This window comes from Pollicipes pollicipes, unplaced genomic scaffold, assembly GCF_011947565.3.
Source record: "Pollicipes pollicipes isolate AB1234 unplaced genomic scaffold, Ppol_2.1 Scaffold_2555;HRSCAF=2994_pilon_pilon_pilon, whole genome shotgun sequence".
Classification (NCBI taxonomy): Eukaryota; Metazoa; Arthropoda; class Thecostraca; order Pollicipedomorpha; family Pollicipedidae; genus Pollicipes; species Pollicipes pollicipes.
In genome coordinates this window covers 7039899-7111987 of record NW_023596136.1, presented here as the reverse complement: position 1 = coordinate 7111987, position 72089 = coordinate 7039899, and the positions used below count along the sequence as shown (strand labels likewise).

At 47.9% G+C, this 72089-nt stretch overlaps 1 protein-coding gene and 1 long non-coding RNA gene across 2 annotated transcripts; one reads left to right on the top strand and one right to left on the bottom strand.

Annotated features, from left to right (window-relative positions):
- The first annotated feature begins 15196 nt into the window (after window positions 1–15196).
- LOC119107949 (protein NipSnap homolog 3A) lies at window positions 15197–22976 on the top strand. The gene is made up of 6 exons (XM_037231543.1): window positions 15197–15329; window positions 20183–20369; window positions 21432–21593; window positions 22358–22394; window positions 22706–22767; window positions 22900–22976. The coding sequence occupies exons 1-6, from the start codon at window positions 15327–15329 to the stop codon at window positions 22974–22976; spliced, it is 528 nt and encodes a 175-aa protein (XP_037087438.1). The 5' UTR covers window positions 15197–15326.
- An 862-nt stretch (window positions 22977–23838) lies between these two features.
- LOC119112797 (uncharacterized) lies at window positions 23839–25288 on the bottom strand. Its single transcript, XR_005095784.1, has 3 exons — window positions 25162–25288; window positions 24394–24502; window positions 23839–24066 (listed from the first exon to the last, which is right to left on the bottom strand). It is a non-coding gene; the product is annotated as an uncharacterized LOC119112797 (long non-coding RNA).
- Window positions 25289–72089: the final 46801 nt, after the last annotated feature.

Here is a 72089-nt window from a genome sequence, read left to right as displayed (position 1 = left end):
ACATATCTCATCATTCTTCAAGTGTATAAACATCTGTAAATTGATTGCAATTTTGTCATGTAACTATCACTTAATTGCAGTTCGCCACCACCAATAACCATCTTCAAGGACACTGTTAAAGCCAGCTGGCTAGTGAATCCTGAATATTACATAACATACAGATTTGTTTCTGATAAAAACACATAACTTGATATTCATCCAACTATTGCTGCATGGGCAGTAAAACTAGATAACACAATTACAGACATCCACATTATCTGATTAGGCCATGCACTTTATAGAAAGACTTCCAACTGCCCTCCCCCTCTTCTACAAATAAATGATTATTAGTTCATGTATTCATGGGCAGTAAAATATATCCTTTCAAACAGAAACATGTAATAATGCTTTGTCCATGTGGTGCTGCCTTACAGAGGTCTGTAATAGCTATATCCTAAATTACCAGCCCCATCCACACCTCACAAAAACAACTCAACTGCTTGTGATAGCATGCAACAAATAATGGCATGCATGGTTAACCTGCATATTCTGTAATGCAGCTAAACCCATGAAAAATAAAGTTAACCAGGCAGCATCTCTTCCAACATGCAATATATGATCACAGAGGGTGGTTCAGGCACTGATATTACTTTGTCAAAACAGCAGGCAATGAAAAGAACCAACATTTCCATTGTCAGACATGCAGACAGATCAATCAGCTAAGTATGTTAAGAACCCACATATAGTACATGAAATAAATAAGTGCTTCCTTATTATTGCTCACTACATGAGGCATCTTTCCACATCTATATTAAGGGGCTTCCATGCATAATTGTCTAGACAAGCTACACACTTCCATGAATACAGCCTTAGTAGCTGATATAAACATCCCTACCACATATATTTTAACAAACAGACACACTTAGATTGTGGCAGCTGTGCATAGTCTCAGCATGCTTTTGTCATCATAATCAGAATCATGGTTTGGCAGCATATAATTTTCAGTGTCAATTATGGTCCTTCACTTGCAGCACATCATTTCAAGACTTTAACTGATTAAAAAAATTGGATGAAGTTTAAGTACAATGGTGGTACCCAAACACCTGCACTCTAATGCTGAAAGCAAGCCAAATAGGTGTACATCAGAATGACGCAGCTCCAACTGAACAGAGGAATACGAACCTGCATTCCAATACATCAGACCATGGTCATATGGCCTTAATTACATTGGCATCCAGAAACTCGTTCCTTTCTCAGGCTTTGAGCACGAACCACCTAACCAATCCCAAGACATGATGCCACACAACCCATTCCTACTTACCGCTTTAGGATCCAGCTTGGAGACAGTATCACTAGACTAGTGGGTACCAGACCTTCTTCACATAAAGAACTGATTACCTTTCCTCGGTCCAGAAACCAGTATTGTGTCCCCCATCCACGAACAATACCTCTTCGTCACGTAAGGGCGTGAACGCGGGCGTAGCTGTTCAGTACCGTTGCCAGGTGCGGGCAGAACCGGACAGAACGAAATCTCCGAAAATGACAGCAAAAGTCTCTAGAAATATCTGGCGTTTACCATTTCCCTCCAAGTCTCCAGCTTCAAGAATAGGACTCATGTAAATCGACTCACGAGTTCATCTACTCGGAACAGCTCCTCTGCTTAAATCCACTACGAAGTGGACGTACACAGAATGGCGCTCTTGTGTAATTCGACTCGGATCTGAGTTTACTTATGCGCTCAGCTCACTCATAGACGCTCTGTTGTGAAGTCCACTTCTGAAGTAGGTTTGCACAAACGTGGCTTCAGAAGTAAGTCGACTCAGATCTGAGTGGATTTTCACAGGAGCGCCATTTTGTGTATATACACTCCGATGTGGATTTAAACGGACAAGCTGTTCCTTGCAGACGCAGTCATAATGTGACATGCACAGAGCCGCCATTCTGTGCGATTTTACACGCGAGTGAATTTCAGCAGACGAGCTGTTCTGTGTAGATGCACTCATGACGTGACACACAAAGAAGCGCTTTTCGGTGTAATTCCGCTGGCGAGTGGATATAAGCAGAGAAGGTGTTGTACGAATGATGTACGAATGGTGCAACATACACATAAGCGTTATTCCGTGTCATTCCGCTCGCGCGTGGATTTAAGCAGATGAGATGTGCTCTGTAGATGCACTAATGGTGTCACACACACACACACACACACACACACACACACACACACACACACACACACACACACACACACACACACACACACACACACACACACACACACACACACACACACACACACACACACACACACACACACACACACACTCACACACACACACATGCGTGAATTGCATCGTGACGTGATCTGTACCGAAGACAGAGCGCATGCAACGGGACGAACTGGCGAACTAACCTGTGACTTATCGCAGTCTCAATAAAAATTTGATTCAAACCAACAAGTAGATGCGCAAAAAATTAGAAAATTTTCTTTTTGCCATTTTTGCTATTTGCCCATGTGTATGTATCGTTGCAACAGGATGCACGCGGTGTGCAACATGGTCTACAATTTTTGTGCATCGTTAAAACATTTCTTCATGGCTTTTTAAGTTACTCTCGGTCCTTGCGAGAGGAATGAAAATGACCCTGGAGCCCTATGACTCACCGTTTGGCCGTAAATCATTCTTCTGCGACTTTTTGCAACAATTTGGAAAGTTTGCCTTCGCGATCTTAAATGCCTAATGATAACACTGTAGGTAGGTTAGGAGCGCTGTCTGGATTTGCTAGGCAGTAAACTGTTCTTGCGACATTCTGCAACTTTTGCAACATTTTCAAAAATTATCTTGTAAGTGCTTTGGTGCCTTGCAAGACCATTGAAAGAAGTCTGAGGACACTTCCCTTTATTTGATGCTAGGAATATCCTCATATGCTCAGGTAATCTGGCCGTCTTGCAATGGAAACTGCGCTCGGTAATGTGTGACACACCGTGCTCCTTCAGACCATATACGTGTGAGGCTGGACAATTTCGTGTGAGACACGTAGGTACCTTACTGCTCGAGATGGAAGGAGAGGTTGAGGTAAGGGACATACTGATATCGCGAAGAGTCCGTGGAATGGTTCCTCCCCCACTACACCCGTTTGACACGACTTGGGTTCCGAACGCCCTGTCAGGCATCTCGTCTGCTCCCCCAGTCTGCCTTCGGTTTTAATATTAGCTGACCTTACCTGCAATTTTAATTTGTCTATCCCTACCATGTGCTGAGCTGAAGTTGTTTTCACTGGTCCTTATAACCTATTAACTTGCTTGCAATTTCATGAGTTCGCCCCCACTCCTTACCATCATGGACTGCATTCATTCGTCATATCACTAATCAACTTCGGCCCCACAACTTTGCCCACCCCCTCCGGTGGCACACAGAGTCGGGTGAAGTATTGTTGCCTAATACACTGCCAAATTTAGGGTTTCAGGAAGCTTGAAAATCACATTTGCAATGTTCAGCTCTCCTCATCTCGGCAAGTCTGGCTCTTTCACGCGTGGCGTTCAGCCTCATTCGAGTGAGGTGCAAAAGCATACAACTAAACGTCTCTTCTGCCAGTACAGGAAGCTCTGATCTGATAAGATCTTATCTCATTTGGATGTGAAAGCATATATATTGTAAGTACGTCACTGGCTGGGCGCGTCAGGCTTCGGGCGGGTCCGCGGACCTAGCCGAGTGGCTGTCCGATTGACAGCGAGCACCCCTTTGGAGGCCTTGGAGTCGTCAGGAGGTGACGTCATTTTGCGTTTGCGCTCGCCATAGTTGTGGCACTTAAGTGCCGTTAGATGTTTGCCGAAATTGTTTTCTTTCGATATCATACATTTTGCGTAGATTTGTGAACGCCAGGTTTGATGTCGATTTGTCGGAGTTTGTTGATCACATAGCCTCCAAAATGCTTCGTCTGATGTAAGCACTTGTTTCATTGCCGAGATTTTGGTACTCGTTTTCGAGCTGAAATTTCTTGGAACCAAGTCACCGCCTCTTGGTGGTGACTTGGTGGCAATGACGGTAGCTTCGAACACGTCTGTGGCCAGCCTGCACTAGGGCGATACCGTCGGAAGGCGTGAATGGAAGGAAGATAATGAAGACCCCGCGCACGCTGACTGTAGATTGAAATGGAGTCAGCAAGTTGCATGAGCTTGTCTAATCCATGTTCGCCTGGAGATGTTCAACGTTGCATTGGAACCGATTGGCGATAAAGCTTGCCTAGCAAAGTGTTGAACATGCGCACTGCAAGTCTGAGCAGCCTAATCCAATGCGGTGATTCTATCCCTCCACGCGGTTAATGTATCCTCGCCCGGAGTTCCCATGCGGCAAGCATATCCTTGATTCCCACAGTCGTTTTGGGTTAATTCCGGTAGATCTAGGGTCTTGAAATTGCCATGTGTAACAATTCCTGAACTCAAAACACGATGGTGCTAACCCTAATATTTTTGGGATGAGAACATTGAAAGTGATCTTTGGAAAAGCATACGTGATTCAAGAAATGCTCCTCTGGGCTGGGAAAACACGCTTTGGAATGTTGAATAGCTCTGTAGGTAAAATGCAGGAATGCCTGAAAAACCTTCATTATGTTTCCGCCCAAAAAATGTGGGGGGAGGGGAGAGGGGCGAAATCGACAAACAGATATGAAGTTGTGCCCACGTTCATGCCTGTGCATCCTACGTTTTGAAGGCAATTAGGTACATTGACTGAAGCTAGTACTGTGACAATACCACCCAGCTGGTTGACTTGCGGTACAAATGTGAGGTGTGGGACGTCCAGACGAGTATGTCTTTGTTAATAAATTTGAAATAGTTCATGTTGGGGCTAAATTATCACCAAAAACTTTGCTTTTCCGTAATATTTTGGGAAAACATTTTGACCAAGTGACAAATGGCCCACCACCCAAGTGACGGGCATTCATTTGGTCACCCGAGCTCATACTGAAAAACCTCCATTGCAGTGGCATGAACGCAGCAGCACTTCAGTTTCTTCCCGCAATACAGGTATTTCTGCGCCACAAACACTGCCTCATTAATGCCTTTGCCGTACTGGAGGAAACCATTTATTGCAGCCTCTGTTAACACAACAAATAAACGTTATGCCATCTGCAGCCAGTACAAGGTCACATCATTGACCTAATAGGTCAATGGGTCACATAATTTAAAGCAACTGTTTTCATATTTCCTTATAATTAATAGCATGACTAAAGCTCTTTGAAAAAAATTCCATGGCCTAACAAAGTGCACGATAATTGTCATTGGAATTCATTCAGTGAAACCAGAAAACCTGCACATGGCTGGCGTAGGTGGATGGAACAGGTAGTGACATTAGGCAGCATAATTGCGCAGAGTTCCAAGAAAAATAATAGTACAGCATGGTAAGCAGGTGGATGAAATATTATCAGCAAAATAACGATGAGCAATATTTGCTTTCAACATAGCTCGTATGAAAATGTCAAAGCCGTATTTTTGCGGGCATCCTTAGTTTTGCAGGTACACTTAACTTCGTAAGAAGCACGGACAGCACGTATTACAGTTACCATAATACACCTTAGTGAACAGAAGGTACAAAAGGGAAAACAGATACAAAACGAATTTGTCAAAGCTTTCTTCAGGAATACCAAAAATTGGTGAAGAGTCCATTAAAAAGACCACGAATCGAATATATGTGCCCCAGGAAAGGAAACATGTAAACCAAAATGAACTTCTTCCAAAAATTTTGAACAGCATGCGCTAGATTTATAACAAATTAACTGGGCGGCATTCGATCTGTCGTCATCACCTTTGTGAACACCAATCACGGCCCAGTATTAGCCCAAAGTCACTTCACGTGACAACTAAGTCACGTGGGCTGTGACATCACGCGCGGGCTGACGGTGGTGCCAGGATTCTTTTGTCATCCCGTCGGGATGGAGATAAGGCGCTATCAGATTGCAAAATCCCTCTGACTAAAGTGGGAGTTTGACTTGGTAGCTCTTTGGTTGACGAGTACGTTAGGTGGGGATGGGGCGGGATCACTTGTCCCTAATTTCGGGGGAAATGCGACGCAAGATACATAAGAAAGGAATTGAAGCGCCAAGAGTAGCCATGAGAAGGTGAGTGACAGCGATTGGTGTGGTGTGTGGTTGCGTTGCCAAGTAAATCAATAGCGTTATAAGAAAATATTGAAGATGAGAGAGACAAAATTGAACTAAATTGGAAATGAGAATAAGTTCTTAACGTACGGGTGGGATAGATGATGATAATACCGCAACAGAAGCCACACTTCCAAACACCACTTTGTACGTAGTGTGTCGTGGTCGGTGGTAAGCCAGACTTAGTGTATGGACTGAAGTAAAAGGTAACAGAAGAAGGTGAAGTAAGCTACGGGGCTGAGATGAGGCGGGAGTGCTCATTTTGGAGGAAATACGACGTGGTATAGACAAAGGGTGCATTCAACTGACAAGAAAAAACATGCAAAGGTGAGTGACGGTGATTGGTGTGGTTTGTGATTTTCTGGCTGCATTCTCCAGTAAATTAATAACATGTAAGTAAACACTTGAAATCAAAAGGAAAAAAACTGAAATGACTTGGAAATGGGAAGAAGCACTCAGGCCACGGATGGGATAGATGATGGTAACACCGGAGAAGAAGCCTTAAAGTTCCAAACACCCGCTTCTCGGCAGTACGTCACGGTCGGCGGTGAGCCAGAGTTAATGTGTGGTCTAAAGTAGTTAAAAGGTAAAATAAAAGGAAAAGCAAAGCTAACGGTTCGAAAGCAGATTCCACCTGAAAACGAGACAGAATGATATTACAAAATTGATTGCCGTTGTTGTAAACATGGAAAATAATAGAAAATCAACACGGCCAATTTGTTGCAGAAAAAGTCAAAACCTTTAAACGGATGTTTTTGGCGTGAAACAATAGCCAATAGGAACCTCAGTGTATGTACAAAGCGGAACGATTTCACTTCCAGGCTTGCACTTTTTGGACAGAAGGGCAATTTTTGGACATGCTTCCAGGTTTGTTGTATGTAACTCAAAGCCTTTCAGCATTAGAACGTATCGGTCACACCATCGCATGGGCCAGGCAATTCTGCTACTAAACATGTGTAATGCAACAACATTGGTATGATTTAAGAATGACGGATTTTTGGGACGTAGAATGGTCTAAGCTCATATCTCTAGAACCAATTAAAATACAACGCTGATTTTGCATGCAAACGATGTACAACGATTTTACAAATTGTTGACTACGTTCCTGTTTACCGGATAATGAGAAAAAAATTGGCCATGACAATTTTTGGAAAGTCAGACTTTTGAAACTGACAATATTTGGGATACGACAGTCATCGTTCATTTAGTGTGTGTATGAAGTGGTAAGTGTTTCTGTGCATGTAAGCAGTTTCTAGAGCAAATGCGAATTTTAGCACGGTTTCTGAAGGTGTTTTCAAATAGCTATAAAACTATGCAGGTGAGAAAATTAAGCTACACTATCGTATTGGCCGTCCAATTACTCGCACCATTACACCATAGCATTAGGCATACACCTTACAACTATGCGTCCAATGGCGCACAATACAACGAGATCCTACGAAGCTGAAAATGGACCATTTTCGGTCCGCGAAAACTTCAAGACTTATCTCCGAAACCCAGTACGCTCCATGACAGATTCCACTTGCAAACGATACACAATGATGTTAAAAGCATTAATTACCATTGTTGTAAAAAAAAAACAGGAATACAAATTTCACCACGGCCACTTTGTTGCGAAAAATGCCAAATCTTGAAGCGGATATTTTTGTATGAAATGAGAGCCCGTGAAAACTTCAGCGTGTGTACGAAGGGGGATTTTATGTCTAAGTTAGCGCTTTTTAGACGAAATGGCAATTTTTGGACGTGATTCCAGGTATTTTTGTATGAAATTCAAAACCTTTATGCATTATACAGATTCGGTCACACCATCGCATGGGCCAGGCAATTCTGCGTCTGAGTGCTTATATTGCAACGATATTGGCGTGATTTGAAAATGGCCTATTTTTGGGGAGTAAAATGATCCAAGCTCATGTCTTTCAAACCAATTTGAATAGAACGCTTAATCTACCTGAAAACGGTGTACAACGACGTTAAAAGTTGCTGATTGCATTCTTCTTCACCGTGTGATGAGAAACAAATTGCACATGTGGTTGTTTTCCAAAAAAGGGGAAATTTTGAAAATGATGTTTTTGTGTGTTTGTTATGAGAGGTCATGGTGCGTTCAGGGTGTGTATAAAGCGGTGACTGTTACTGTGAATGTTAAGAGTTTTTAGATGAAATTCAAATTTTAGCGTGTTATCTGAAATCTTTTTAGTAACTCCAAAACTATGCCAGTGCGAAAAATCCAAAATACACGATCGTATTGGCCGTGGAATCACGCGTTCAGTCACGTATAATATATTGAGATTCCACGATTTTTGGTACGCGCAAAGTCCAGTGTTTTGTCTTGGAACCCAACTAAATTCGAAAGCAGATTCCACTTGCGAACGATACACAATGATGTTAGAAACATTCATTGCCGTTGTAGTAAACATGGAAAAGAACACAAATTTCACGACCGCCACCTTGTTGCGGAAAAGGTAAAAATCTTGAAAGGGATGTTTTTTGGCTTGAAAGGACAGCTACTAATAACTTCAGCGTGCATACGAAGCTGGGGATTGTATGTCCAGGTTTACGCTTTGTAGAGAAAATGGCAAGTTTTGGACATGATTTTACGTCTGCTGCATGTAACTAAAAAACTTTCATCATTCCACAGTTTCGGTCACACCATTGCACGGGCGAGGCAATTCTGTGTCTGAACAGGTATGATGCAGGGACATTGGTATGATTTGAACATGGCCGACTTTTGGGACTTAAAAATGGTCTAAGCTCATATCTCTCGATCCAATTACAATAGAAAGCTGATTTTACTTCCAACCATTTACAGCGACCCCAAAAGTTGTTGACTACATTCTTGTTCATCGGGTGATAAACAAATTTGACGATAGCGATTTTGGGGGAAACAATGAATAGTTCAAAAGTAAAATTGTTTGGTCCAAAACGAACGTGGTCTATTTAGTGTGTGCATGGGGCGGCAAGTGTTCCTTAGCATGTGAACAGTTTTCGAGGACTTGCAAATTTTAGCGCGTCCTCTGAAGTTTTTTCAAAAAGCTCTAAAACTATTGAAGTGAGAAAATTTCCAATTACACCATCGTATTGAGCTTGAAATTACGTGTTAAACGACGTATAACGCAATAAGGTTCTACGAAGCTGAAAATGAGTCATTTTTGGTCCGCGCAAATGTCAAGGTTTTGTCTCCGAAACCACCTGCGTTCGAAAGCAGATTCCACTTAACGATAACGACAAACATTGATGTTAGAAACATTCATTGCCATTGTTGTAAGCATGGAAAATAACACAAATTTTACCACGGCCACCTTGTTGCGGAAAAAGTGATAATCTTGAAACGGAGGTTTGTTGGTGTACAATTAGAGCCAATAGTGGCTTCATGGTGTGTACGAATTGGGACGATTTTATATCCAGGTTTACGCTTTTTATACCAAAAAGGCAATTTTGGGACATGATCCCATGTCTGTTGTATGTCACTAAAAACCTTTCAGCATTAGACAGTTTCGGTCACACCATCGCATGGGCCTGGCAAAGTCTGCGTCTAAAAATGTATATTGCAATGTCATTGGTATGGTTTAGGAATGACCAATTTTTTGGACTTGAAATGGTCTAAGACCATGACCCTCGAACCAATTAAAATAAATCGCTGATTTTGCTTGCAAACGATGCATAACGTTGCTTCAAGGTGTTCGCTACATTCTTGTTCACCGGGTGATGAGAAAAAATTTGACCATAACGACGTTATTGAAAAGAGTCATAAGGCTGGAAATGATATATTTTTGGTAAAAAGTGAAAGGTCGTAATACATTCAGTGTGTATATGAAGCGGCAAGTGGTTCTATGCATGCAATCAGTTTTTAGATCAATTCCAACTTTTAGTGCGTCCTCTGAAAGCTTTTTTCAAATAGCTTCAAAACTATGGGAATGAGAAATTTTGAAGGCCAACCACCGCATTGGCCTTGCGTCCACGCGTCTATTGACTTATAATACAATGAGATTCCACGACTTTGAAAATGGACCATTTTGGATTCGCGCAAACTTCCAAGTTGGCCTGGCCCCCGGAAACCAAACGGAAACCTCGCAAACTGGCCTCGGAAACCAGGTAAGTTCGAAAACAGATTTCTTTGCGAACGGTACACAATGATGTTAGAAACAATTATTGTCATTATTATAAACATGGAAAACAATAGAAATTTCACCACGGGCAGTTTGTGGTGGAAAAAGTCAAAATCTTGGAACGGATGTTTTTTGGTGTGCTATGAGAGCCAATAATAACTTCAACGTGTGTACGAAGCGGAATGATTTTATGTCCAGGTTTACTCTTTTTAGACAAGATGGCAATTTTTGGACATGATTCCAGGTTTGTTGTATGCCACTCAAAACCTTTCAGCATTAAACAGTTCCGGTCACATCATCGCAGGGGCCAAGCATTTCTGCGTCTAAACGGTTGTTATGCAACGGCATTGACATGATTTGAAAATGGCCGCTTTTTAGGACGCAAAATGGTCTAAGTTAATATCTCTCGAACCACTTAAAACAGAAGGCTGATTTAACTTGCAAACGATGTACAACGATGTTACAAGTTGTTGACCACATTCTTGTTACCGGGTGATAGAAAAAAGTTTGACCACAACCATTTTTTTTCAAAAGAGGTGCAAATTTTGAAAATGAGAGCATTTTGTATAAAATGAAACACTGTTGCCCATTTAGTGTGTATACAAGCGCTTGCGCGCTTGCTTCGCAGCGCTGATGTAAAAGTTAAATATCTTCATTAGGTATCTTTTGCAGCTGGAGTCGGGGTTCTGCGTGTCCTGGTTGCCGAGTCAACGCGCAAAGTGTGAAAAAAAAAATTGGCCGCACGCCGCGCGCGGTGCTGGCGGTGTCTGGCGGCCGCCGGCGGGAGAGAGCGCATTTCGCCGGCGCCCCCTGCAGCACTGCCGAACCTATTCCATGGGATCGAGGATTGATCATGAGAGGTGGTGGGTGATTTCTGTACCTTCCATCAACTGTCAGCCTTTTGAATGATGGCAGCACGCACTGCCCTTGCATTAAACAGGCATTCTATTGTATCGAACAGATGGAAAAACAGTCGGTGGCGGCCAAATCAATTTTTCTGGCTCGCGCACACGTGACACTACAATCTATATCGCGTGCTTGTCCGGTCGATTCCCCATCAATGCATGCTACTCCCGAGTGTGCCCCGTGCCCCGGATGATGCGATGCGACACAAAACGTGTAGAACTGTGGAAAAGAGCAGAATCCAGCATTCTAAGTAAAAACCGTCCATCATCACATATCCTGGCATCATCGTCAGCCGGCACGTGACATAACAGACTACGTGACTTTATGGTCATGTCACGTGATGTAGGACGAATACTGGGCCATGATTGGTGCTGGCAAACGTGCTGACGACAGGTCGAACGCGGCCCAACACAGGAGCTATCAAATCAAACTCCCGCTTCAGTCGGAGGACTTTTTTAATCTGGTAGCGCCTTCTCTCCATGCTGACGGGCTCACAGGGTCTCCTGGCACCATCGTCAGCTGGCGCGTGACGTAACATGCCACGTGACTTTGTGGTCACGTGTCGTGACGTAGGTCGAATACCAGGCCGTGATTAGTGCTGATAAACGTGCTGACGACAAATCCAATGCGGCCCAGGCCGCACTGTTCGATCTGTCGTCAGCACGTTTTTGAGCTGAAATGCGTGACGCCATGCGTGCTGACGGCGCGTTCGATGTGTGGATTGAGGAGAAGGTTTTTAAACTTTACTTTCCCTTCTTTCTTTACCTTTTTACTTCAGACCACACCCTAACTCTGGCTTACCGCAGACATACTGCGTACGGAGTGGTGCTTGGAAGCGTGGCTTCTCCTCTGCTGTTACCATCATGTGTACCGTCCATACTGTTGAGTGCTTCTTTCCACTTCCAATTCATTTCAATTTAATCCCTCCCATTCAAGTGTTTACTTGTAACGCTGTTAATTTACTGGGCAACGTTGCCACACACTACACCAAGCATTGTCACTCACCTTTTCATGGATGCTCTTGGCATTTTAAGTCCCTCCTGATCTATCTCACATCGCATTTCTCCCAGAACCAAAGACAAGTAAGAGGCCCCACCCCACGTAAAGCACTCGCCAACGCAAGAGCTACCAAATCAAGCTCCCGCTTAACACGCGCGCGGGCGGCCGGCTAGATACCCTTTGCTCGGGTGTGGGGGCTCAGTTTGACCCCCCTGAGATCTCGGGACCTAAGAAAGCTAGAGACACCAAATTTACAGGGTGTCTTGACCTGTACGTGAACTCACTTAGGTCAAAATTTAAGCTTCCTAGGTTATGGTCTTCAGGTCAAAAAAGGTCAAACAATGTCAAATTCCAGGTTGGTCTCCGAAGTGCCCCCAGAACCTACGCAACTGTTTGTAAGCAAAAAGTCGCATTCTCATTCAAGATCAGTGGCGTTGTTTGACCTTCTGAAGGCCAAAGTTACCAAAATCGTGCAAGATTGCTTCGAGTTTTGCATTTGACTAAACGACAAAGATAACGCTAGGCAGTATGTTCCTAAAACAAAACGTTGACCTGGGTCATTTTAGGTCAGTGACCTATTCTAACCTCTAAGAAGTCCATGGAAGATGTATAATGGGTTCCCGCTATCAGCAAATTCGAAATGAGCGCCAGAAACTATACCATGCAGCAAGCCCTAGAGTAGCAAAGCAGGTTGGTTTGACCTTGGTATGACCTTATACCTGACCTTAGGTCGATATACTTTGCTCATTTAACTGCTGTGCTGCCTAAGAAAGCATCCCAAAGATGTATGGCTTGGTCTAACACTCCGTTGTTATATCAGATTGAAGGATTCCCTAGAAATTGCCTTCGCTGAAACCATGGCCCGATTTTGACCTGCCATAGGTCAGTGACCTTACAATGTACACCTATATTTGTAACGCCAAACGATCCGCTATTCAATTGTCTACGGCTATGCAAAATGTGGCGCGGCTACGCCGGGACGTCCGGAAACAATTCCGGAAAAACTTTCGCGGGTCAATTTAACACCCTACCCCACTCGAGCGCGTGCTACCGCTAACACTTGGGGCAAACACATTATTATTCTAGAATACCCTGGGAAATCCGGCAAATTAATTTCCTTGCATGCGTGGATATGCCCGGTGCACTTGTAACCCAGATGTAATATTCATTTTTGCCTGGTGTCAGTGGTCTTAGCTGTGGTATCCCAATGTCAACCTTATCTTCAGGTTCACCAGCGTCTGCAGCAGGTAGAGCGCCGGCTTACAGCCCTGCGCGGCGTACTGGCCCTCGAACGGCATGGCCGCCAGCACGGCGTCCACGGTCATAGGCACCACAGCGGCCGCAACCGCACGCGGTGCGCGTGTCGAAACGCCTGCCGCCATGGGTCATGTGGAAAGCGAGACCCTGGCAGTGCCAACACTGCAACGGCATCTAAGCGTCACTGTGCCGTGAACGGAAGCAAAAAGTGCTTACTTGTCAATGCTTTCGTTCTTTCATCACAAGTTCAGCGAGAGGCAAATCCACAACAAAACTGCACGCATGATCTTATGAACATGCCCCCACCCCAGAAAAAGAAAAGAATACTTGTGGCAAAACGAATTATGCATTCTACTGCAAAACATCAAGTGACTGCAAAAAGCACTCACTTGATTCTTTACGGCGCTCGCTGGTCTCCAATAATTCCAGGTAGGTACAGTGGCAGACAGGCCATCAACGCATCTACAAATGCCTTCATGATATGGCGTACAAAACACTTCATTACACAAACGCAGCAGCTCACACTGGCGCGCCCATCATCAGTGTGTACAACTAAAAACAAATCCAGTTCAGTAATCAAGCAACCATTTAGTCTTTTCTCATTCGCACCGGAGAGCCCAGTCGCATAAATTCAACAAACATCCAGAAAACACAGCACTGCTTTGTAAAGGAGACAACAAGTAACTGGTGTTCAGCTGCTCAGCACAAATAACGCAGACCTACGACAGCATGTCACGAGTACCTGCCTGTTCCGGCACTGCATGGTGACCTGACCGCGCCTCGCCGCCGACCTGTTCAGACGTCCTTCAGGTTCGCCAGCGTCCGTAGGTGGTAGAGCGCCAGCTTACAGCCCTGCGCGGCGTACTGAGCGACAAAGATTACGCTGAGCAGCACGCCCCTAAAACAAAATGTCGACCCGGGTCCTCTCAGGTTTTCTCTTAGGTCGATGACCTTTTCTGACCTCAAAGAAGTAAATGGAAAATGTATAATGTGGTTCGTTCTTTCAATAAATTCGAAATGAGCACCACAAGTTGTCCCATACATCAAGCCCTAGAGTAATAAATTGACAGGTTGGTAGTGACCTTGGTCTGAACTTCATACCTGACCTTGGGTCAACGTAATTTGCTCATTCAACATTTGTGGTGCGTAAGAAAGCACCTCAGAGATGTAGGGCTTCGTCAAACACTCCGTTATTGCATCAGATTGGACAATTCCCTAGAAACTGCTTTCGCCAAAACCATGGCCGGACTTTGACCTGCCATAGCCCAACGACCTTACAAGGAACATCTAAATTTTTGATGTCAAAAAATCCACTATTCAATTATCTACTGCTATGCAAAATTTGGCACGCCTACGCCGCGCCGTTCGGAAACCATTCTGGAAAAACCTTCCGGGGGATCAATTTAACCCCCACCCGAGCGCGTGTTAAGAGTGTTTTTTAAATCTGGTAGCGCTTTCTCCTCATGCTAACAGACTGGCAAAAAATCCTGGCATCGCAACGCCCTCGAGCCTTGTTAATACTGATCCTTACTAAGAGGGGAGCCATGTTTAGTACCGATTTGTGCTAAAACTGGCGGAATTTAGCACGCATAGATATTAAGGTATCGCAACCCGCGCGTGACGTCCAGCACAAGTGATCGCTTAGTTACTTGACTTGACGTAGGGCGAACGCCGGGCTGTGATTGGTGCTGACAAACGTGCCGACGATAGATCGAACGCGGCCCCAGTTAGTCTGTTACAAATCTAGCGCATGTGGCTCAAAACTCTTGACAGATCACATGTTTTCTTTGCTGAGGCGCTGACGTTCGATTCGTGCGCTGTGTCGTGGAGTCTCCACTAATTTTGTGTGTGCATTAAGAAAGCGCTGACAACGTTGTTTTGTAAATTACTTTTCTCTTTTCCTTTTGTGCCTTTGCTTCACTGAGGGGCATTATGGTAAGCCTAATGTGTGTTGTCCATGTTTCTCACGGAATTAAGTGTACTTGCAAAATTATAGGTACCCCAAAATATACATATGACATTTTCGTGCCAGCTATATAATAGCTATGCTTAGCACTTTGCACAGCTATGTGGCCCAATGTATCTACCTGCTCCAACCACCTGTGCTGGCCATGCAGACATTTACAGAGGGTTTCTGGTTGTACTGGATGAATTCCAATGAAAATTGTCATGCACTTTTGTAAGGCCCTGAAAATTAAAAAATTAGTCATGCAACAAATTGCGAGAAATAACAAAGCAGTTGCTTTGAAGCATGTGGCCTTGTATTGGCTGCAGGTGACATAACATATAGTTTTGGATTAAGAGAGGCTGGATCAAATAGTTCCCTCCAGTACAGCAAAGGCATTAATGAGGTGTGTTTGTGGGATAGAAATACCTGTCTTGCAGAAAGAAACCCAACACCTAATGACACAAAGCTATGTTAAGCTATTGCCCAGCATCATATAACATCCTCAGGCTATTAGATTTTGAGTACTCTTATTTGTTGCTTGTTTCATATTGATATGTGTGAGCAGATTGCCACAAATTAGTGTATCATTTGTAACAGCTATTGATGAGCAGCCAAGATTGCATTTTTAGATTGATTGTGGCCTATTGCACCATTTTTTAAAAAAAATCCTTGGAATGGCATTCATGCATGGGCATCAATTTATCCCTTGTTTATCTCAAATTTATGATCTGCATGCTGCCATCCCAGATCAGGATATAATGTTACCTCTATCTCTACCAGACAGCACGGCCTTGAGAATTAACTTGCCACATATTGCTACAGCACATCTGCTTCAGGTCTGGGGTTAACAACCAGTGGCCAGTCTCTGGCCAGCATGCTGGCCAAGAGCAGGTAGCCAATGCTAGGGAAACTACTTGGCTTGGCCATAAGGCCTAGATGGAGCAATGTCATGAGCAAACACCCAAGACAGGCAGGGTTGGTTCTTTGTAATTGGCCAGGCTTATAAATATTGACATGTTAGCATGTGTATGGGGTATTTGTTGAGCAGTAGGTCTTCTCAAGGTTTTTGTATTGTTTGCACAATTTTGTACTGCTCTCTTTTATAAGAATGAATCCTGTTTTCTATGTTTTTATCACTATTTGGCAAGCACCACAAAGTAAAGTTGTACATAATTGATAAATGGCAGTCTGAGACAAAAATGGCCAGTTAATAGATGGGCCATTTTGGACAGATTTTGGTGAATCAGTTAAATGAATGATTTAATTAAAACCAGGCTTTTTAAGCCAGGCAGACTAGGTATCTTCAAAACCACTGCAGATTCATCACTGCTCATGGTGGGGACAGGAAATTGCATGCTGGTTAGTGCTGCTACACTGGCTGCTACATTGAGCAGAGCTGCTGTATTCACCCTACTACAATGGGGGCTATTTAGTATGAGCCTAGATGGCCAGTTGAATACCCTTTACTTGGGTGGTGAGTAAATCTGATGCCCATGAGATCTCAAAAAGTACATGAGTTGGAGGCATATGATGTACAATTTTTGTTTGCATGCATTTGAACTTAGTAGTATGAAAACATGAGTTTTCTGGGACATAACATTTGGTTCAAGGAAGGTCAAACAAGGCCAAATTCAATATTCATACTCAGCTTGCCCCAGACCTCATGCAACCACCTTAAACCTAGATACCTGCTCTAAGCAAAAGGTCATTGGTGTTCATTTAAGTCAGTGACCCCCTAAGACCTTAAGAAGGTCAAAGATGCTGAAAGGTTTTGATTTTTTAGTCAACTAAGCATAACAAATTATGCTAGGCAGTAGCACCCTTAAAGCAAAATGTTTGTCTTGGTCATTCTGTGTCAGTGACCTACTCTGGTGTCCAAGAACTCCATGGGTGATTTTGAGGTCCTTGTGGTTGGTACTTTCAAAATGAGCATCAGAAACTAAGACATACAGGATAATCTGGAGTAAAGAAGCCACTTGGCTTTGACCTCTACCTGATCTTCAAACATGAACCTAGGTCAATAAAATTTGTTGTAATTCTGAATTTGGTTGTTTTATTGCCCAGGAAACTATCTCAGAAGTGTATTGTTTTATCTTACACCATGCTGTTGCATCAGATCAAACAGTTCCATAGAAGTTGCCTTCGCCGACACCCACAGCCAAATTTTGACATTCCATAGATCGGTAATCATACAAGATGCATCTATTTTTTATCTCAAAAGACCCGCTATTCAATTACCTACAGCTAAGCAAAGTTTGGCGCAGCTACGCCGTGCTGTTCGGAAATTGTTTGTTAAAAAGCGTCGAGTCAAATTTGCTCCCACCCGGGTGAGTGTTAGGGCAGTTAGGAAGGGTCTAATTGCATTTTGTTGAGTGCCAATTAAATGGTTTTTGATGCGATGAAGCTGATATTACAAAATGATGTGGTCACATTACGTTTTATGACTACACCTTACAAAATTCGAAATTAGATCCCATAAAGCTGAAACAAAATAGCCATGGCATTTGCAATACATTGTAATAGGATGGGGGACATAACTCGTTGTCTTGTTTAATGTATGATGACTTGTTCATTTTTTGATCGCACATGTGATTTGACACAAACTTGGTGCAACAGGTTCTTGAGAAGTTAATCAGGTAATAACTGTCCATAAGAGTACAGTTTTTTGATGACTTATTGGGTGCTGGGCAAGCCTTTGGTTGGCATGAATTGAAGTACAAAGAAAGTAGCAAAGGCCTAAAAGCCTACCAAAAACTCACTGACCTTTAACATTTCTGTTTTTTAATAATCCTGCATAAACCTGGCGCGGAACCTGTAACTAATCGTGCCAACAATGTGTCCGTAACGTCACACTTGCCAGCAGCGTCGACCAGCAGAAGCAGAAGTAAAAGGGATTTGGGCGCGGCCCACTGGGTGCTGGAGGTTTTGTGCTTGCAAAGATACGTGACGTACGTCGTCACGCCCCTTCTATGGAACACCAGCAGCTGCATGGGCCATAGTAGCCCTCAGGATTCCATTGCGTAACTGGGGTCCAGCCCGAGCCCCCACGGGAGAGTCCAAAGTGCTAACCCAGCCATTCACCCCTGACAGTGGGATAGCCCACTGGCAGGAATGGCTCAAAGGGTGCATTAGTTCATGCATGCCTGGGGCTGGGTAATGAATGTGGTGGTTGAATAGTCAAATATGCTGAAAAGTTTTCCTGTAACTCGAATGGATAAGATATTCCCATTTAGTGTAGTCATGTCATGTATGGTATGACTTGCATGCTACTGGTCTAAGCTGCTCATACCGATAAGTGCCTCTGGCTACCTGGTGCTTTTTACAGGTTGTGTTGAATACGACTGAAGCTCACATCAAAAGAGCCTATAACTGCTGCAGAAGCTGTCAGAAAGTGTGTACCAAGTGGCCTAAGTGGTTTGTGCTTGTCTTTGTCTGTGCACCCAGTTTCTGTAAAGACAACGTAACTGTGATCAAATGAAATACGCAGCTTCGACACCTCTGTGACGTTATCTTCGACACTGCTACGCTGCCGTGCATTTGACGCAGCACATCAACCTCCCTTTGTTGCTTCCGCAACGTCAACAGACGCCCCAGTCGGGAAGTGCCGGACAGCGGTCTTCCAAGCCAGCAGAAGCATTCCAGCCTGCTGGGTTTTCATCCCAGGCCCAACCCCAGGAAGGCTGTTGCGGGTAAATTAACCTCGTGCTGAGCCTGTTAGAATGCATGATATGTTTAACTGCATGGGTTTGCATGCTACTTTGCATAGTTTGGATGTGTGCCATTTACACCATTCAAGTGTGTAAATATTTCAGTGGAAGACCTGATCTTCATCAGGAGCTCACTGGTCTCACCAGTCTCATAGAACGTGACTTTTCCGGCCGCTTTAAGTTAGTTTTGGCTTTGCCGGTAGAAGTCTTCGCGATCCTTACGCGTGAACAATGGGTAAACGACATGGCTGTGGTGGGCCTCTGTGGCGGATGACAGGCGAGCTGTTTGTGTTAGTTGCCAACTGGCTTTCCTAGACCGATCGGTGTCAACGATGCATCCACTCGGGAAGTCGTGCCCAGTGGGTTAAACAGGTCTGGGGCCTTGCCTGCGGTGACGGCGGTGGCACTGCCAGTTGGACAAGAGCCCGTTGAACTGAGATTTGAGCCCTTCAAACTGATAAACATATAAAATATTGCAAGTTATGGTACCACATGTTACGTCGTTTTCTCTTGTCACAATAATTTAATTTTGTCTTGCTCCTGTTGAATAAACATCTCAGATACTTTATTATCCCATACCCTATGTGTATCTGAAGCCAGATTTGTATCTGTCTATCTGTTTGCATGCCCATTGCCCTGAGCGTTGTTTGCTTCATAGACTGGTGTACTATACTGTACTGCACTGTGTTTTCCTTTGGATTGGTTTGCGAAACTATGTTTTGAGTGCTTGCATCAATGAAGTGGGTCTGTTGAATGTGCACTTGCCCCTTGCTGAATTGTTGCATACTTATGCTATAATTGGAATGTCTGTTGTCCAAGGCTTGCAGTAGTAATTATAATTTTCCAAGACTCAGGTAGCATTTCACCCACCCCTGTTCTTTACATAACTGTCGAGGATGCATTTCTCAATAAAGGTTGGTACTGATGTTTGGATACCAAACGAATAGATGGCGCTCTGGTGAGCGATCCTGACCTGTGAATAGCGCGCGGGATGGCTGTATGTGCGGGATTCCCAGCGCTGACGTCGTGCCTTGCGCGCAGAGCGCTGGTCGGATCGCCTCTGACCTGTGAATAGCGCGCGGGGTGGCTGTGTGTACGGGGTGCCCAGCGCTGACGTCGTGCCGTGCGCGCAGAGCGCTGGTCGGATCGCCTCTCGCCTGTACGAGCTGCGGACCTACAGTCTGCGGATGGACCAGATGCGCCACTTTCTGGCCGGCACCGAGACGCTGTTCCACCTCCGCACCCAGCACTCGCCGCTGATCGGCTACTGGACCGCCGAGCTGGGCGGCCTCAACCAGGTGGTGCACGTCTGGGAATACGGTGAGGCACGGGACCCCGTCAGGAGGTCAGGGTGAGGCACGGCACCCCGCCGGGAGGTCGCCATTGAGGCACGGCACCCCGCCGGGAGGTCACCAGTGAGGCACGGCACCCCGCCGGGAGGTCACCAGTGAGGCACGGCACCCCGCCGGGAGGTCACCAGTGAGGCACGGCACCCCGTCAGGAGGTCAGGGTGAGGCACGGCACCCCGCCGGGAGGTCACCAGTGAGGCACGGCACCCCGCCGGGAGGTCAGGATGGGGCATGGCACCCCGCCGGGAGGTCAGGGTGAGGTACGGCATCCCGCCGGGAGGTCAGGATGGGGCACGGCACCCCGCCGGGAGGTCAGGATGGGGCATGGCACCCCGCCGGGAGGTCAGGATGGGGCACGGCGCTCCGCCGGGAGGTCATGATGGGGCACGGCACCCCGCCGGGAGGTCAGGATGAGGCATGCACCCCGCCGGGAGTCGGGGTGAGGCTCGGCACCCCGCCGGGAGGTCAGGGTGGGGCACGGCACCCCGCCGGGAGGTCAGGATGGGGCATGGCACCCCGCCGGGAGGTCAGGGTGAGGCACGGCACCCCGCCGGGAGGTCAGGATGGGGCACGGCACCCCGCCGGGAGGTCATGATGGGGCACGGCACCCCGCCGGGAGGTCAGGATGAGGCATGGCACCCCGCCGGGAGGTCAGGATGGGGCACGGCACCCCGCCGGGAGGTCAGGATGGGGCACGGCGCTCCGCCGGGAGGTCATGATGGGGCACGGCACCCCGCCGGGAGGTCAGGATGGGCACGGCACCCCGCCGGGAGGTCAGGATGGGGCACGGCGCTCCGCCGGGAGGTCATGATGGGGCACGGCACTCCGCCGGAAGGCCACCAGCGAGGCACGGTACAAGTGCATATTGTCGTCTTCTGCTGTGCACCGTTTGTCGTCCCCAGTGTCGTGCTTTGGCGCCGCCCCCAGTCGCTGGCCGGGCGCACCATCCACACGTCTCGCGCGACCGGCTCCCAGAGCTGAGACAGGACCCCGTCCCGCGTGGACGGTGACACGGCTCGCCCTCGCTGCCCAGATGACCTGTCCCACCGGGCGACGGTGCGTGGCAAGCTGGCCGCCGACGAGGAGTGGACACAAAAATACGTGACGCCTGTCCTGAGCCCGGCCCTCGTGGCGCAAGACAACTTCCTCATGCGTCCGCTGGATGGCACCACCGTCAGTATGCCGACTGATACTGGTGAGAAATCGCGCTATTGGCGCTGCTTGTGACAATGGGCCTGAACTTCAAGTTTGACGCACATCGGGCGAAGACGTGAGCCGCGAGTGGGGCCTCATGGTTTCCATACGGCTGGTATGCATTTTAGTGGTGCTTAGTATGCTCTGCTCTGACGAACAAGTTCACGTACTGAGTTACGAACCATTGTGTCGTCTCCATCTGAGTTGGGTATGCTGTACTGGTGTGGCGTATCTCACCACCCGCTGTGGTTCTCTATCTCTCGGAAGCTAACTTAAAATGGTACGCACAACTTGTTACCGACCTTTTGACGCCAACTTGACATGTCGATTGCTTCTCTTCGCCCACCGGCCTGGCTATCCTGGATTGTCCGGTATGTGCCTTAACTCAGAGACCGGCAATGCGGCAGAGTTGTGCCCTGTACACCACGGCCAGTATGCCAACTCTGGTGTGCGCGGCCCAGGTCTGCCGCCGCAACGTGCGCGCGGCGGGCTGTGCCCTCGCCGGCCCTGCCGCCCTGCGCAAGCGTTCAGTGACGGGCGGGCGGGTCTCGCCGTCGGTGCTCTCTGTAGCGCAGACCGGCCCTGCGCGAGCGTTCAGTGACGGGCGGGCGGGTCTCGCCGTCGGTGCTCTCCGTAGCGCAGACCGGCCCTGCGCGAGCGTCCAGTGACGGGCGGGCGGGTCTCGCCGTCGGCGCTTTCCGTGGCGCAGACCGGCCCTGCGCGCGCCGCCGACACTAACCGCCGCGCCGCCCGGTCCGCCCGCAGGCGTAACGGAGCTACAGCAGCTGGAGCTGCGCGGCCCGCCGGGGCGCTGGCAGCAGCTGCTGCGTGCCCTGGCGGAGGACGCCGGCTCGGCGGCGCCGCTGGTCGGCTGCTTCGTGTCGCTGGTGGGGCCGCTGCACGGAGCCGTGCTGCTGCGCCACCACCGGTCGCAGGACGCGCTGCTGCAGGCCGGGGAGGAGACGCGCGCCTCGACCGCCTGTGAGTCCGACTTCGACCACGGCTTTCCGCGAATACATGCCTGCATCGGCAAAGAGAGCGCGGTAGTAATGCTCGATTCCCTGCGCATGGTCAAGCCGATGCCGGAATTTGTGCACCTTGGTGCGGCCCAAGGACCACGTTTAGTGCCAGATCCCAGAGCATCATGCATGCCAGCCATCCTTCAGAGGACTTCGGTAAAGTTTCTGGGACGTGGTTCTGCGTCGCCGCTGTGGCGGCGGCTGGCGGGGCCGCCGTCGAGGGGACGCGGCAGCCGGCGGTCCTGTCACCGGCACCGCGATCGCTGATGGCGTCTTGTCATGTTTCAGACCAGCAGCTCATGGAGCACGTGCGAACGGGCCACAGCAAGCTGCTGCTGCCGCTCAAGGTGTCGCCGATCCAGTGAGGCGGCTCGCCGAACGGCGTCAGGACCTGAAGGCGCCCCCGCCGGGCTGCCTGCCGACACCACGGCAAGCGTACGGGTGTCAACCGTGTATACCTCCTGCGATTAAGATGCTTTTGCTAAGGTGCTATGAATCCTCACCAGCTGTGAGTTGTGTCACATATTCTGCTCATGAAAAACTCAGGCGTATGCAACGTAGCGTAATAGTGCGGGGCTGTGAGTTTTGCTATGTCGGCAGTGGCGCCAAGTAGGATCACGTGCGTGGGCATTATTTACCAGCCGGCTTCTTAGCTCGCCGGCTGTTTGTACTCAGGGTCGGTGCAATACGGTGTATCGCTTACATGCGCTGGCCGGCAGAGGGTGCATGTGCTGTGCGCGGAGCGCGCCGCGGCGGACGCGCGGACGCGCGTGTGATGGGATAACGGCGGTGTGAAGGGATCGACGTCTACAGAGGAACTATGGCTGAAATATACGACGGGGTACGGGACCGGTCGGGCATGCGTATACTGTATAGATGATGGCACACTGCTGGTGGTGACGTCCTCAGTTCGGGTGAGGCTTGTTTGCGGGCAGCAGCCGACCGCTCGCCTAGCCGGCTTTGGGGAACGACTAGAAGAACGGCATTCCTAAGTATTCGGACGTTGGATCGGTGAGCTGTGGACTAGGAACGCAAACATCCATTCCGTTCGCCATTTGAATATGATGTCAAGCCTACACGAGCTAAATTGCTTTCTTCCGTTTTTCTTCATTTGTGTTACCTGCGCGTTTGGACCTACGCTTCACGCCATTGTCTGGCACGTGGACATCAGTGGCTGAACTTCCTGCCGGTTTATTCCTGCATTGGTCCGCCGTACATTTATTAGGCTGGGTCGAGCGACTGTACAGGATACGTAACCGGCACGCTAACCTGCCTTGAAACTTTCAGTCATAACTAACGTCAGGTTCTGGGGGAGTTTCACGTTCACTTAATACACGAGCCTGTAGAATGCATAACATACCCATCGTCCTTTTTGACAATGCTGGGTTTCGCAGGTTTCACTGGCAGGTTTCACAAGGTCTTAAATATCTTGTAAGGTCGGTTGTTTCGAGAACCCTGCCATCAAATGAAATCGATTTTAATTAATGACAAGGGTATGCACGTTCGACACCACACCTAAAAGCGAAACTTGAGCTAAGGCTCGGTAGTTGTGAGGCATCATGGCGCGGTTTAATGCGAAGAAATGAAGCAACCATACGAGCTCGTGTGGAGGCCTGTCGGTCGGGGAACAGCGAACATTCTTCGAACTTTATATTCTTAGGGCAGTGATAAGTAGGGCGCATCGCCCAGACTAGTTTGTAATTTCAGGCTTGTCGTTTCTGGTCTACGAGTTCTCGCGGCGCGGATAAAAATGCATAGATTTATACCATTGGTGAAACAAACCAGGCGCTGGTGACAAAGCCGGCGAGGCAGCTGACCGCAGACACGAAAACCGGCCAGCTGCAGCCGACCTGGGTTCGGGGAAAGACCTGGGCGTGTTGCTCCGACGTGCCTGAAAGTGACACCGGCAGGTGCTGCTCAAATGAAGTCTGGGTGTCTCAGACGGTGGGTGCCGTCCAGAGCCCATCGCCTGTGTCGCCTGTGCGTGCCTCACCACGAGGCACCCGCTCAACAGCGGCCCAGACGTCGGGCCGACTGCGGCGGGCCTATCACGGTTACCGGGCCTAGATGCCTGGAGTTGGACGTGCCTGTTGCACGCCTCCCACATGGCCGGCGGTGGCAAGGGGTGCGCTATCACGCGACTGTCATCTAGCCGTTGACACCTCATTTTGCTTCTATCACGCCACTTCCGACTAGCCAGAAACCCTTTGGTTCCTGAGCTTAAACACCGCAAACATGTGTGTGTGGGGGTGGGGGTGGCGGGAATTGTGGGAGAGTTTGTCATATTCACATTGAAATGCATGACGTCATAACAACGACATTCAAATCCTGCCATTCCATAGGCCACGCGGGGGTCAAGGATAAGAAAATTATAATGGTCGAGTCGTTCATATCTGGCATTCGTGAGTCCAGTTTCCAGATATAAGGGTCTTCAGTTGGTGCTCAACGTTGTGCAAGGTACGACGCCGTAAACAATGACGTATCGAGGGGCATATTTACAAAACGAAGGACTTGTGTTGTCTAGAGCATTTCTTTCATTCAAAAACTCACCAATGAACGTAAGTGAACTTGCTTCTTCATATCTAATGCTTGCTTCAGTATCTTTAAATGCGAAACATTTCTTTCAAGGGCTCAACTGAACGATGGATGGGGAGGCAAACCCATCACAAGAGTACAAATCGACACTTCTGCCGCGTATTACATTAGAAACTTATATCAGGAGAGGAAGAAATTTCAGAGTGGTATTGTTTTTTTCGGAGTATTTTCTGGATACACGTGCCTTGTTTTTCAAGTGTTAGTTTTTTATTTACCCTGCTCAACTCTTTTCAATAGTAATCACAAGCCCTGCTTGCAATCTTGAGTACTGTCAACATAACCAATGTATGCGCTATCACGTTGCTTAGCCGGTATCTCTTGATATCTGGAAGGCCAATAACCCAGCGTAACAGCTCTGAGCTAATTACAATTTTTCAGGAAGTTGGAGCGGTTTTCAGCTGTGATGACATGCCTGGCCCAGCAGCATTGTCCAAATGCAGTTGACAATAACGACTGCTCGCCTCCTATCAGCATCAAGTCATCAAATGCGATGGGTGTTTGATGAAAGTGCACAGACTCAACATCGACATTTTTATGCTAGGACCGGCCTCCTGCAACAAGACTTCACCGCCCCCGGGATCACGTTCCCGAACAGCACGCGGAAATCGCAGTGGAAAGTGGATTACGCGGGCATTGTAACGCATTAGCAGCGCGCGTGCAGTGCAGTGAGGTGGACAAAGACTTGCCGGGCAGTGTCGACGAGATAGTCGGGAAACCAAGCGAAAACCCAGTCACCTTTCTTTACCGAGCACGAAGCGAGGTACTACACATGAAAGAGGATCCCGAAATGAAAAAAAAATGTTCGTTAAAATATGTGTCACCGTGGCTTCTCTAGCATAACGACGGAGAGACTGTGCGGACAAGCGGAAAATCTGCCCGGAGTACCGATCAAAACGGTCGGAAAACTTCTTCCAGTCATAACTTTAAGTTGAATGTATGCGCCAAGAAGTACATTCAGAAATGCTGTTTTGGAACAACCGTGTTAACCTTCTGCTTTCGTCCATGGCTATTGACACTTTTGGAAAATAATGATATGTTGTTTTGTCGTAACACTGAATGTGCGGAATTTCATTTTCGCAAAAGTGCTGAGCGCCCGTAGAGAAAGCGAACACGCCGTCCCAGTTCTGCCCAACGCTTCTAGTACTCCTTGCTTCAGCTTCCTTGCATGCCACCAACCTCATCAATTTTTGGTTATTGGATGCCATACAGAGTGGGGCAGAACAAGAAGTGGGTGGATCAGTGCAAGGCAAGGATATGTCAATGTATAGTGATGCTATCTAGGAGGTCCAAGATATAGATATTACTAAATTGAAAGCGTGCTACCACAATCTTAATTTAAGTTTTTTAGGTGAGACCTTTATGATATGACACCCAACCGAAAACACTTTCACTCGCTACCAGCATTATTGGCTGCGTTTTGTATTCTCATTAGTTCATGACGAGATAGGCATCCTGCACTCCAGCTGGAGTTGCTGGTGCATTTCATTGACCTTTTGCTATTTAATATTGTACTGTTAAGATATTTCCCGCACAAATGTTTCACTCCAATCCTTAGACATGGCCAACGCTGTGACACTGCCTCGTAGCCTATCATGAATACCTTAGCAGACACAATGCATGATACGGTACCCCTGGTAGTTTGAGAAAGGGGGGGGGGGAGCCGTGAGCTGCTGTCTTTTAGCTTCTCCCTGCCTTTGAGTTCAAGGATATGAATGCGTCATATCATCTGACTAAGCACACTCGCAACTACCTTTGATAAAAAGTTATCATTCTCGTATGCCAAGGCGCGGTGCAAGATATCGTGCGCATGAAGTCAGAATTCAGAAAGCAAGCATTCTGCAGTGAGGGCCCGATTTAATGTAACGCCCTTCCCGCAGTATTGAGGTCAGTGACCTAGTGGGCTTTATAAAGAGCAACATGCTAGTTAGTGCACAAAACCGCTAATTCGTGGTGCGTGGGGGCTACTGGGGACTTCGCACAGCTTAGAGCACAAATTCCGCAGCTTAAAGTACCTGAACGGGACATCACCATTGACAAAATATGACACGCTTGAACGAGCGAGGCTACATCCCTTCTGCGACGACGACCATGGCCGCCGAAGTGGTCGCACTGAAGGCCCCTGCTTCTGCTGGCTGTGATGAGGACGCTGTCGGGCGCACTGAAGGATGACACTGTCACGAAGTCGCCTGCGGCTTCCTACGGGGACGTCACCGGGGGGGGGGGGGGGGGCGCTACGATTGTGCAACGAACTCTCGTGTTCGTGGCTTGGCACAGACGAGAAGATTCGAAACGTCTCCAGAGCAGGAGGTCGGCTACTCAAGAGCTCACGAGGACACCGGAAGTAAGTGCGAGCAGACCGTCAGCGAAGCTCGCCATGTGAACACCACGCCGGAGATAGAGCTGAAGAAGAAGAGGAAGAAGGACGTGCACAGAATGGAGGCGGACAAAAAGGCAAAAAAGAAGAGGGAACAACAGGCCGCGACACTCCAAGAAGAGCACAAAACGAAGGCTTCGTCTGCTCCCAGTTTCAGGGTAACGAAATGTTATGTGTGACACATCCTAGCGGTCCGCTGAGCCGTGTGTGTAGTGTGACAGCTGAGCTGTGAATGCAGTGTGACAGCTGAGCTGCGGGTTCAATGTGACAGCTGAGTTAGGGATGCAGTGTGACAGCTGAACCGTAGGTGCACTGTGATAGTTGATATGTGGGTGCAGGGTGACGGCTGAGCTGTGGGTGCAGTGTGAAAGCTGAGCTGTGGGTTCGATGTGACAGCTGAGCTGTGGGTGCAGCGTGACAGCTGAGTTAGGAATGCAGTGTGACAGCTGGACCGTAGGTGCAGTGTGACAGCTCAGCTGAGCGTGCAGTGTGACAGCTGAGCCGTTGGTGCACTGTGACATCTGAGCTGCAGGGGCAGTGTGACAGCTGAGCTGTGGATGCAGTATGACAGCTGAGCTGTGGATGCAATGTGACGGCTGAGCCGTAGGTGTAGTGTGATAGCTGAGATGTAGGTGCGGTATGACAGCTGAGCTGTGGGTGCAGTGCAACAGCTAAGCTGTGGGTGCAGTATGACAGTTAAGCCGTCGGTGCAGTGCGACAGTTGAGCTGTGGGTGCAGTATGACGGTTGGGCCGTGGATGCAGTATGACATCTAAGGGTGCAGTGTGACAGTTCAGCTGTGGGTGCAGCATGACAGCTGAGCCGTGGGTGCAGTGTGACGGCTGGGCCGTCGATGCAGCGTGACAGCTGATCCTTCACATTCTCGGCGCCGGCCCTGATTACAGTTGGCACCTCCGCTGACGCCGGCACCGGCCCTGGTCACAGTTGGTACCTCCGCTGACGCCGGCACCGGCCCTGGTCACAGTTGGCACCTCCGCTGACGCCGGCGCCGGCCCTGGTCACAGTTGGTACCTCCGCTGACGCCGGCGCCGGCCCTGGTCACAGTTGGTACCTCCGCTGACGCCGGCGCCGGCCCTGGTCACAGTCGGCTCCTCCGCTGACGCCGGCGCCGGCCCTGGTCACAGTCGGCTCCTCCGCTGACGCCGGCACCGGCTCCCAGTCGGCCGGCGTGCCGACCCCGACCGCGCCAGTTCTGTCGGGAAAGCGCCGTGTGTGTAGGGGCCGCCGCCGCCGGTGACGGGGTTAAATAGCGCGGCCGCGCGTCGGCGGCGACCAGTCGGTGCGCGCTCCTCAGCCGGAGACATCCGCAGGATGCGAACCCCCGCTCTGATGATCGTGCTCGCCGCTGTAAGTGAAACACTCAGCGACCCCTGCGCCCCCGCGTGACGCGTCCTGGCCAACCGGTTCTCACTGTAGGACGAATGTGCTTCTTCCCTCATATCAGCTATAGTTTTATTAGACATTGAATATTCGTAAAAAATAGTTAGATGGTTAATTGTTGTAATATCAACTTTATGCATTATCCTTTTTTACCACTTTATACTACTTCCTTGGGTGACTGGACGCATGCGGTTTGTTTTTACTGTTTTCTGTGGTCTGTGACCTTACGCTGCCCACGCCGTTTTGTTCAATGTTATCCATTCTTGCTTGAACTGATCCCATCATCTCGGAGTAAGGTATCGGGCTAGCAATGTATGGCCCTGTTGTTGTCATAAAAATACTTCAATAAATGCAGCTTATCTTATGTATTGCAATTGGTACTTTCGTCGACATTATTACACCAGGTGATGCCACCCATTCTGTCATTTCTTGGACACACTATCTCACGCTCCCTGACGAGTAACTGGTCCGTTCATTCACTACCGACACTGTTCGACGTCGACTGAATCGACGTTCGCTGGTTAGGAGCACCCAGCAAGCCTCCGCCCGTTTCCGAATGGTCAGTCAGCCCAAGTCGCTCGTCCGACCGGTGACCTGAGGTGTCAACTGCTTGTCCGACCGATGACCTGAAGTGTCAACTGCTTGTCCGACCGATGACCTGAAGTGTCAACTGCTTGTCCGACCGATGACCTGAGGTGTCAACTGCTTGTTCGACCAATGACCTGAAGTGTCAACTGCTTGTTCGACCTATGACCTGAGATATCAGTTGCTCGTCCGATCAGTGACTTAAGGTGTCGGCTGTTTGCCCGTTCGATGACCTGAGGTGTCAGCTGCTCGCCCGATCGATGACTTGAGGTGTCAGCTGCTTATCCGGCCGATGACCTGAGGTCACGTCTTCCCAGTTGGCGGCCGGGAGCGCCGCCGACCCGGCGCGGACCCAGGCCACGCACCGCCAGTCGACGGCAGACGCCGGCAGGCGCGGCTCTCGCACATTCGATGGGTGCTTCGGCTACAACTGCTGGTTCAACCAGCTGGCTGGCGTGCTGTGGCGTCCGGCTGAATCGCAGTCGGTGCCGGTGGGCTTACACAAGCGGCCGTCCGCCGAGTATGCGCCCGTCATCGTGGTGGAGGTGCCGTGCGAGGGCATCCACTGTCAGGTAGGCGGGCCGCGCCGGAGCGGCGGCTGTCTCAGCCCGCGGCTCTGGGGTCCACCGCAGGCACCGTCCGGCGAGATCCGAGACCGCTCCGCAAGGCATTCGGACATTACGTACCCTGGGTTTGGTCCGGTTACGCTAGGGAAGCTTAGGATAATTTAGTCGATTCGCTTGTCTGAAACGGGTATCACTTCGATGACAGGCACGAACGTACAAAACGCGTTAAACACAGTACTGACTTAAGACCTGACATTGCGGACATCATCACAGTGACACAGTCAACGGAAAGAAGGCATTGCAGGTAGAAAGTTAATCCTGTCAAAAACTGCCGCAATGTTGATGAAAACGGCTATTATCTGTGGGTGCTTGCATCGATAGTTTCACACCTTTTGAACAACTGGACTCGCTGGATCGTTACGCTTAGCGTATTACAAATCCCAAGCATCTGGTAGTTGTTTTTCTAGACGGGTATCGGGCAGTTTTGGCGGGCTAACATTGCAAACCTCGCTGCATCGACCTGAGCGCATGCGATCCGTAGCAATGTCTACATTCGGAACATCTGGTCTGGGACGTTCGGAGGACACCATGCGGGAAAGAAGACAAGCCACCAGCGGAATTACTGCGAATGTTTATGATGCGCGTAGCATCTTGCCGCATGTGCCACCACATGTGCCACCACATAATTTTTGTTACCTCATGTTCTACAAGAGGCGGTCACATAAATGTCTTGCTGCCCCCACCCGTATCGCATCACAACGCTGGAACATAAATCGTGCTATTGCACAACGCTTCCAAGGGTTGTTTTTTCCTGCATTGACAATGGTGCCTATCGTTGTTGTTGTCTGTCCCAGCGACATAAACGGTACCAATTTCCCGTTATTTTTAAATGCAATGTCACTTGCATTATCTTAACGGGATTCATGTCAGCCAGTAAAATAACGAGTTAAAGTATACCTGCACCTTTTTAACCGTTGCCTACACTAGGATACGGGCTTGATGCAGTTCTCCTATTGTCGGACCATCTCCTATAGTGTGTGTTGAACCGTTAGGATGTTTCGGACAGTTAAGTTGAGCACGTTGTCTCATCTGACCTGATAGCTTGTACTTTAGTAGTTTGAGTTTAGGCGCACGCTGACACGGTGAAAGTGAGAAAATCGCTCCTCGTTGATGCATTCTCGGCACGATATTGGTACAGTACCGCATTACCTAATTATGACCCTGAGAGTGGCAAATGAAGGCTATATACGCAGGTGATGGAAGATCATATGATTAGCGCTTCTAGTGTCCTTGCCCTCCGCAAAGGCTACTGTGGTTACAGCTCAAAACAGGTCAAGTATGCAAATTGGCTTAAATTTAGCCCACGTGGCAGTATCGTGAGTAAAACTTACCTATGTGTAGAGATGCAATTGTTTGTTCTGTTCGAGGCTCGCCACCCCACCTAAGTCTGAGAAAATTTGTGACACATCGGGGTATTTTGGGGGCGAATTTGGACTATTTTCCTTGTTTCATCCCGTCACCCTCACGTAACTTATTTTGCGAAACTATTTCCGCGGCCTTATCAAGATATGAGCGTCATGCACGATCAAAATCACGCCACGCGATGTCACGACGATGGCTTACAGTAATGTCACTAGAACTTTTATATTTCTCGCTGTCACTGCTGCACACGACGCAGACGCACACGCACGCATACGCACACACGACACGTACACAAAGTAAATGGCTACATATTTTTACTTGGACCAAGTTTGCGCTTCAGGCTATGGAATTTTATCGCGGTGATGGGGAATTGCGAGGAGGGCTAAAACGTAGTTTGACCCCACTTGTTCGTGTTTTTCTTAACCTGCTTGTGAGAAACAGCAAGGTTACCTCACTGCTGGTATATGACAAGTTGCTTCCTCGAATTGAATGAAAATAATTTTTTGGCAAGCTCACACATTCCCTGTTCCACTGGGCGCGCGCTGTGGACATGGCAGTTGAGCGATTTATGAATTATTGCGCATGCAATCATTACATATGCAATGATTTCAAAATATGTCGCAATTGCATTCCAGCAACAAGTTAGATATAATCTCCTAACGTGGTGGATTTACCTCGCTTAGCCCGATCTGACAGGCGCAGGGTATCTGACGAAAGAATCCACCAGAGCACAGCTTAAAATCGCATCATACGAACACTGCAGATGATAGGCAAGGCTATCGCCCACATCTTGAATTATCGAAAAAGACCACTGATGGCACAGTCGAGGCGGGAGACCTTGCCCATCGCCATCATTACGCCTCAGAAGATGGTGGAACCGTCCAGGGTGGCAAGTTTTACATATAGTAGACCGACTTGGACAGCGTCGCAGCAGTTGGTTGGGCTTTTGTGTTCCAGTGGACTTAATGCAAGACTCCATGGAAAAGACCAGTGATACGTTTCCTCATCGGCTTATTTAACATTCCGGAAGGATGGGTGCTGATTGAAATCAGTTTCTACTTTCAGTGCACGAACGACTGTCAAAAACGTTACGCTATGCAGAACTTTTCTGTGGTCTTGTATTGTGCTCTGCTGTCATTTTAACCGCGTTCTCTTGTTGAACAATTAATTTGGCACTCCTTTGTGAATGTCGATCGGTTTAATACGCATTTTTAAACCACGCATTTGCGTACGTTACAATTTTGCTAAATTCATCATTGATGTCGTCAGCTGTCGCCGCTACACATCGGAAATACTTCGTTCTCCTGCCTCCCATCTGGTCACACAGGACAATCTTATGGAGAATATGAGCCTACGGATTTTTTGTTTTTTGTTGGTTGTGTTGTTTGGTTGTTGAATGTTTGGACCAGTAGCAGCCAACTTACATATGTCATGCTTGCAAATGGTTAGCGATGGCCTATGCACCTTTCCTGCATCACTCAGTATTCAAACTGATTTCATTGAGCATTTGAACTTGAGGTATGGTTCACATTGCAACAAGAATATCTTGGTTGAACCATACTCGGGTATATGATACGTGTCACGCCTTTTCTCATGACGTCACCGGTTATAATCCGCGCCCGACGCGCGTAAAGCGGCCATACTTAAAAATGCATGATGCTTTGTTCAAATTTGTTTCGGGCAAGACAACATTTTTTTGTTTTTTCCATCCTCTGCGTGCCGATGACCGCTATATGTACCTCCGCACTTTTATTTGACTAATTGATCCCAGGAATCACAAATGTATCGGGCGGCGGCAAGGGTAAAAGGGCTGAGAGCTCTTGTTCAATCCGAAAAGGTTAGTGTGGCTAGCTCCAAAACTGCATTGAGCAGCGGCAGCTGCGCGGAACAGCCAAACACTTTTTTGATAGATGTGCGGTTCTTTATCATTCTGATATATAAAGCACCAGAGATCGTTGTAACGAACTCGGGGAACCTTGACACTTTTCGAAACATAATGACCAGACACCTTCTTCTGCCAGCACACTTCTTTGACTACCCTTGCACGGAGTCAGAGAAGTATGCTGGCATGTAAGCTAAGTAGCTAGCAAGTAGCAGCGCAATGCTACGTTTTGGCCACTTCACGCACTACCCGAGCGCAATGTGCGCTGCCAGTCAAGAAGTTGTGTTACGCAAAACGGCTGCATCATGTGTCCTAGACAATATGTCCAGCGCAAGCCGCAAAAGCGTTTTGCGCTTTGCCTTCTGTGTTGAAAGGAGGACAGTGCTCCATTTAAGGCTGTAATCTTACCTTCGGAGGAGAATGCGGCGCTAGGTGACAACCTTTTCTAATAATGACGGTATCTGAAATCTCTTAGGGAAAGTTTTATGCGCTCATATTTGTTATGGCATTGTGTAGGGTGTTTCCCACACATACATGGTTTCACTGAATAGTAATAAAGCTTTTGTATTTTTAGCCGGCATTCTATGACAATATTTTCAAGCCGAAAAACTCTGTGGATCGACAAAATAAAGCTCTTAACACAAAGGCGGTTTGGAGGACCGTTCCCTGGTGATTAGCATTATGTATATGTAACTGTCAGATGTTCCTTTCTCAAGTTCTCTGATTTTCTTTCCAAAATACCATGAGGTGAAAGTTTGTAAAATGTATCACATAGGCTTATCGCACATCATGCCCACCATTGTGGCCCTGAACGTTTCTTTTACGACCAGAGGTAGGTTTTCAACTGCACTTCTCCAAATATCAGGGTACACGTCACATTCTGCCCCCTTTGGAGCAGGATCATGAGTGAGCCACTACGTTATAAACGGCTTGCAGCAAAACGTTGCCATTTGCGTCACGCCCTGAGGCATCGCACTCTGTCTGCGTGCAGATAATTTTAATTTCGTTCTTCCTTACGGCTGAGCCTTCATTGCCTGTCTGTACAGTTTCCCTACACTTTTCGATCTCAGTTTGTGCTTAGCCCTCCCGATGGCCCAGTTGGTAAGAGTGGCTGCCTTCGTTCTTTAGGCGTTCGCTATTTGTCCCTGGCAGGTTTAGCTTGCGGCCGGTGGCAGCGACCGCGATAAATGCCAGGGATGTCAGAGGGCAGAACGGACCGTGCTGAGCATTGCGACACGTAAAACTGATGCTACGAAATCTGCCGTTGACCTGGGATTGTGTGGTCGGATGGCAGGGGTCAGAGTTCACACAGCAACACTGCTTAGTGTGGGACCTGATCCCAGTAGTCCATCTATTCAAAATATTCTGATTTTTTGAAATATAAAGAAGCTTTTACTGCCTCCGTTGGCCATTTGGTGACCCACCAACAAAGCATGCAGGCCGGCCATACCTTATGCTTGAAGTGTAGTAAAAAACCAGCAACGCTTTATAGATCGATCCCGTCAGGAGGGGACGGATCAACAAGGACGTGTGTGCACAGAGTGGAAGCATATGCCCATCACCTTCAAGCGGCATGACGCGTGCTCGTTACGGGTGCGGGAGAAGGTAAAAAATTTGCACACGTGTCTTGTGCAACGGCCATGGGACCGGTACGAGTGTTTGACCGTGTTAGTCCGGTTGGGCAACCTCTCGCTTTTCATTGCTAAGCCCCCGGACAGCAGCTGATGCAGAGCGCTGACCGCGTGCCATGAGCCGGCTCTGGAGCCTACTGCATTGATCACGTGACAAGCCTCCTGGCATGACGTCAGGACGAGTATAGAGCGCGAGTTAGCGCGCGTTTGACGCCAGTGGGTGTGATACGGATCACTGGAACTGAGGGTGGCTGCATGCCATGGACAACCTTCCTGCGCAGAGGCTAGTCTGAGCGCTGTGGAGTGGAGACGAAGGGGTGGGGCTAAGGTCGCCAAGGTTTCAGCCATCATTTCAGTTATGACGTCAATGAAGTGCTGAGGCTGCTAATCTGCCCATTTCGGTCAAGGCCTTTAACTTTTTCGTGAGGTGTACCTATTGGCAAATCAAAGACAGCGGCTTTGTCGGGCAGAGGTTTTGCAATAGACACGTCGAAGCATCGCGTTGATAAAACAACAGTCAGCCGTTTGCACAGAGCCGCTAGGCTCAAGCCTCACTGCTACGCGTGTCCAAGCATTCACTATCCGGTTGGGCCCGCTGGTGAAACTGTCCAAACCCCGCCGGGCTCATTTGGAGAAATTAGCCAGTCGCACCGGCATGTCAGCCGCAGGTGACAAGTTGGTCAGACCACAGAAAGCCCAGTGCCCGTGTCAGGCCGGTCGGACGGCCGCTGGCAGTGACGGCCCCCCTGCCCCCCCCCCCCCCCCCCCCCTGTTAGGAGGCCGGTCACCTCCACAGCCCGCCACAAATCTGCCGCGATGGGACCCGCCGCCGCCGCGGCGAAAGCGAGTCGAGGCGAGAGTACTTAGGTGTACGTGACGAATACGCGTCCTGCGTCTGCGTAAGGCGTCCCGGCAGCGGGCTTGATGTGCGTTTATGACTGGGGACGGATGAGTGCGTGTGCGTAAGAGCCAGTCTCAATCCAACTGGTTGGAATCTGTCGAGACTGCGGGTTCCACATTGCAGACGTGACCGGTCGACATCTGGCCTCCCTTCGCAGCTGGCTGGAGCCTTACCAGACTTGTCCGCATAACCACTTTTCTAGCATGGGCGCTAGGGTGTTCCAGAAAAATACGTTTTGGGAAAAGTATGAGTGTTTTGAGCTAGTCTTGCCCTCCATTTCAAGGCGAGTCCAGGAGGGTCAATTTTGTCAAATTTCACATATTTTAGGGTGCGCGCAAAGGGTTATGTTGTTTGGTAGTTTGAAGCCCTTTTTCTGATGGCGGGTAGCTCAAAACACATCACATTCTAGCTCAAAACACATCACGTTTTGAAAATGGACATAAATATCGGTTTGAGCATTTGAAGCAAAGCCCTTAGCGCTCTCTTATCATGGTGGCTCCGTATTTTCGACCATGAGATCTAGCTAGCGGGTCATTTGAGTGCAGAGAAATACCAATAAAGGACACAGCACTGTTTAAAAATGAAAAGATATGAGCTGGGTTGAACTAGATACCGAGCAAATCCTCGCGACGACAATGGCCCAATGGTCTGTCTATGTGCTTGCATCAGTTGCGTTTTGAGCTGATATGATCTATCTTTAATACCATTTGATCGTACCGTGATCTTTCCGGGCGCTGTCCGACCTCGATCAAGAAAACAGGAAATGTCAAACCGTGAAACTACAGTAACACTTTCAAAACAGAGCTTCATCTTGCATCGTTACTTCATTACATAATTCATATGAACACACCTTGCACGTCATTTTTCCTCGAAGTGTGTCCGGTGCACGGTAAGCGTGCTGATCTTCCATTTGGCTTCCACGTCTTGGAGAAGTCGCTGCAACTGGTCCCTGCCACTGACTACAATGACTGCGTAGATATCAATCATTGGCGCATCTCTCTCAGACGGATCATTTGTAACCTTAACGCACTGCTCAAATGCGTGATGTTAGTCTCTAATGATGTTGCAGAGAAAGGTGGGTCAGCGATTGAGATCTTCATAGGCATTGTAGACGGTGACAAGGATCGGCTGAGTGACTTCTGCAGGAGGTGAAAGCCCACCAGAAGCCCACCAACACTTTTTTAGAAGTGCACACCTGACATCTCGATGTGTAACCAAGTGCAAAATGTTTTCATAACATTTATTTGGAGTAATGATATAACGGGTAGGTTTGTTTGGCACACATCATTGAATTTTACATGGCTTGACATTTCTGTTTACCGAGGTCAAAGATAGAGGATAGAAAGGTCAAAGTAACGCCATCTTGGGTCAACGAAAAGTGAAATGTACCCATGTCGCATTTATATACACAACAATAGGCCTCTTTCGTTGCGAGGATTCGTTTGACGCTCATATCGCATCAGTTAAGGACATTTTCACTTTTTGCTGTTCCCCAATATATTCCCCTTCGATGAAGTGAAATGCCTCCTCCATATTATGATACAAAATAGAATTAACATGATAAAGGAGTGCGAGGGGCTTTGGTTCACGCGTCAAGGCAGATTTTAAGATCGTTTTGGGGAAGACCTTGCTGAACTCCTATGATCGAAAATGAAAAACTGCGGACATTACGCTCTTTGTGTGCCCCAAAATACATGAATTCGGACAACAAAGAAATTCACTGCTCAACTCGGCTTGAAGCAAAGAAGCATTATCCCAGAGCATTCTCACTCTCACAAAAAAGTGTTGTTCTAGAAAACCCCAATGCACTAAGATTTTATTTGGTACCGAATCTGAGATGCACCAAATTAGAATACACAGGAGAGAAAATCATGGGATGTCGTCAGATTTTTGGAAATAGTTTCTATGCTCTGTTTATCGTAAGAAAGAACGGAATTAAAGCTGGTCAATCCTTTCGTCACGATCATCACGCTGAATTTTTTCAAACTCAACAAAATTGGTCGGAAGGCCTGCAGGACAGCACTGCGGATCTCTCGAAGCAAGCAATAGCAGTTTTGGATGTTTGCATTGCTTGCAGCAACTTCATGTTCATATGGTTGGTCGATATATATATATATATATATATATATATATAATGTATATATATATTATATATATACATATATATATATAATGTATATTCTTAATTCTATCTCTATCTCTACTATCTCTCTATCTGTCTCTATATCTATATCTCTACTCTCTCTATCTTGCTGTCGCTATCGCTCTCGCTCTCTATCTCTCTCTCTATCTCTCTCTCTCTCGCTAGCTCGCTCGCTCGCTCGCTCGCTCGCTCGCTCGCTCGCTCGCTCGCTCGCTGATCGCTCGCTCGCTCTCTCTCTCTTCTCTCTCGCTCTACTCTCTCTCTCTCTCTCTCTCTCTCTCTCGTCGCTCGCTCGCTCGCTCGCTCGCTCCTCGCTCGCTCGCTCTCTCGCTCGCTCGCTCGCTCGCTCTCGCTCGCTCCTCGCCGCTCGCTCCTCGCTCGCGCGCGCCGCGCGCGCGCGCGCGCGCGCGCGCGCGCCGCGCGCGCGCGCGCGAGCGCGCCGCGCGCGCGCGCGCGCGCGCGCGCGCGCGCTCGCCTCGCGCGCGCGCGCCGCGCGCGCGCGCGCGCGCGCGCTACGCGCCGCGCGCGCTCGCGCGCGCGCGAGCGTCGCGCGCTCGCGCTCGCTCGCGCGCGCTCCGCGCGCGCGCGCCGCGCGCGCGCGCGCGCGCGCGCTCGCCGCGCGCGCGCGCGCGCGCGCGCGCTAGCGCGCGCGCGCGCGCGCGCTCGCGCTCTCGCGGTCGCGCGCGCGCGCCGCGCGGCTCGCGCTCGTCGCGCAGCCTCGCGCGATCGCCGCGCTCGCGCCTCGCTCTGCAGCGCGCGCGCGCGCGCGCGCGCGCGCGCTCGCGCGCGCGCGCGCGCGCGCGCGCGCGCGCCGCGCGCGCGCGCGCCGCGCGCCCGCGCGCGCGAGCGCGCGCGCGCGCTTCTGCGCGCGCGCTTCTTCGCATCTCTCTCCGCTCTCTCTCTCTCTCTCTCTCTCTCTCTCTCTCTCTCTCTCTCTCTACTTCTCTCTCTCCGTCATCATCTCCTCTCTCTCCTCTTCTCTCTCTCTACTCTCTCTCTCTCCCTCTCTCTCTCTCTCTCTCTCTCTCTCTCTCTCTCTCTCTCTCTACTCTCTCTCTCTCTCTCCTCTCCTCTCTCTCTCTCTATCTAGATATATATAGATTATATATATATATATATATATTTGGCAATGGGTTATTTTCGTTGGCAATTATTTTTACGTTGTAAATTCATTGCCTACCTTTGAAGCAAGTTATGCTATACTTTCATTCGGTAGTTGCTACAGACTGATGCTGTTTCATGAATAACATTGGAAAATCCTAAACACAAAAAATTAATTCGCTCAGTTTTATTGAAGGTATTCAACAAAACGCTGAACATTCAGCTGCAGATATATGTACAATACATCCAGCTCAAACACCCCACACGTAACTACATGCCACATCCACGTAAACACTACGAAGTTAGTTGAAAAGAACGAAACGGAAACACTTCTCATGATCGATGTGACATACTCTTCTCATTCGTCGTTGTCGCTGCCGGAGTCGGTGCCGGAGTCGCTGCTATCATCGGTTGTTACGACAACCGGTGGGAGATCTTCTAGCAGCCCGTCATTCGTCCAGTACTGCTGCTCCAGCCTTTTGACGTGCTCACAGCACTTACTCCAGTCCTCTGGAGAGACAGCTGCGACACCTGCCTCCACCAGCCGTTCCACCTCCTCCATCCGCCCCGTCAAGTTCCCCCGTCTTATCACGCGCTTCATCTGTGCCCACACTAACTCTATCGGGTTCAAGTCGCAGTGATACGGTGGCAGGCGAACGATCCGATGACCATGATCTCTAGCAAGGCTGTCCAGAAAATATTCCTTCTTCCGGCTCTGGGACTTAACTAGCTCCAGCAGCTCTACCTTCCGCATGTCTTCGTCGATGGTCACACCTGCCTGCTGCAACCACTCCTGGACTTCCGCTTTTCGCCAGCTAGAAGTTGGCACTTTTTGGCACCAACGGGAATGATATGAGGCATTATCTATGATGATCATAGAGTGCTCTGGCATGTTCGGAAGCAGGCACTCGGTGAACCACTTCTCGTAGCAGTCGGCTTTCATCGACGTATGGTAGTTGGCGTTCTTGCCATCGGTCCTAAGGTGGGGAAGTGCGCCCGGTATAAATTCTTCTGAAGGGCCGGCATGGACTATGATAAAACGTTTTCCTTTTCCAATGGCGTTCTTCCGTCCGTTGATTTGACTACCGTCCAGCCACGCCGAGTCTCCATGTCGTACTGATTATACCATGTCTCGTCGGTATAAGTGATTTTGCTATCGGAAACTTCTCTACGCAGCCTCCTCATCTCCCGCAAGAGCTGGCATCTTGTTGCTGCAATATGAGGTCTCTAGATCAGGATCTTGCGCTTGTCGATCCTTCGGTACTTAAATCCGTTCGCGAGTAGGTGTTTTCTTGCGGTGGATCTAAACATGGTGACGCCGAGCTGTTCGTGAAGAGCATCCGTGATGGTGTCGAGAGTAACATGTTTTCCGTCGATGTACATTTGGTGTACCATTCTCCTCATCACGCAAACATCGAACGGATCTAGATCCACCCTTGGTCTTGCTGCAGCTGGTCAGGATCGGCTTGGTGACTTCAGGCTGGCACCATTCTGGGCTTCACATTGTATGCGGTAGACTGTAGTCTTCCCAACGCCCGTTACAGCTGCTGTTCTTAATGATGGACTCTCCCGGACGGTGTCGTCGTCTCCCGCCTTCAACTTCATCTCCCGGTCTTCGACAAAATGTTGATATACATTATAAACAATTTCCCTACTTTGTGCCCCAAGAATCCTTCCAGATGCTAGATTAGATTTTTCGTTCATTGGTATGTAGGTACTAAAACATATAAAAGATATAAAAAGACAATGAAATATACAAATAAAACAATACAAAAACTTTTCATTGCGTAAAATATTACCGCAACACCAAGGTGATGCCGGTCATGATGCCGGTAATTTTTGGGCTACAGCACACTCGAATAATGACCCACGCACAAAAAAAAACGTGCAAAAGCGTTGGCAGCACTTTAATTCCGTTCTTTCTCACGATAAACAGAGCATAGGTGTTACGTCAAAGGTGAAATTGCTCTATTTTGGGAACTAATCTGGCATTTCGCGAGTGCAGCACTTGACGATTTGGCCGCATGGGGCTGAATTCACGAACTTAAGGTGACGAATAGATACGTGATGACGAAAAAAAAACTGTTGCGCAGCAAAAGGTATGGATTATTTTGATAGGCCTGGCCAGGGATGAAAAACCTTCGATTTACTAGGTATGATCTGTGGCAAATACGGTCACTTTTGTGCGTCAGTTGGTGATAAAATTACAAGAATGGAATAAGATTGCAACGGGCTAAACCATGTTACAACAGGTCATCCTAGTAAGACCAAACTCAAAGCTTAGCACTGGTCTGTACCTGCTAACGCTTGCAGCGTGAGCTTGTGCGGAGCTCATGTCGAAACACTGACTTTTTACGGGATGAGCAAGTTGAGCCACAAGATGCTCTCAAACAAGGAGGTTTTAATCAGGATACTTTTTAGCAGGCGACATAAATACATTACAAAGTATACCCTATCAGCGCTGACGTCACGGATCGGTGGTGACACAAGGCTTTTCCTATACCCCTCAGATTAGCATTTTTTATAGGTTTTTGAGCCAAGATTTACGCCACATACTCAAAAGCGTAGAACACTAAATAACTAGGCTTATTACCAGTCGTGAGAATCGTGGCTGGTCACAGTTTCTTGCGACGAACGTGATCGCTTTGCCACGTAGCGTTTTAAAGCGTCGTGCCATTTGAGACATATGGGCTCAAATGCTCACCACGTGGTAATGAACTAGGTTCCGTGCAAGGCTGTGGGCTGTCATTGATTGTGTTTGTGTGGTGAGAAACTGACTGGTCTGAAGAAAAAACGCAGGGAACCATTGGTTTTTTTAAGGAGCTGTGCACCTTTTCTATGGATCTTCCACGGAAGGCGTTCCTGGGAATAGCGCCAAAAATCCTTGCCGATCTAGGGGGCTTGTCTGTGGATACCCGAATTGTAGCTCCAGGAGTCAACGGAGGACGTTGGAGCGACACATGTCAGAAATTCATCCGGGGCTTCCTGCTGCTGAAGGAAAAGCGGCTTTGAGGTAAGAGGCCGAGCATCGCTGGTGTAGGACTCTCACATTGTCTGCCGCACCTCAGACCTAGCGTACTGATCCGTGGATAGACGTAAAATGAACTCTTTTAATTGCCATTATATTGTATGAGGAGCCAAGTGAGGGTGCTACAGATGTTCGAAAATGTTACTTGCATCCGCTGATACCAATATTGCATGGATTTCTCCCTAAATAATGAGTTTATTCGAGCTGATTTGGACCACTTCATGAAGTGAGGGCCTGCACTGATATTATCAGTGATAACGCGAGGATAGTGAAGGTCGCTAACATTTCTAGCTGATTGTAAACTGACCCCACAACACCAAAATGATCGCGTGATGGTATTTTCAGGTGCTTGTGATATTGGTAAATGTCGGGAAGCAGGAAAAAAGGACTAGGACTGCCTCTGAGATACAATTAAGACGGTGTTCTCCCCAGATTTGACACACTTCTTTCCAGAGTTGGGAGCAAGGTTTTTCAACGTTAGTTTAAGGGGGGCTGAACCCTAAAAATGACGATAGATGAAACTTTATTCCTGGACAGGAGGTACAGCCCCTGACCCTGCCTCCAACTGAGCTGGAAACTACACCACGTTAGTCTTCTTCTTCTTCTTTTGTTGTTATCATTGTTGCTATCATTATTATTAATTTATTATATATATATAATATTATTATATATAATATATAATATAAATAATATACAATAATATTACATATAATAATAATATATATAATATATATAAATTATTATCATTATTATTATCATCATTTGATATCAGATGACACTCCACACACATACAAGGCCATTACGTGTCATTAGTTTGGGAGATTAAACAGCACAAATGCAAACAGCATTTGAGTAAATGTTACGATTAATGGCATGTCGAAAATATGTCGGAAAGTGACAAGGGATTAAGAACACATGAGCGCATCCACGCATAAACAGTATGAGACGACCCTAACGCACAAAAAACTGGCAACGTCTTCTTTGCGACCAGCGACCAGTGACCAGCAAAAGCTATATTAATGCCCGTTATATTAGGCCCCTATCTGATAATGTTATAGATAAGTCATAACCCGTATTAACCCGTATTCAGTGTTTAGTGGATTACTTACAGTCATTCAGTCCCACCCGCTCTGGAACAACGTCAAAAAACACAGTTATGACTTTGGGAGAATCGTTTGCGAGGAACACCTGACAGTGATGATGTTGAAAGAAGCCTAAACCATGGATACCTGATTACGTTTTCTTGATGCTTGTCTTTTTTTGCGTAGTTGCACATACATGGGGTACGTGCTCCTCCCTGTGCCGGACACCCTGCCTCTGTAATGAGGTGCTGGCACCGCACGCTCTGTTGAGATGCGGAACATTATAATGGCACAGTGTGGTTTAATGCAAGAAACATTTCACGCATCGCTCTGTTTGGAACGTGTGATGTGCTGTGCGTGAATATGCCCATAACAGGACAGCGGACAAATGCTATTGGTGGTAATGATATATACGCCGCCCAAAGGCTATTTTGAAAAGTCACGATCTTGCTCCACGTTCGGTGCTTAAATCAGAATTGTAGCGAGATACTAGACAATGTCTTTATGCGACGAAATCAATCCATCTCCGTGACATAGGTTATCAGTGTTGGATTTCTGGCTGGTGGTTCTGGAATGGGGAGTAAACATTTCCCAGGTGTACCTCGGAGTAATATTTCGTGGTATTCCACCGTTCACACCACTCCACAACTTATTTTGCGAAAGAACGTCCCTGAGCTGAAGAATCGTATTTTCTATTTTCTCAGTCCAACTGAGGCCTTCCCAAGCATAATTCAAGCCCTCATTTGTGCACCCCGAAGAACGTATGCAAGTCGGCATCGGATGGCATCGTAAAAATTGCTCATGCAGATTACCTCTTTTAAGACCTTCTATGTCTTTTAGAGCCTTCGGGCAACAGTTCGCCTTTCCCGGGCGTGGGTTTGCAGGTATCTAGTTTGAATATAATTTTTCACGCCTTTTTACCAGCTGCCATTGGGTCACGGCACTATTAGAGCTACACCACTAGCCATGAAATTCACTATGCCGGTAATTAGTAGAGTCGAAACATGCGCAATTTTCAATATTTGCCGAAGCAATCGAGTACTTATGCAAGGATATTACTCAAATTTACATGCAAATTACTGACTTCGTCATTAGTTTTAAAGCCCGCATCAGCCATCGTTCGAGTTCTATCACCCTGATCTTACAGTTTCTGGAACTAAATCAGCTGTTTGGAAAAAGCATACAATCCTTTAAAAGACAATGTAATCCCTCAAGGTGAACGGAACTTAGCACCCACCTATTTAAGAAACGAGTTGTGGGATTCCAGCTTGGTCTCCAGGTAAGACCCGTTTGTTGGGAAAAATAGAACAATCTTGATATGACGTTGGCCTTCTCTACAGCAGCTTACATTAAGCAGACGGTGGTGACGAAATTCGTTCCCCGCCTGGCTTTATATTGCAGTTTATCGAAAAGGGCGCGGCTGATGCACATTCGCGTGTCTTCGGTTACTCAGGTAATTGCATTGATCTAATATGCAAATTAACATCCTAGTACATTATCGCCGTCCATTGACCGGGAGAAGGTCGTTTGCCCGCACCCCACCTCCGCCTCACCTGAATATTCTGTGATCACGAGCTCGCCCAGGCTTTTGAGACACAGAAAGTTTCCCCTGGGGGGGGGGGGGGGGGGGGTAAGACACCATCAGGCGTCAGTTGTTATGCGTGCAAAACATTAATTACGCCGTGGTCAGGCCAAATGTCACGTTTTTGAAAAATTATTTTAAATCGCACGACATTTTCCGCAACGATTTTATCAAATGTGTTCAAAGCAGGCGAGTCAGAGCACGTGCTGCGTTTGATATGCACATGCTGAACGCATGTTTAACTCCAATGTCGTGCTAGGTCAGTGGACCGAATATAGCATTGGTCTCAATGTGAGAAGCAATGCGTGTGTGTGTGTGTTGTGGACCGCTTTATGAGAGCGGCTGCTAAAGCACTTCCATTATGTTATGATCATAGTCACAAGCGGCACGGTACTACCATCATCAATTGTGTATTAATCCAGCGTTACCGAGGCTGATCTTTACCTTGAATTAACCAAGCACAGACCTACGCCATGACTTGTCGCAAGCTGAGGTGTCAAAGCCCTTTGTGCAAACAGAAAACGCTTTCAGCGTAATTGCGCGGCATCCTTTAGACGTTACCTAGGATGGCTCAGTGTTATCCCAATGTGAAATGTTACCGTGACACCATTTGTGCGCCGTAAAAAGGGCTCGAAATGAACACTGCGTGCAGAAAAAAAGTAGGTGACGTATTTGCTATTGCTCAATTTTTGGGTCATTGGTGTCATTCTGGATCATTTTTGAGCCTAACCTGGTTTAGTTACTTCTTCGCTGACACCCCAGTTTGCGCTTGAAGACGTCAGCACCGATGCTAAAGCAGTGTGTTGGTTTTCTTTTCCCGCCTGGTATTTTAGTCATCGTCCTTAAAAACTCATGTAATTAGGTTGCTGTTGGTTATAACTGCATGTTGTGACGTTGAGATTACCTACCACACGAAAGAAATGCATCACGTTTTGATGCGACCTAACTGGGGAATCGGGACTCTTTTTTTAGACATTATATCAGTTGCATTTTTCCACATTGTGCATCAACCATGTCTAAAGCCCATTCGTTTGATCATTCAGATGTCGGCCTTGTTTCAACTGCAAACCCAACCCGCGTTTCCCAAATAGGTACAGCACCATCTCTTGCCAAAATATGAATAAAGAGCAGTCCATGTGTCTGCCGTTTTACAGCAGTCACACATTGGTCACTAACCATCCGTCTTTTTCTCCATATGATGAAAAGGCGGTAGATAGATACATTGACTGTTGTGTGTACGTACAACTGGTGTCATAGAAATCACATCGGGCTCAGCGCTGCACAGACACGCGACACATGTGCAACAAGTCTTACTTTTGGAAGTGAATCAGTCGCGTTGCATCGGTACTTAATGTTCATTACGAACGAGACGCATGTACATTGAGATTATTTCGAAATTGATTGGCTTGTTCGGGCCCAGTATTTTCACTACCCTTTTAAAAGCTATCATCTCTTCAAGTTCTGATCAAAGATTCAGGTACGGTCTTAGATTCTTTCTGATCTGCCTGTGCTCATAGATTTGTGGGGCGATGTGACATATTGCTGCCCTTTTTATTAGCCAGAGTTTGCTTTGCAACCGCTGTCACCTCGATTTCGGTTGCTCATGCAGAAATAATGGGTCTCCATAAGTAATGTGAGTGTCAATTTGTTTCTCGATGACAATGAGTCATGGTGACGATGTCACCCAATCATTGACAGCAAGCCTGTCAATGACATATTGTCGGTACGTTGCATCACTAATACAACACGCTCCATGCACAGCTGATACATGTACCGCCCCACACTCTGGAACAAAATTCGCGACAACCCTGAATCCCCAACAAGAAGCCGTCAATGTTTCGCAACATATGCCACATGTCTACTGCCCCCCCCCCCCCCCTACGCACTACCGCCTTTAGATTGGCCTAGGTATGCCGTAAACTCACAAACACACATTAACACCGATCTCTATAACTTCCAACGGCATACAAAAATTGTATTTGTCGCACTCATTTCAAGACGCGGGCCGCATGCGGCTGGAACTGCCCTGAAAGGCAGAGCGAGCTGCTGTGCGTGGGTTGAGTGACTCAAGACTGCCCTCTATTTATGAAGCATTTTATGATGAAGCGTATATTTGGAATAAATCACCCCGATACTACTTGAACACGATACAACTCACCCCACTCTTCCTTACTACTTAGCAACAAGGGGCCAAAAACTTTAAAACCCTTGAAGCATAAATTTCCAAGCACTTGAATGCATTCTCTTTGTTCAGGTTAGTCTCCCTTCAACGTTGCGTCTTGAACAAAATACGGTGTTCCCCGTTCCACTGACCTGGGAAGCGTGAATGTGTCTAGAAGCGATACAAATTTAAACCACATGTTCAAAACCGGTCTAGTGTCACGGCGACTCAAAACCAAAATGTACTCACTGAGCAGGGAAAGAAAAGCGTACTGACAGAAGCTGGAGTCGATTCACGCACACACTCTCGTTTCTCCTTCATAACCATGGATTTGCTTGCTTGCGCCTTTTTGTGTGTGTATGTGAGGGAGGGGGGGGGGGGGGCAGGCTGGTGTCAGATCTTTCCAACCATACAAACCAAGGCGTGAAACTTACTGCGCGCCTTGTGGGTGGCTTTAAGCGGCCAGATGATGTCAGCCTGTCCCACCTGTAGATGCGGTTGTTGGTGACCGAGAAGCGGCTAATATCACTGTTCTCAAACCGGTCTAAAATACAGCACACCGTGGCCCAAACAAGAGACTGAGCTACGCGAGCCCTACAGCTGTGTATCCATATTCATTGCGTCCAACATCCAACAAAAGCATTTGCATTTTTCGCTGCGACGAAACTGCAAAGCATTGCAAACTCACTGATGTTGCCGACTGAAATATTCAGGCTTGTATTTTAACATTCAGTATCCATATTCATTGCGTCCAACATCCAACAAAAGCATTTGCATTTTTCGCTGCGACGAAACTGCAAAGCATTGCAAACTCACTGATGTTGCCGACTGAAATATTCAGGCTTGGTCAGCCTAATCTGCGGCCAGCTTCGAATCACCGATATTTGTAGATTATCGTGCAAGTGTTGCATCAGTGAACCTTTAACCGATGCACCCTATCGAGCAGCGGAATTTCCAACGCATCGACCAGACCCCATTGCTATGGGTTCCCAGAGGTTCTAGCTCCGTTAGCTTGGCGTTTGACACCGCTGACATGCTAACACCTGACATCTCTGGCGCCCGTTATTGCCTTGCTCCTCTCGTCCTGCAAAAGGTGTCTGGCTGATATGAGCGGGTCCAGTAAACGAATGAATCCACTCTCGTGGGCATTCATACATTACGCTCTAGTAACCATGGCGGCCTCAAGGTTGCTGCAGCCAGACAACAGGCACTAAGGGCGCCCACACTCGATGAGACCCGCGCACTTAGTTCGCTTTGCATGCAATTTACACTAATGTTGAGGATAAAACATCAGTCTAGCTGTAACACGTCTTTTTACTGTCATTCCTGCCAGACTCAAACTGCGCGGTCAGATTCATGCAGTACGTTGTCCGTTGTTGCCTGCTAACGGGATTTCGGCCTGAGGTTCTGACATTTTTAGATCCGCTTGCTGCATAGTCCTAACTTTAAATATAACGAAACCACGTTACTTCCGTGCATCAAGGTTTACGACATTTGCGTGAAAACTTTGCTGCCTGCATGACACTGGCCTGCATTTTGTTGCGCGTTAAATGTGAGTGTGCTTATTTCTTTTACCATCCTACTTCCTTTGAAATTAATATTGAACGACTGCACAACCGGCCCTTCGTTGTTCCTACGTCAATGATAATAGGGCATGGCTGATTAAAAGCGGTGTGAACGTTCTCATGTATTGAAGTTAATTTTTATAAACCCACACTCTTATGATTTGAGTCCTCATATTTTCGTGTCAAATTCACGAGGGACACGCGGGTGGATACGTGCGGAATGGTAGGGCATTGTTGCAGTTTGTGCCGAAGTCGGCATTGTTTTTGCTTGCATCAGCCAATTATTTGGAAATCGCCGCGTTTTACTTAGCTTAGGTACACGATGTCATTTCCATCCCGAGTGACTGAGCACAAGCCATCTGCCTGCTTGCCTGTGTACTGACAGTTGTGCAATGATGCCGACAGGGGAAGTACAGGCCGAGGCCGCCGTTCAAGCCCGACTACAAGCCAAAGCCGTGCCCCTACAACGACTGCAACGGCGGCTGTCACTACGACGACGACTGCTACCAAGGCGAATACTGTGTGGGCTCGCGGTGCGTGCAGTGCGAGCGGGACAGGCACTGCCCGCCCGACAGCTTCTGCCGCGGAGGAACGTGCGTGAGGCGCGGTCGCCCCGGGGCGTACTGCTCCCGCGCCGACCACTGCCGCACCGGACTATGCGGCCGGCGTGGTGAATGCATCCAGTGCCGTTATGACGACCAGTGCAAGCGTGGCTGGAGGTGTTCGCCACGGGGCCGCTGCCGGCGGCCGCCCTCCGGCACCGGCTGCTCCGTCGCCCCCTGCCCGGCCGACCAGGCCTGTGTCAACGACGTCTGTGTGCCGACCGGGCCGCCGCCGGTGCTGAAGTGTCGGGGGGACGGCGAGTGCGGCTCGAAGGCGTACTGCAAACGGGCGAGCGGCCAGTGCCACGCGCGGCACGCGGCCAGCGCGTTCTGCACGCGCGACGAGCAGTGCCTGTCGGACCGGTGCGTGGCGCCGAAGGTGCCTGGCGGGCCAGTGAAGTCCGGCACGGCGGTGCGTGCGGCGGAGCAGCTCGCGCCGCTGGCGCTGCCTTTCTCCAGGCGGTGCCAGGGCTGACCGCGTGAGCCTCGGTCGCAGGCCGGTGCCGGAAGCCCGTCCGGCCTTCAGGAGAACAGTCGGCGCCACATGTGGCGCCATCTGAACGAATGGGAAAGAAGCGATCATCCTGGGCGGTGTGGTTCTCTTGACCTGCCAGGAAGCAAAGGTGGCGCCACCGGAAAAGCAGCAGAGGTAGCGTCATCTGGCATCGCCGCAGGACGAGTAAAGCACGCGAAACCGTTCAGATGGCGCCACATGGGCATTGGTAGGCCTGCTGCAGCCCAGCTCTCCTACTGGTGACGTGACTGCTTGTACAGACGTCACAGGCGGCGCCACGTTGATCGCTCTGGTCTGAGCGACGGCCTCCTCGGTACGGGAAGTGAAGACACCCCAGCCTGCTGACCAAAAGTTTAAGATCGCATGACAGGACTTGGAAGCGAGGAAGACGGTTGTTGTCTTTGCACTGACGGAAAAAAGCTATGCTGTCTTGAGACCGAACGCCCCGTAATATCTAATTTCTCACTGCGCTGCAAGCATGCGAAGCGTTGCAGCGACACATGTTGCATCAGCTGTATCGTGCACAGTTGCAGCCGCGGCCCGCCCGCTTTCAGCAGCTTGCTGTGTTTTCATCCGCGGAAAAGCTCATTACATGTCTTTTCTCAGATTTGATCCATCGCGACAGAGTAAAAAGGATTATATTTGATCAAGTTAATAAAAATGATCCTGGGCCCGTATCAGAGTGCATACTACCTTGGTCGTGCCATGTTTATCGTCGATGGATGTTTGTCGAACGATGACGTAGTAATCAAATGGCGAAGTTGCACTTTACCTCCACACTCATTTTTCAGCATTGGTAGCAGCATGCATTTTTAAGTTTTCCCCCGTATGCTTCTATGCTACCCGATCTAAACATGACACGATTTCGATGTGATATGCCTGATATAGTCTCCAAAAACTGGTTATTTTCTCGTGCAAGCAGCTACTGTGCACAAGAGGAAAACAGTCAGGATCAAGCCTGCGCCTAATCTTACGCTCGATGGTTACCGCTTTAAGGGTGTCGCGTCAGACGCATACCCAATACATGCGATTTGAATGCATGATGTGGTATTGACAGACGTATCCGGCACAGCCATCGGGAGCTCTTGACATTTCCCCTATTGTCTGGGGGACCGTAAGAGCTAGGAAATAATGTGCTACCATCCCAATTTTGAATATGCTTTTGTCACTTCTCTGCAAAAATTGTGCGGGGCCGTGGCAGATCTAATAAATCCAATGCAACGTGAACGGTATCACTTGTTGTGTTCTTGATCTTACTTGATGTTCCTTGATCTTCTTGACAGTGTATAGCGACATTGTCTTATATGCCTCACTGCAGCATATATATATATATATATATATATATATATATATATATATATATATATACATGTATTGACGTTTAAAACACCTTTTAACACACTGTTGTACGAACAGGAGGGACCAGGGGCTCAATGCCGCCCCCCCCCACTTTTCAAGGTGGAGGGGGCAGCAACGTTAACTGTCCCTCCCACCTCTTTGGATTTAAGTTGCTTTAAGCTTACATCTCTTCTACCATTAACATGCATGCCGATTTATCTTGTTCACTAGTCATTTTATTTGAAGATGCGTCGTGTTTTCCGTTGGTCCGTTGGCCATTGCTTAGCGTCATAGCCGCGAGGTCGGCGCCAAGCGGCCTACGGAGACTGCAATGCCGGGCGTCGGGGCCACTGATGCCAATGCACGCATACTCAACACTACGGTTCATAAGTTGCATCACTAATCAGCTAAAGCGTTCAAAGATACTCATTTCAGAAGCGTCATAGTTTTCATCCACCCGTTGGCCACACCTCAATATTTGTCACGGGGTCGACGCTGCACGACCGACGGAGACTGCAACGCCTGGCGTCGAGGCTTTGGTTGCTAAGACTTGCGAGCGCGCATGTTCAAAACCACGCTACATAATGTGCATCGCTAATCGGTCCGGACTAAATGTTGAATATTTCCACACAAAAATACATTGTCCATTTTACTACGTATTTTTACACATTTCTATTCACAATCTACCTGCGCGGGGTACTTAACATAGCTGTAGAACAGAGCTAAAAATTCTGACGAAGCTTGAATGTCATCATTTAGAAAGAGTCCACTGAGCCATTTTAAATTAAGAGCCCCGGTGATTTGTTCCACGCAGATGTTCATTGCCTGATTTCTGCAACTCACTGACTTCGAAATTCAAACAGAATAGATCTCGCGGTAGTGTCTGGTCTCCGTTTCTGTTCTGGTTACAATGTAAAAATAACAACAAAATGCGGATGTTTCTGTCCCTTGTTAACAAATAAGCTATATCTAGCGATCTGTTTTGAGGGATTTGCCATCAGGCAGGTTTTTGTTAACCATGTGCTCTTAGCAAGGCTCTGGCTACGTCCCCGCCTACATACAAAAGTAGATCAGGCCGGCTACGTTGAATGCGAGGCAATTGAATGTCCGTTCGATAAATTCATGCCTGAGGCAGCCAGATTCCCGAAAGCTTTTCTGCGGTGGTGTGGTGTAAGGGAAGATAATTCGGAAATGGCATTGCCGCGGGCGTCCAATATTTATTTTGCACACCAATCAGTTGTGATGCCGATCGATAAATATGCAGCAGAACAACCAAACCATCAGCTCGCAGTCAGCCCTGGAGGGGGGTGAGGGCAGCCGGGCCAGGAAAGTGGCTATCAACGGTGGATGAGAGCATGCTTCAGATCAGAAACATATGACAGAAGAACCTTCATTCTGTGATTTATTTTTGGAGAAAAACTCCAGTTTTATTGTTTTGCCACCTTGTTTTTGGCAGTCAGTATTTCAAAGTTTTAAATCTCTTTCCCACACTGTGGAGATCGGTGCTTCCTCATTGACACAAAATGCCAACCACATGTGGAATTTCGCGTCCCCACGGAAAGAAATGCTGAAATGGACGAATAATCGTGGGAAGCTGAATAGCTTTCTTTACCGAATGACATAGATCAGTCGAATAGACAAGATTGTGCACGTGTACCATGCGGCTGTATTCATATATCTAGCCAGCATTGACATTAAATTATTTCCAAAATATGTTATGTGAATTAAGGGCGCCAACAGTCTCCGTCCCTACCTCCCCCCTCTTCCCCGGTCGGACTTGCTTCTAGAAAAAAGCTTCTGAAGTATACCGTAATCCTGCCCCTACCCCCACTTTTTGATATGCTCGTACGCCTATTCTTTAACATAAAATCGTTATTCCGAGTGAAGAGTTGAGGAGGTTAAGAGGAGACACATGTTAAAAAGGACACTCGTGACAAAATCACACAGTTCAATACCACAGGTACACCTGCTAAACACACATCAGGTACACACCCGTACGCACACACACACACACACACGCGCACGCACGCACGCACGCAAATCAAGTTGATCAGGTTCCGGCTAAATGATCGCACAGTTCACGCTTAAAAGACGCGAGTTACAAAATTGCGTAGTTTCAAAAGAAACGCGTTGCAAAATTGTACAATACTGTACAGGTGGCGCCACCTACCCGCCTTCAATATCCTGATCGGCAGGGCGTGAGTGAAAAGTTGCTCCGCATTAGAGAGGCAAGAGCTTGCGGTTCGCCGGTAAGACATATTTTGCGAAACAAGCCAGTGGAGTGATGCTAGTAGAGCTGAGTGGCAGCAGGCCAGCCCCGTTCCTGACGTTTCTTATGCACGAAAGTGTGGCGTGTTTTTCTCCGATCTGTTGCAATAGATGGCGAAGCAATGTCGGATGCGCGGGAGGACCAAGGCATTCACCCGGGTAGGCAGAAGGTCAGGCGGGATCTGATGACGCACGTGGGGCAGCCCGATGGGGATACCGCTACGCTTTCTCAACAGGGCAGATAAGCGAAAGTCCCAGGTGAGGTGCTTATCGAGCACTACGTCGAGGCTCCGCACGGTCCAGGGTAAAAGTGTGCCCTTTCCGTCTCCGACAAAATTTGGAAGAAGGCGCCTGTTCCGTCACTGACGAATTTTAAATCCGTCTAAATTGTCGCCTGCAGACAAATTTGTTAGAAGCCGTTGTTATATAACTCTAAGTGCGGTAAACCACAGGAACAAAGACAACTGAACTGCAATGTGGCAGAGCCATCAAACATTACATAAGTTGATAAGTGCATTTGTGAGGAACATTATTCACGAAGATAAGACGGCAGTAATAGCCTTAGTCCTCCGAGAAAAAAAACACAGGAGAATGGACATATAAAGGCGTTGTTTCGGCAACGTGCCTAACCATTAAACCATCAAATATTTTATTTTCGGGAGTTCATTTGCACTTAGGTGTCACTTGCTGACAACCAGACACTGCATGACGGTTGAGACTAAATTAACAAGATTCTCAGATACAGGCATACTTAACATAACTAGCCCAAAGGCGTGTAGTTTCCTATTCAGTGTGTGTGGGGGGGGGGGGGGCGGTGCCTCCTAACCAGGGATGCTGTTTCCTATTTTCGTTGTCACTATTATTCATCATTTTTCGTTAATCACTATTTTTAAGGTCCAGCCCCCCAAAACAATTTTACCAAACTGCACCCCTGCTTCCATGTCTGGGAAGAAAGCAGTCAAATATGGGGTGAAAACTGCTTTAAGTGCATTTCAGAGCCAGGCTCAGACCTTTTTCTACCTGCGCCTTACCCGCTTTCCCTGACCCCTTCGTATTTCGCAAAACTGCATCCCTGTAGCTTTGCGTTTACCGATAAGATGCTTGTACAAGCACTTGAAAACAATATCACTTTTGTTTTATGACGTCACCGCGCAATCAGCTGGAAGCGGTGACCACCATCACCTGTCATGGTAGATACTTGGAAATATCTCACAGCACCTTAGAAAACTGACGATTTGCTACGTTTTTTCAAGCCAGTCAGTTTGTTATGAAATGACCACGACCAACGGCAGCCCACAGCCTTGCACTGAACCCAATTCATCACCACGTGGCGAGTACTGGAGCCCATCTGTCTCAATTGGCGCCACGCTTTCAAACTCTGCGTAGCATGTTGATCATTTTCGTCGCAAGATGCTGTGACCAGCCACGTTTCTTAGGACTACTATTAAGCCTAATTATTTGAAACTTCATGCTGTTTAGTATGCGAGGTGAATCTTGGCGACAAAAATCTGTGAAGGGCCTTGACCGATAGGCCATTGGAAAAACAGTCACCACTGATCTGTGACGTCAACACTAATATGGTATAGTTTGTAGTATATTCCTGTCACCCGCTGAAAACCATCCTGATCAAAGCTACTTTGGGTGGCAACATCTTGTGTCTAAACCTGTTTATACAGTGAAACGTAGCCGTTTCGACATGTGCTCTACACAAGTTCACGCGGCAGGCGTTGGCCAGTATAGATCCACAATAAGCTTTGAATTTCGTGCAATTGGGATGGTCCGGTTTAATATGAACTGGTCTGTTATCGTTTGATTTTATACCCAGAGATAGGTGGGAAGGGTGAGCTGTGAAAAACTCTGCAGTCTTCCCCAAGATATGTATGTCTCCCCACGCTTGGCACACTTTTCGCAAACTGGAGGGGGGGGGGGGGCTGGATGCAGGAATTTCATGGGAGCTAGATACAAACCCTGATCTGGAGATCTATTTCACTGGTAGCCCCAATCCTCAATCAGTAGCAAAGCAACAATAGCACAAATGGGCACTTCAGAGCCATTTTCACTCCCTGACATTCCCTTCCCAGCGGAGTGACATCAGCCCTCAGCACCGAACCCACTCCACTCTTCAAAGGGAGAAATTATCAGTGCTTGAGACTGCTACAGTGAGTCAGCAACCTTCCTTGTGTCTCGTGAACCCTGGTGGATATTGACAAACTGCAATGCGGATGCCGTTTGCAAAGCCCCAGTGCATTGAGTCACCACCAACTTTACATATCTCAATGGCATCGCAACCGTTTAAACATACTGTTGCGGCCAAATGAATCGCCTTATCTAGATCTTTTCGATATTTTCTGTCTAGTTTGGGACACTGAGAGTCAGCTGTTACAAACAGCGAATCGGCCGACCGGCCGGGCCATAGGAAATAAACTGTTTTGTCGCCGACCTGTCGCCTGAGTGAGCGACCAACTAAAAATCCCAGGAGCTTTTTGTTGCCGCCTTGGAATGCAGCCTAAGAACGAGACCATGAAGCCATAGGGCACGGTAAAGGGGTATTTATGAAAAGGCTTTTTGGTGTTGCGGGATGAAATATATCACTGTTGAAACCCATGTAAGGTTGTGGGATGTGCGCTGTAACGTTTCATTGTGGTCGTCACCAAACCTAGTGGTCAAAAGCATTTTTGCATCAAGCGTTGCGTGAAAACAGACCTTTTTGTTGCCGATCTATCCACCAAGTCGGCGAGTTTTACCACCCCTGGGAATACCACTAATACCCCGTGTGCGACGTGGAGCGATCGGGGCCTGTCTTTCTCCGTGCGGTCCACCTAACGCCGGCACAAACAACCAAACCAGTTGACACGGCCTTCAACGGCGGCCGCATGCAAAGCCTGACCTCATCTTGGCGCCGGCGGTGGGTGAAGCCCCATACTTTTCTCGCAACGTCGACTGCCTTTTATTCCATGAGCTTCAGTGTGGGTGGTACCTCTGCAGATGCATCTGCCTGCGTCACCGCGGGCTATGGAAAACGGTTCCGCTGTGAGCAGGCGCATAAGGAGATTGCATTTTAAGTAGCGGAAAATAACCATGACGCCATTATTCTGACGTCACACACTGCTGACTTGGACAACGATATTCTAATGGTCTGTTTCTGTCAGCGGTTTTAGTGCCTGTAAACCGCATGGAGGCATGGAAGGGCATGGGCTTGAGTTTCAATTCCTGCTCAAGCTATATGGTTAAGCTTTATGGTTAAAATCGTGAGCGGCTATTCATCAGTGTCTCTGAAAGCTCTGCTATTTAAGTGCAGATTAGCTCTGCCTCATGGCAGCTCTGGTATGAACCACAAATGCGCTAAAAATATAACCTTACCTGACCACCGCCTGCCCACATAAAACCGCGTGTGGCGAGGCCACGGCCACCTCTGCCCATCACCTCTCGGCATGCCACCATACCAGCCTGCCTCCTCTTGTTACATCCCCGCCCAAACCACGTCTTTTCTAATAAGCTGGCCCAATTCTTTCATAAGAATACGGCGCGTTGAGTTTTACTGTGCATGCCTTTTCGGTGTACTTCTTGAGAGAAGGATTTTTGCCCATGCCCGCCTGGTTTATGGTTTAGAGCGTCGATGGTGCTCCAGATCACTGATATCGTGCTTTCTCTTACGGGTATCTAATCACGCCTATGGTTACTGCTACGTCTACAGAATGGATCGGCATGTGGTTCTACGGTTACGACGCATCATCCGTCAGCGCACACCGGTGGCAGCCAACGACGTGAAAAATAGCCTTGCTGTCTTCCGGCAAGCGAGCAGAAAAATCAAGGTCGGCAGGCTTCTGATGTAAGCTCCTTACCGCTGCGGTCGAATGCAGAGGACGCGATTTACAAACACAGCACGTAACCGTGGCCGCAGTGACAGTGACCTCGTGCAGAGTCGAGCTCGAGCAAGGGGCCGCGAAGTTGGCAGTCCTGTCGCTTGGCTGTTGACAACACCTGGAATGACTGACACAGCTGCGCCAACGCCACCGCCAGCCGACATCAGAGTTGACACGCGCGTCGCGGAAACGTTTGCCGCGTAGTTCGCAGCTATCCGCAGGTTTAAGTCGTGCTCTGTGAGGCCGCGGAGCGTAAACCGTGCCACGGTCATCGGGCGAAAGGAAAAAAAAAACGGAATATGAAATGGTTGTTGGAGATGATGGCATCAAATGGCATTGGCGTGACACGACATTTATTAGTTTACTTAAAAGTATTTCGTTTGCAGTGGGAGGGGAAGGCGCAGCATCCACGCCCTTTCTTCGGTCTCACATTTGGGTATCTGTCATCGACATCGACACCATTTCCTCTGCCTCACTTGGTGTCCACAAAAATTATTCGCGAGAAATTGATAAGCAACTTGTGCTAATCTTTTCGAGCATGGTAAAAACCGTAAAAGTTCTGACCAGCTTTCGGCGTTGTGTCGGTTTAAAAAGAGTTCACTTGACCATTGTGACATCAAGAGGGTCGGCGGTTCATTTAAAGCAGTCGTTAAACGCGCGATTTTTTTTAGTTCGTTGGCTACAAACAGGGATGTCAAACCTGGCGACTTGTTGGAAAGGTAGGCCACAAAAATGTATATATTCATGCAAAGCCTGGCGCCAAAGATAGTTTTTGACAGTAAATTCTGGTTACGACCAAGACATAATAATACAGCACACTATGCATAACATAACATGAAATCTCTATACATAGATGTTGCGTCTCCATGGTAATACATTTCGTCACATAACACAGGCGTTTCCGTAAAGACTCTTTACCGTATTCTACGGCGTTATGATATCTTTTCTAGGTTTCATTCCAGCCCAGCGACAAAAATGCCCTGTGACTTTTAGTTGGCGAGCCGACTCGGTGACAGGTCGGCGACAAGCCTATGTATTTCCTATGGCCCGGCAGGTCGGCCGATTGCCTGTTTTTAACAGCCGACGCTCGGTGTCCCGACAGTTCATCTGACAGTTAAAATAATGAAAAATATAGATATGGGGTTTCATCTGACCGTAAGAGGGTGTGCCAATCGTTGCGATGCTTCTAATATGAAGTGGGCAGTTATTTTTAATGCGCTGCCATTTTGCAAGTGACATTTGCGTTGCAGTGCCATGAATACTTGCCTAGAGTTTAATTTTTCACCTTGCTTACTTCGTTGGCGGTGCCACTATTCAGCATCCTACTCTCAGCGACGAGAGGCATTGACAGTTTGGGTTAAGTCGGCGGGATGATCCGATTAAGGTAGAAACTGTCTGTGATTATCCAAACCGCCTTTTCAAGACACCAAAAAGTATGTTGACTCGCTGTAGCAGTCACAAGCGACCAGCCTTCCTCCCTTTGAAATGAATTGTGGGCTCCATGTTGAAGTCTGATGGCACAACTCATGAAGGGAAATAACAGGAGGTGACAATAGTTCTAAAATGTCAATTTATGCCATTTTTGCTCTTGTCCTGATTGAGAACGGTTACCAGTCAAATGGATCTGCAAATCAGGGGAGTTCCCACTTTTATTCAGTTTGCCACTCCATCCCTCCCACCTAACTTTGTAAAGAAGTATGCTAATATGGGAGGCATCCATGTTTTGGGGGTGCGTTACATAATTTGTCTCACTGCTGCCAAACCCATCTTCAAAAACTATGCCCTGTTTGAAATGCAAGTATTGCATTAATTTTTGAGAGCATTTAAAGAGCTGTTCACAGTTCAACCTTTTGCTAGCAATCTTGACTGCTTGCAATTTATATGATAGCCAAGGGTGTAGGCCATGGGAAGGCAATGAAAGTGAGAGATGAGGTGGTGCAGCAAATATAGGGGGGATAGGTTTCATTGCCAATTTCTTATAATTTTTTGCCAATATTTCAATTTTTCTGATAACCATACATCAGCTTTGTATTTTCATGTACACGAAACCATGCAGTCTAGTGACATGGAATATACAGAGGCGTGCCCCTTGTTTAATTATGAGTACATTGACATGTGGGTTTATCTGTTTGGAAGTTACACTTACAATGAAGGTTTTCGTTCATGTAACAGTGCCAACCCTCCCCGCGCGATCTGCAGAATCGTCGCTTGCCGTCCGACGCACCTGCCGGCCTTGAATCGTCTCGCAATGATTGTACAAAACTTCGCTTCTCTGAAACCAGAAGTGCTAGGAACACTTTTTTGGTGTCAACACACTTACAATAGATCTCCAGAGGCTAACAAAGATTTGGGCGAGACTGCACAATATGCCTTATTGGTGTCCTCAGAAAACCGTAGCGGGGGGGGGGGGGGGGAGTCGCATCACCCATGCCCGCTCCCCTCCGTCCTGTCAGCGCGAGCAACTCGTTCAGAAAGTCAGCTGCCTGATGTAAACTTATTAACAAATTTCAACACAATTCATTTGTTGGGATATGGTGTAGGGCGATCACCAGGCAGCACACGCCACGCCAGGCTTGGAGCATGCCTAAGGTATGGTGGCTGGTTTGATGGCGGTTTTGCCACTGGTTCAAAATCTGCCATGCATTCTGTTGCCCTGGCTATCGAGGTCCGTGGTTTTTTTGCGGTCGAGAAAAGCAAATCCAGCCGTAGATCAGGTTTAAATATGAGGCCCCAGCAAGTCCGAGGGTGGTAGAAAACTCCTGTTGTGATCTGGCTATCTCATTAGTCTAGAGCAGGTGCACCTGCTGTCCTAGCAGCAGCACTTTTACTGACATCTGTTGAAGGACAGTGTATCATTGAACGCTTCGGTTATGTGCATGATATTAAAAATTGCAGTGATGAAAGAGGCTTTTGGTGAAAGACTTATTATTGATGACGCTTCTGGGCATGGAATTAATAACCATTTTGCCATATGACATCGTATTACACTACTGGCGAAATGCGGTGTAACGGGCACATTGAACAGCGTCGCTGGAGTTGTTGGTAATTTGTTCAAAAACATGAACAGGTTAAGGAACTTAATGCTGCAAATGCACAAAAATGGACGTGCTCATACTATTTTCAAACAGGCAGGGAATATTTGGCCCGAAAAACCGGAAAGAGAAATGCCCTCCGATTAAAACGCAACGCTGAACATAAAAATGAGCCTACGTGTTAGCAGCCATCGATGTTGATGTTTTTAGACGTCAGAACTTGATGGATTTGAAGGCATTTTTTGTTGGCTGTGAAGATGATCCTTGGAAAGAAAATGCGAGAAAAACATTAAATTGGAAATGAGCGAGACATGTCACATTTTAGCTTACATTTTGGTTACGTTGTCTGCAAACCAGAAACGAAATATGCAATCGACTTGTTATCCATTGCGTTTCATTTGCGATAATATATGAGGTGTAAGTATTTCAAGGGAGTGCTCCACTGTTATATGCGGCTTTGAACTGAGACAGCCATATTGAAGGCGTTTCGATGCAGCTCATGACCATGCCCTTTTAGGACCTAAAAGAACCATCTCGTTGCTCAACTTAAAGGCCGCAAAGATGTGGAAGAGTAATTGAGGGAGAGTATTTCAAGGCCACCATGGTATTCATGACGCCATAATAACGTCACTCAACTCCTGCCATTCCATTAGCCATGCAGCTATCAAGACCAATAAAAATGTAATGATCGAGTCGCTCATATCTGGCGTTCGTGAGCACGATTTCCAGATATAGCGGTCGTCTGGAATGTCAAGTGGCTCTTAATCAAGGTGGTGCAAGGTGCAATGACGTAATCAAGCAAGGATGCATCGGGAAACGTGTTTACCAAACACAGAATCGTGCTGTCTAGACCAGTCCTGTGTACTTCAGGTACACCAACAGTTATAAGAAAGTTTGTTTTATCACATCTGATGCTTGCTTCCCTATCATCAAAGGTCAAACACTCCCTTCAAAAGCAAACGAAAAATGTGATCACCATTGCAAAAATGCAAATAGTAAATACCATACAACATGTAGCTTGTTTGTTAACCCTCTGAATTATGGCTGCTGGTGCAAGGTTTTTGTAATTTTCATTTTCAAATAAAGTTAACGAAGTGTTTAAGCGAGAGACACCCCACATTAGCAATTATTTAGATGGGTGTATGCGTTCAGGGGTGCTTTATACCAGGAGCATCAAAACAATCGTGTTTTCTTTTTGATTATGCGGCTGCTTTGAATGATTTCCATGGGGGACTTTTGCTGATAGCAGGTGCTGAGTAAAGCTTTTACGTATGCCCTGAACTCCCCAACCGAGATATTCTTGTCCATTTTGTCAAATTATTTTTCCCTCCAGGTTTTTGTCAGACACCAACGCAGGGGTTTTGCATACCGACCATCGCTACGTTGGTCGCCACGAAGCGGGTTAACCCTCTTTCGCTAGTTGCCAGCTGACCTTGCCGTGCCAATCGGGCTAAGCAATGTGCTGGCTCTTTGGCCGTATCTGGAGTCGCACAGTGGTTGTTCTGGCTCTTAGTCCCTCTAGTCATCGCCACTTCTGTTGAAAATTAGCGAGTTCCAGTGATTTTTAACGAAGAAAACAGATTTCGTTGCGCGTATTACAGTCAGCAAGGTAAGTCAGCGATAAGGATGAGTAAAGATCTGCGACCCAGGCTAACCCCACTGCATTCCTCACGCAAGCGTACATGATCCGGATATCTGTAACATAAGGCTGAGGCGGTCGGCAGAGGCAGCTTAACTGCACGTTTGTCAAAACACCCTTCGATCTGGTATAACAGAAGTATTTCCTCTTTTGCTTGATATGGGGCAAAAGAGGTTCGCGGTGGGACAGCAAAGCGTATTAGCAAAAGGGTCTATCTGGCACGCGACGAGCCACAGTCTGATATACCTGGAGAATGTATTACTGGTGGGGTGTGCGCGAGCAGAACGCTTGGAAGCTTGTTCGTGACTGGCCACTTCATCCGACGGCACGAACAGATCTCCGTGTAATTTCATTTACAACGATCGTGACAAAATGGTGCCAAATTGCAAATATTTCGGATGCATAAATTCGGCAGCCGATTGGGTTGGCTGCCTAAATAATTTTCCAGGCCTCATTGTACAGGGTTATGGTTCCAACGACTCAAATTTCCAGCCCGGTTTTTAGGCAGCTTCTAGCTGTGTCTTGATCAAAAACAGCGTCCGCGTGGGCTGTACGGAGTTGAACTGTTTAAGTGCTTTGCAGGCATTACCTTGGCCTATATCGTGCAGCTGGTTTTTATCTACTCTGGTTACAAAGGCCTGACGTTGATCCTAACATACGCTGCAAAACGGCAAATCCTCGCTGCGTGCTCAAGTGCTGCCTATTCTAGCTTTCTGCGTGTGACCTTCTGCGCACATCTTAGTTCATCTGTGTCATTATGATATCAAGGTCCTTTCTCAAGCAGGTCGCTTTGATCCAGTGTCGCCAGTGATTTATAGGTTTGGTGGTCCGTGTCAAGTGAACGGGAAAATATGTTTGAGCCGCATTGCAATGTTGCAATGCGGCACACGTAATCAAGCAGTTGCGGTAGCCAGAATTGCCGGACGTTTACATGCTCTGAAATTTTAGTGCATAGAAATATCCTAAAATTACGCAGCATAATTTATAATCAATTTTCACTTGTGACCAGCAACATTTAAAGCTGCTATGGATGGTTCTCAAGAATTAGATATCAAGCAGCATAGCGGCACAACAGAGTCGATCAGGTTGACGTCTTCCCCTCAATTCATAGACCCCGCGTTTCATGAAAATATCATGATAAATTGTACCAAGCTTATTGAACGTGGCAGTAAAACTTGCTTGACCAGTTAAAATTCTGGTAATTACGCGTTTGGTATGCTCAGGACAGCCCAAAACCACGGCACAGTTAGCTGCTGGTGCTGTTTGTAACTTGCGTTTTACTGCGACTGAAAATGCATGCATGGAACATGCACGCTTAGGGTTATAACATGAGTATATCTGCAGGATGCCGCAGCAGACCAACCTCAACAGTGTTCGTCTTGGTCCGCCATAAGGCTGCAAGGTGGCTAGTTGGTCCTTAGGTCGTAAGGCTGTCTGCTGCTGTCTGCATCGTTTAGGAATAGATATGTTCAATTACATACACAAGCGGCTAGTCCAGACATTTATAACAGGTAGCGATCGATGGTGCGCTTGGGTAAATCGATATGATTCAGACAAGGCGCGGGTAATTTTCCATTGTAAACGTCACGGGCTTACTCCATTTGGTCTGACATCTCGAACCGTCCATATATGGTACAAATTTCCGTAGCATTTCAAGAAAGAAATGTAGTTTTTTGAAGTGGTTGATTCTTTTTCTGGCGCATACTTCAGAGCTCCATGATGTAATTATCATCCTTTGCCATAATGTCCCCGGCAGTGGTGCTATATTTCACACACACACCGTTATGGCCGGTTGTTTCTCCGGCCATTGGCAGTCGCGATAGGGCGCTGATCAGCGTTTGTTATATTCGACATATTGATTTGATTTTATGTTTATCTTCGATTATGGACATTAAGCAGTACATAATATAATAAGTGGATTGGCGCACAAGCGGAACGCTTAAATCTGAGCGCCTCTCCTAACAATAACAATAAAAAGTCATCGCCGCCAGGGAACCCACGACACACCGCCCACCCGCGCGATCCGTAAGCCGACACGAGCCAGGCGTCCGCCGCCACTCCAGTCTACACACATAGCCGTCTCGGGCCGGCGGCGGACGTCCGGCCCGGCAACGCCACCCAGTAGCCCGTCTGCTGCCCGCGCCCGCTGGAAGTTTTAGGCGAATCGTTTGGTCTGAAAGAGAAATGTTTGGAACATTTTTGCTATGTGCTACCCGTTGCGATCCTGTAAACCGTTACCTATGAGATAGATACTTATTTGCTCGTTGTGAGTGAACTCAGAAAAGTTTGGAATGATGCGATCTGTTTTACGTAGCACTGAAATTCGGATTTCATGATACCGAGGAAAGTTCAGTGCAAAGTGTTGAGGGTCTTCATATGGATAGCCGCATAAGCAAGAGGGACTAGGCGTAATTGGATTTTGAATTTCGAACAGGTGGGCATTCAGGTTTGACATTCCCAATCTCCGCCTAGTATTTAGGATGTTACCATGCCTGGATCCAAGGCTGTGATACACCGGAGGCGCGGGCACACCGCAAAGCTGGTATATTTACCCCTTGAAGGAACGAGAAGACTGGAGAGATGACACCTCAAGCGACGCATATGACTGCATACGACGCACCCCAGCCTCGAGAGTATTTATCTGGTACGGGATTAGATTCCACAAGATAGTGATAGCCCAGTATCTCAGTCATTACGCGACTGGACAGGGCTTGCGGCGGCGCGCAACAAGTTTCTTGGTGTTAGTATTTATACTGCTGTGTAGTTTTCTTTGTATGGATAGCCATACTACTCTGGTTTTTGCGCTGGGCTTGCTGGTGGGATTTCAGACTAGTGTCATTTGCACTTTCTTGATCTTTACTCGCTTCTTTGGCCTTTCGTTCTTTACAATGCAGCTTCCTGTCGGTGACAATTATTTCGTCGCACACTGGCCGGGGTTCTCCTTTCGACCACACATGCTCTGCCATGGCGGATTTTTTTGTTTCTTCCTAGGCATTTGCCGGCCTGTGATCTCGCAGTCTCAGCGGTTGGCCAGTTTGATATTCATGTGATCTTTCAGAGCTGCATGGGGCAGTTCTGGGCCGTTTTTACATTTGCTTTCTCGGTACCCATCCGTGGTCGGACTTGGTGAGATTCACCGTAGGGCTGCCTCGCTTCTGAGCACTTGTTTGATGAAACGCCCACAGATTCTCGGAATCGTCTTTAACAGCCTTTACTGCGTTGGATCGATATTATTGCGCATGCTTGGTTCTTCGGTTGTTCTGTGACGAAGAATCACCTGAAATTTTGTTCTGTGGGCCCCTCGGCTAATCTTTTCCCGGGAACGCCTCAGCGGGTTGGGTCATCCCATCTCTATTTCTGATGTGATGCTGGCGGCTGGACTCAAACTTATCTTACCGGCTGGTGGCTGTTGGTTTGCGGTAAGTCGTTGTCCGTGAATTTGGTTTGGGTTTTCTCCACTTGTATACCGAAGAACGGCAATATCTGGTTATCCCCTCGATCGAATGATGAACGATATCAATGTGTTCAGACCGTTGCTTTGGGCCAGGAATGTGGTAGCGTTTTCCTGATGTCGTCAGGGGACGAGTATATTGCCAAATTATCGAAGCCACGCTGGTGGTGCACCATGAGCTATTTCTAACGCTGCTTCTGTCCTCAAGGTATTCCAATGATGTGTTAGGATCGCCGGTGGTAGTGATGATCACATAGCCATTCCTTCCGTCGGTTGGTATGTGGTATCAGCCATGGGTGTAGTTCCTGTTCAGTTGAGGGGGGGGGGGGGGGCTGTCCCTTCCCAGCTTTGAGAAGACCACTGGCGAAATTGAGGACGAAGGCCGTATTGGGAGTGTTTTAGGGGTTGGTTCATCCATGTTTTCCTGCTTATCCCCGTCCCTCAACCTTAAAAATAATGTGGGCCAAATTGAAAACGAATACGTTTTGGGCGGCCTCCTTTGGGGTTGGTTTATTCACCTTTCCCACTCTCCTTCCTCCCTCGAACGTTTTGCGAGACTACACCAAGTATCGGCTGCCCAGCTGGAAGGCTTTTGTTACACAAAACATGACAAGCTCGGTGATCTCTGCCGGATTGTTTTTTTTTTGGGGGGGGGGGAATGGGCTCTGCAACAGTTGCGCCTTCATCTATGAGCATGCTGGCAAACAAGTTCACGGGGTCAAAGATGAATGTTCGCAAACATTCATCCGAACATTCCAAAATCCGCTCAGCACGCTCCAAACCATTTTCAGCTGTTTTAAAATATCGTAAATAGTAGCTTTTATAATGCCACTAGGACAAGCCGAAGTACCATGTATCTGTATTGTCTTCAGATGCCACGCATACCTGACTGGGCGCTCGCTATTTTGAGCATGGGGCCAGCCAGCATTACCCCATCAGCCTAAGGAGCTTTAAATGAGCAAAGTGAGCACCCGGCTGTACAAAGTATGGTGGGCTTGTTGTTGACATCAAGCCCACCAGCCCAACCACAAACTAGACCCGGCGCAAAGCAGGTGACGCCAGTCGAGACTCTACAAACAAAAAATACTTGAGCCGTGCATTTTATATTAGGTGTAGAACGAAGGCAGCCAGCGACTGTTATCAGACTGCCGTGTGTGAGATGGGAGAACAGATCGAAAACCGCACCACTCGCTCCGAGGTGTCGACCCGGGCCTGTTCAACCCAGCAAGGCCTCAAATGTCGTGTTTGCAGCGAGTCCTCGCGCCGGAGCCAACGTACGCTAATCCAGACTGGCGCCTGCCCCCCCTCCCCCCCCCCGTCACGTGCGCCCACCGCGCGGTGAGAGGCCGGTTCCGCGCAACGACGGCTTTGTGTCACTCAAAGACAGGAACCGGTCGCGCGCCGGCGAGCATTGCAAGCCTGCAGTGGTGCTGCCAGGTCGGCCGCTTCGCCAGAAGTACAGCGATCTGAGCGGAGATATGGCGGGGCCGACGCACGTAGTGGTCCGCTGTCACTGTCGACATGTCAAGCAGCACAGCACTTCCATGAAGTGGCTTGTTGTAAATCATTTCGAGGGACGCTAAGAAGGTTTTCTGTGGAATTGTATTTCCATCTCAGCCAGGTGTTCACTTCCTCGGCTAGCAGCGGTCCACGTCAAATGTTCTACGTTCAAAGCTGCTTTAGACGACGCTTTCACGACGCGTCCGCTAGACAAAACTAATTGCTGCATCGCATTTCTGCCCTACCCAAAACACTGTTGTGAACAGAACTTCTCTATGACAATATTTGTATGCAAAATTTGCTTTATCACAGCCTCTACTCAACGAAGGTCCTGCAGGTAACACTTCTACATGGCACCACTGTACAGGAAATACATCAACGCAATTTTAATGATGCACAAAAATACTGTTGCAAACAAAATATTCACGTAAAATGACTTTTGCATACAATGGTTTAGTGATCAAAAGCTGTGCGCGACATTACTCCCGCCAATAAAAATCCTGCACAACACCGCTAAAGGAAAAAACTTCCACACACAGCCCCCCTTGGACACAGCCATGAGGGCATAAACTTCAATTCGGCAAAACTGATCAGCCAAAACTGACACATGGCACTGGACTATTCTTGCAGAGGAATTTTTCTCCCATTCCAGCTTTGCGTTATTTCAATAACGCGAGTGTAACCTAATTTAACCCTGACATCACCTGATCTAACCTAAGCATACTTCACCTAACCTGATTTAGTCTAATCGAACGGAAGGGAGCGAAACCGAACAGAACCGAAAAAGACTGATATACGTATGGTTTCCTAATCGTACCCAACCTAACCTAGTATGGTCTCAACTCACCTCAGATCATCTCATCTCCTTCATGTCGCGACATAGCTCAATTAATACAATGGTAATCATAATCAGGATACAAGTGTTGTGGATACAAGTGAAACACTTCATTAGAAGTGTTTGCGGGCTCGCTTTGAAAAAGACGAAGCGGACTCTTTGAAAATTTTTTGGGTTAATTCGTATGATTTGCACAAACAAATGGCCATAAGATTCGCACCAGATTTGCATAAAGCCCTGGAGAGCCTCTGGTTTCCACAGGCCGTTTCAGTTAGCTTTTGGGAGCGAGGAGTCAGATATGTAACTGGTGAGCAGTATGGATGTCCTGGGCTAGCGTAACTCAGCACGACCAAAGTCTCTATGATCCGGCCTTGTGTGTGTGTGTGTGTGTGTGTGTGTGTCATTGGGGCTTTACGACGCACTCAGCTGCTGAGGCGATATGACGTCGCCTGCCTCTCACCCTGGCAGGAAGGGCGGGCACCGCGGGGAATCGAACCCCTTACCTCTGGTTTCCCAGACGCGCAGTGGTTAACGCGGACGCGCTGACCACTACACTACCGACACCCCTATGATCCGGCCTTGCCCCGCACGTGGCACCCGACAATGGCTGTGCGTGTCCTCGGACGGGCTCTCCAGTCATGATGCTGCTGACTGTTAAGGGCCGCAGCGTACTCGCGGTGCGACGAGGTGTAGGCCTAATACCTGATCAAGCGACGAATGATACAAAGTGAGTGGCTGCAGTGGCGTGATGGGCAATCGTGTGGCTCTCTTCGTCTTAAACGAGTCGGGTGAGAAATCGTAGACGAAAACAGAACTTTGATGATTGGGATCTGGAAAACTACGGAGACACGACGTTCGATGACCGCACGACAAAGAAAGAAGTGGCAGCATCTTGGTGCTCTCACCCGCCTGGAATGTGACATCAGAACGCATTCGCTATGGATGGTGTATCGACATATCTTTGTAAGCTCTTGCATAACCATAATCCGCTGGCACGCAAAGCGCCTGAAAAATTACACGCCGCACATCGCGCCTTAGACTGTGCGAGCCTCCATGGGCCAGTTTTATGACAAACAACTGAAATGACAGGGCATCCGAAACATGAATGATACCTGGTCAATATGACACTAACGAGTACGACTCCTGGAAACACAACGAAATGTGGCTGCGCCTTTCAACGACACTTTAAAGGAAATGTTTTCACTTTTGGAGATATTGAAGCAACCACCAGGTATGGCGAAACAAGCTCATATAACATTATTTGTACAATTTTCAGTCGAAAGCTCTGCTCTAGACAGCACAAGTTTTCTGTTTAGTAAACATGCTTCTCGATGCGTCATTGTTTGAGTACGCCATGACACCTTTCACGTCATTGATTGAGGGCCAATTGACTGCCACTATATCTGGATATCGTGGTCAAAACGCCAAGTATGAGCGACTCGACCATTTCATTTTTATCGGTCTTGACCGTCGCATGACTTATGAAACTGCAGGGTTTGAATAGCATTATTATGAAGTCATGAATGCTAGGCGGCCTTGAAATACTCTCCCCGAAAAAGTCTGTTCATCTTCACGGGCGTGTAGTTAAAAAACTAGAGGAGTTCGAGGCTTAAGAAGGACAGTGCAGTGAACTGCACCGAAAGGTCTTCAAGATGGCTATTTCACTTCAAAACCCCATAGGAATGTGGAGCACTCCTTTTAATTGGGTGCCTCCGCTACAAACCATCGTAAACCTATGCTGTTAACCGTCATGTCTAACAGCATACTGATTTCGCGCCAATTACGTTGGTGTCTAATGATGCAGAGAAGCGTCTTTACTTTGACGAAAACTAGCGTAAGTCAGGCATTGCTCACAGAGCCATCAAGCCTTGCTCCTAGGCCCCATTATTATTTGCGCGCACAGACTGTGCTGTGATGTGACGGGTGGGCGCGATGAAGATATGGTATGGCAAACACAACACGTCAATGACGGTCAGTTGTATCTCCACTGGCACGCAGAAGAGAAGCGTGTCTCATTGTAGTACCGACTCTCAGCGATCGACAGCTGCCTTGCAATATCTTTCCAGGAGAGTAGAAGAGTTGCGATGGTTATTGGTGCTTGTTGTCAAACGCCATGATACGATAACCTGTTTCATGAGTCTTCCAGTGGCGGCCAGTTGACCCTCCATTGGTATGCAGAAGGGAAGCGTGTCGCGTTGGAGTACTGACTCCCAGCCATTAACAGCTGCTTTGCAGGATCTTTCCAGGAGAGCGGAAGAGCTGCGATGGTTATCGGTGTTTGTTAACAAACGCGTAATACGATTATCTGCGTATGATACGGTAATCTGTTTCTTATGTCCTTTCTCACATTTTTGTCGTCTGTAAGACACGCCATTTCGATGTCACTTTTGTTATTGAATCTTTCCATTCCTGACGAACTTTCAGCCGTGCTTTTACCTACGACGTCCCACATGTGTCATTTAACAAAAGTAAAGAAATGGTAAAGAAGCACGAGAAGGCCTTTTTGCGTGCCAGTCGATCCGTGCCAGGTCGAACGGCCGCCCAGGCTGCACGTCCTGTCCGAACACCGTCACGTCCCGCGTGCGTTTCTTCACGGTTTGTGCCAGAAGCTTGGTTGACGCAAGGTTATTAAGTATAAGCTCACATCTTATTTTCTGCTCGATGCCATAGCTCTGCAATGGTCTTTTATGATCGGGTATTTCGGCCTCCTGATTATGCCGATCTCGAGCCGATATCGGCTGCAGTGTAGAGCAGAACATTCGGCCTGCTGCGCGCGCGCTCACTCTGAACGCCATCACCACGCCCGATTTTGACCTCGGGCACGCCTCGATGTGTTTGGCGGAGTAGGCGGGGGACATCACCTGTCTGATGTAGCCGCGGATCATTGCAGAAGCCTGTCGGTAACTGCCTGTGGTGGCCTGAACTTACCCTCACTACACTACTCACACCACTACCGGCTGGTGATTGCAAGTACTCTGTCGACTCTGTCATGATGGGCCACTGTTGCGGTGCCATTCACATTACTAAGACCTGCCCAGCCTCAAATACAGTCTTATAATGGAATTTGCCGCTGAGCTCGCCCCAGTGCCAATGATTGACATTAGCTTACTGACTGCGACACATTTATCGTCGTTCTTTTAGTGTAGCTGCTATCGATGATTTAAAAGTAGCCTGGCACTATAAGCTGAGCAATCGGAGACGTCGTGAAAATGACTGTTTATGAAACAGCTGAGCGTTTTGCCAGAATAAAGTGTACGAATGTACCGATCTGGGATTATTTGGGATTGTCATCCCAAAGGTGGAAGCGCGCCGACCGGCATGCTCAGGAGCGCGATCTTACCGATATTATCGCAGCCGGTTCTCTACCCGTGGCTGTACTTGTCATCGTCGTTTCCTTAACGCCACACTGTTCGTCATGATTCTTTAGAAAAAATCTGCAGAGTGGTTTAAGGATGAAACTAAATGGACACCTCAACGCCAAAAACAATCTTACGCAATGTTTTGGTTGAAATAGTAGTCACATACATGCCTGGCATTTTGGAAATCCTTTTTCATGGTTTGAAAAACAAGAAGCGCATTAAGAAACAAACAAAAATTCCTTTCGTGTGCAAGGTCATATCGGTGATGGTAGGACGGGCATGGCACATCGCAGTTTCAAAATAATGTTAAAGAAACCGATATCCTTGTCTTTCCTAAAAATATCAAATTTCAACAAACTGTGCCGTACTTGCACGATAATTCGTGCTTCTTCTGGTACGGCATTTGCCAAAGCAGAATCATGATAGCGCAGGATGTTGGCTTTGCAATGGACTTAGCCCGCATTAAGAATACGACGTTCTCCACAGAGGAAATCAGAGCCGAAATCTCGAGCCGTTTATCTATTGTCAAGGCTTGCAAGGGTAGCGAGTCACGACCAGGCACGATCATCGCTGCGATTATTCTACTGTTGTCTGCATTTACTGTGCGCACGGCTTGGTATTTCTAAGAAGGTTACATAAGCAACTGGTTGCTCTCCAGTTCAACTAATGAGCGCACGTGTCTTTAAGTGCTACGACGTTTATGGGAGGCACAAACTTCACAAGCTCCGCTCCCGTAACACGTCACAGAAAAGTGGATATCGGAGAGAAAAAAACGACGTGACGAAGCTCACCCGGAATCTCCCGCCCCCCCCCCCCCCCCCACTCATTTGGTTGTCCTTGCACGAGACGACGAGAGGCGGAAGATAAAGGTTTAACATCCGCACTCTTCATTTTCATAGCATTGCGCTTGCATGCACACTACGGTATTAGAGGACTTTTGACATTAACACTACTGGCACCTGCTGTACAGTGTCGCAACGTGCATAAGTAATTCCCGTCGTGTAATCTCCGATATAAAGGTTTCGATCTGCTGGGCTCATAAAATGAGCTTAATGGCAT

Excerpts from the sequence above, each read along its gene's own strand:
- LOC119107949 (XM_037231543.1), top strand. Across the intron at positions 20,370-21,431 it reads GGTGCACGTCTGGGAATACG|ATGACCTGTCCCACCGGGCG; the intron begins GTGAGGCACGGG and ends CTCGCTGCCCAG. Across the intron at positions 22,768-22,899 it reads CCATCCTTCAGAGGACTTCG|ACCAGCAGCTCATGGAGCAC; the intron begins GTAAAGTTTCTG and ends GTCATGTTTCAG.